This window comes from Phragmites australis, chromosome 7, assembly GCF_958298935.1.
Source record: "Phragmites australis chromosome 7, lpPhrAust1.1, whole genome shotgun sequence".
In the NCBI taxonomy this organism is placed as follows: domain Eukaryota; kingdom Viridiplantae; phylum Streptophyta; class Magnoliopsida; order Poales; family Poaceae; genus Phragmites; species Phragmites australis.
In genome coordinates this window covers 2370133-2442221 of record NC_084927.1, presented here as the reverse complement: position 1 = coordinate 2442221, position 72089 = coordinate 2370133, and the positions used below count along the sequence as shown (strand labels likewise).

General features: G+C 43.5%; 2 protein-coding genes and 1 pseudogene across 2 annotated transcripts; 2 read left to right on the top strand and 1 right to left on the bottom strand.

Moving 5' to 3' along the window:
• Window positions 1-39296: 39296 nt before the first annotated feature.
• LOC133923762 (uncharacterized) lies at window positions 39297-41461 on the bottom strand. The gene is made up of 2 exons (XM_062369024.1): window positions 40527-41461; window positions 39297-40002 (listed from the first exon to the last, which is right to left on the bottom strand). The coding sequence occupies exons 1-2, from the start codon at window positions 41459-41461 to the stop codon at window positions 39297-39299; spliced, it is 1641 nt and encodes a 546-aa protein (XP_062225008.1).
• Window positions 41462-56135: 14674 nt separating this feature from the next.
• LOC133923760 (uncharacterized) lies at window positions 56136-57990 on the top strand (annotated as a pseudogene).
• Window positions 57991-69361: 11371 nt separating this feature from the next.
• LOC133923864 (DNA repair protein RAD5B-like) lies at window positions 69362-71382 on the top strand. The gene is made up of 3 exons (XM_062369142.1): window positions 69362-70550; window positions 70618-70751; window positions 70870-71382. The coding sequence occupies exons 1-3, from the start codon at window positions 69483-69485 to the stop codon at window positions 70985-70987; spliced, it is 1320 nt and encodes a 439-aa protein (XP_062225126.1). The 5' UTR covers window positions 69362-69482; the 3' UTR covers window positions 70988-71382.
• Window positions 71383-72089: the final 707 nt, after the last annotated feature.

Sequence of the window (72089 nt, the reverse complement as noted above, 5' to 3'; positions counted from 1 at the left end):
TGCTTTATATAGGTCCCCTTTTTATTCCTTTGTTTATTCGCTTCTCTTTGTTCCTGGACGATGCGAGTTCCGGATAACTTCTACCAATTTTCTGAAGTACTTTACTCTGAACCTTTGAATGTGCTTCGAAGTAGGTAGTGAACCAAAGCGGGACCTAGCCTCACCTAGAAGCCACGGACCAGGGATAACAAGATCTCCCTACTGTATAAAAAATAGATAAAGAAGACACAAAATTAGTGACGGGTCGTAATATGTCGTGTTATTTATGATAATAGTAACGAGTCATACTTGTGACTCGTCACTAATGACGATTCATCAGTGATGGGTTATTTTAGGCTAGTCATAGGTGATGGGTCATGGTTATAACCCGTCACTTATGATGACTCATCAGTGATGATTCATCCTAACGTGTCATTAGTGACGGGTAAGTTGTGACCCGTCACTAATGATCAACTCATCGGTGATGAGTCATCTTAGGCTAGTCATTAGTGACAGGTCAAGTTGTGACCCGTCACTAATTATGGTTTTATTTTTTTGACAATAAAATAAAAGCTATCTCAACCTCTGCCTTCGTAGAAACACCAACCCGCTACCTATTACAAAGTTACAATTAACATCATACAAACTCGTAACAGGAATAACCAAATAATAAAATACCAGTATAGTTTTGAATGAATGAACTTGGTATGTATATACCTAGTTATTACTAAATATCCACCCATATAACCAAATGATAAAATACCAGTATAGTTTTGAATGAATGAACTTGGTATGTATATACCTAGTTATTACTAAATATCCACCCATGCTTGACAAAAATATTCATGATTATAGTCTTAAAAGCGTGATATACCATATCATCTCTTTGTCCGGCCTCCTCATTTCGATGCAACAGTGCTCAAAAGTGGAGCTAATATGTGAATAGGAACAATAAGCATGATGCTATATTTTTTTATTTTTTTCTTATTTTTTCTTGCCTCAACAGCATAGGATAGAAACTATTATACATTTCTGCTCAAATTCAATATTATAAGAGATTTTGATATAAGAGGTAGCAGCTATGAATATAAATGCACGCTCTATATTATAAGAGAACTCGAACCTGATAGCCGATTAGGCCTGTCCCCCGTCTCTATTTGAGGCATGAGGCCGGGGTTCTAATCCTGGCCGATTCGGTCCCAACCGGGAGCCTTACCACCCAAGCTAAGCTCTCCTTTTTTATTGAGATCTTTTCCCTGAGAAAGATATCTCGAGGTTATTGAATTGGGGCAAGGAATCCTAGCCTGCTCTCTCAGTGCTTGATGGAATCATGCTTGCTTGATTGGTCTCCAGTAGAACGAACCTATATATGCTGCGGTGATCTCCGGCCGGTTAACCGATGGAATCCATTCTTCCACTATTTCCACGCTTTAATTTGTTGGAAGGATCAGATCATTATCCGGAACAGGAACTGATCGATGTTCTCTTCTCCGTTCCTATCCTGTCCTGTCCTGCATGTTGAAGTGGCTCAGCCTATACAATTCATTCCTGGAGATTTATCTATGCATCAAGCAATTAATTTCATCTGAAGCTGATTATAAGGAAATCATATGGTTCTCGATCGTGGAAATTACAACGCAATGCAATATAATAGTTCATCATTCACACCAAGCCCAACTTGCATCTGGCCTAAAATTCTAAGCATCTTTAATTATTTACAGATTACATACAATCTGAGCGTTCATTGGTAGCTGTGAATTGTGTAAGAAGATTAAGTTGCTTCTGACGAAATATTGTGCTAGCTAGTTCTCTCCCAATCAGACAAGTTTATTTCCGCAAATTAAAACAAGCATGCATCATGTGCTTTCCCCCTAACTGGAATATATAGAATGCGCAATCATAACTGCGGACCTGCCAACCAAAAGAAGACTACAAGAAATGCACATAGCTAGAGATGTTAACGGGGAATTTTCCGTCGGGGAATGGCTCCTCATCCCGGTTCCTGAACGAAGGAAAAATCCCCGTCTCGTTCCCATCTCCGTCCCCACCCCCACTCGTGGGGACTCTTTTTTGCCCATCCCTATCCCCGCTGGGGAATAGGGACCCGACGGGGAATCCGTCCCTAGTAAAAATTGAGTAGACGGAGAGTGGCGCTGGTTGGACTCAATGTGAGCTGGCTGGGAGCGCGCTGAGTTAATGAGTGACGGACCAATGAGCTTAAATATTTAGCCCACACACAGATAAACTTGTAGGTTGTTTAACTTAGGTAGTCCTATAGGTTGGGCTCTAGGTTGAGAGTGGACGACTATACATGTAAAATCCATATATTAAAAGTCCCGTGAGGAACGGGGACAGAGGATGGAGAATCGTCCCCGCCCCGCCATACCTGACGGGGAGGGGGCCTTTTCTTCCATTAAATCCTTCGCCGGAAAAATATGACCCTATCCCTGTCCTCTAATAAGAGAATTCCCTGTCGGGAACGGGGATCGAGGCCGTAGACATCCTTATACATAGCTTTGTCGGTCCTGGCCAGTGTATGATTTGATTTTTCCTTTTTTCTTACCACGACAACATGGCAATAGAATGCGCCATGGCAAGTTGTTCTGCTCAAACATAAAGCTAACTACTTTTACCTTCCCTTTGCTGGATCAATTTTGCACTACAGCAGAATACACCATCAGAGACAGTTTAAAATCGTTATCAGTGGCGGGTTTTAAACCGTCACTGATTACTCGGTACTGATAGTCTATGACTATCAATATCGGTTATGGACTGACACTAAAATCCCTAACTTGTAGTGATAGTCGGTCCTCCATTCAATATTTTTGGGGCCGAAAAATCAAAAAATATTTTTTCGCGACAAGAGGAACATGATCAATCACTGCTCACCCGACCGCACCCGAGCTCATAGCAGCTCCACGATTTTTGCTCACATGTGGTTCCCAGGACTCGAACTCACGACCTCACAATAGCTCCACTCCACACGTACGACCCCTCTAACCATCTCACCTCGCATTCATTCTCAACTATAACAGCAAAGTCAATCCTTTTAACATCTTCTGATAGAACGTTTGAACAGCTATTTGAACATCTAAATAATCTTAAATGAAAAAGTTATCAACTATAAAGTTGTACGTATCGTCGAGTTCTACAAAATAGCCATAATGTAAAGTTTGTCTCCATTCAATTCCGTATGGAAAAGTATGTCCAATCCGTTCAGTGTTCAATAAAATAGTCATAACTTTTGTATACGGAGTCCGATTTCGACGTTCGACATCTACTTTTAAAGCTTACGAGGAGGTGCATCTGAAAAAATACATATCTTTTGGCTTGTACCTTTCTTGACCCAAAAAAGGCTCGAAAGACCCTCGACAGGATCTCTGAAGTTTTTGGTTTAAAATTGACCTTCTCCAATTTACTTAAAAATATTAGGAAACATAACGCTACATCTGAAAGTTAGCGTTGCGCAGACGTTTTATCAATTCGAATTACCAAACTCACGATAAAAATATATGAATTTGCAATTTTTAACTTTGTTATCTTGTGTGTGGCTTTTTTAATGATTCTTACTAGTGTTTTACACTAGATCCAGTAAATAGTTTATGGTCAAGTATGTGGTTTCTTTGACACTGTTTAGACGTTTATTTGTGTATCTATATGGTTTCAAATAGAAAAAGTATCAACTATAAAGTTGCAGGTCTCATCGAGAGCTATAATTTTCATATAAAGTTTTTCCCCATCCGACTTCGTATGAAAAAGTTAGAAATTTTTTAGATAAGATGTCATCGACCATGGTGGTTGGCTGAAAATTTATTATAATTATTTGGCATTTAAATGACCTCAAGTTAAAAAAATTTCAATTACAAAGTTGTAGATCTCGTCGAGAGCTATAATTTTTATATAAAGTTTGTTTTCATCCAACTTTATATGAAAATGTTATGAATTTTTTCTAACTTAGTTACTGTAGCAATCATCAATGACGGTTCATGGCTAGAACCCGTACTGATACTGACTATCAATGCGGTTCGTGGTTAGAACCGGCACTGATGAGGTGGCACTTATGACTAATTCTATAGTAGCGTCGGTACGCCCCCGCTCTTAATCTTATGCTCCCGTCCTGCTGAGATCTGGTGGTTACTGGAATCGATCCTTCCATCCTTCCAGTTTGATTCTTGGTTGATTATTGGTGGGGTATGACAGGATCTTATTCTCGCACGATCCTCCAAAGTCCCAGTCTTCAGCTTCATGAAGTTTGTTAGGTTTAGTTACCTTTCGTTGTGATCGTGGCACACTTAGCGGCCTCACCGGTCATCATCTTTTCTAAGATTCCTTTATAAACGAATAATCAAGGAGAAAATGCTGCAACAGTTAGCGCAGCCCAAATACACAGAGTTCTGCTGTTTTCTTCAGAAAACTGTATGCTGTCGAAAATAGCCTGAACTTCGTCAGTTAGACAGAGAACGAGTGAGTTGAGAGCTGAGCGATCTTGAGTGAGTTTGATTGAGTGATCCCCAACAGGGTAGAATAAGATAGGTGGGAATAACAAAAAAAAAACTCGTCTTCTGATTGCAGAGAAACACAGTTCATTCAACTATCGAGTCTTTTTTTGTGAATTCAACTATCGAGTCTTGTAATCATTTCCTGATGTTTTGATATTCTGGCATCAGCGATGTGTAGCCTCGCGGCTGTCTGATTACCTTTTTAATTTGCTTAATTATTTTACTCATGCGCTAGAGTAATTGACCTTGCACCCGTGTAATTTGGTGATCTTTCATAGTATTAGTTGTGAATCTCTCCTATTTGTGTATCCCCTGTGTGTTTGCTGATGCATTCTGCAGTACGTCATCATTTCCTCATGTTTTTATATTCCATACTGCAAACATGCTGCTAGAATATATTCTCCATGTCATAATGAGGATATCTTTATCGGCATGCTGTGAACGTATGCCATTCCCTCTTTAGGCCCTGATTGGAATGAAGGAATGCAAAACAGAGGAAGGGTGAAAAACGTAGGAATAGGGTGTAGTAAAAAGTGAAAAACTATAAAAATCCAGAACACATGAATGAAAAGTTTAGACTGTTTAGATTATAGGATTTTTTTTTTTGAATTTTCACAAGTAGCGTGTTACTTTCTTTCCTCTCTTCTTCACACGCACCGCCTCGGACAGCCGCGAAAACTTGAGCTCTGATTGGATTTTTTGTTTCGTGTGTTTTGTGGAGGAAAGGAACCCTTTCCTATGTAACGGGAAGATGCATTCCTCCATTCCAAATGGTATTTTCCTAAACTTTCCTCTGGAATGCAGTTCCTTCGTTTTTCCCATGGTTCTCCGTTCCAAACGACCCCTTACTGTTTTGCACTCCCATTCTAAGGGATATGTGAATTGGTCCTTTAAGTAGAAAGAGTTTGGTTTTAGTTGAGATCAGTTAATTCTCATGAGTAATATAATCAAACCCACTTTGTAACGTGAACGAAAGATTGATTGATATGCTACTGGTTAAATCACAAGATTGAGTGATGCCGAAATTGTTGCGTTAACTCACAAGATTGAGAACTGAGACCGGTTAACTCGCAGGTATATCATAGTCGTAGTAATTAAAAATTTCAAGAGCGGAAGTTGTATTGCAGATGTCATGGGTCATGGCCCAATCCATGGTCTATTAGGACCGGCTGGCCCAAAAGCAGGCTCGTGGGTACTGTTTACGAGCGTAAACAGTACCACATATACTGTAGCGGTGGTCGGGTCCATGCCAGTTTTTTTGCCATTAAGTGTGTTAGGGTTTTCCATTACTTTTCAAATGGTAATAGGTTACTTTGGGGTCAAGTTAGTCTCTTTCTATATAAGGAGAGGCAAACCATCAATAAAAAGATAAGCAAGAATTAGAAGGAAAAATCCTTCTTGCTGTCCAGGTGCCTGGCGCTTGGACAACCCTCGCCTTCTCTCTCACGCCACCACCTCCTTGCGCCGAAACCTTAGCCCCCGCTCACCATAGCCATTGGCGACCTCCATGGTTGACATCCCCCTCCCTCCTCTCCTTCCTCTAATAAACAACCACCATTACATCTAATATCAGAACCCACTCTGACGTCATGGATTTCGTCGGAGGGATCGATCCTAAAGTCAACTCAAGATCTACATGTGCAGATGCGATCGCAAAGGACTGCATCGACCTCGACAATGACAACCGCAGGGGGGCACTGTTCGGTTCGTGAACAAAACCCATGACGCTTCGATTTCCTCCAATCTTCATGCTCCACTCGTCTCTGATACTACGCCATCATGTGCCGATCTGTGTAAGCAACTTGAGGAGTACCGCCAAGAACACGAACAATGGTTTGCTGATTTATTTGCCACCCTCAACAGCCCTCAGGATCCAAAGGAGGACCATAAACTTTCTTCCCCCTTACCGTGCCGACCGCTAGCATTAGATGCCTGTACCAACAAGGATGATCAGTAGCATGGTAACTGCGTTGCCTCGATGGATGCTTTCTTCATTCCGTCGCCTGCAACCACACTGTCGATCATCAACGCATCTTCAGCTGCTTCACTGTCGACAACCGTCATCCTGCCAGATGCCATCATCCCGTCATCAACAGCTTCAGCGAAGGTCATGACCAACACTTCTTGATGACCATCGGCAGATGAACACTCCTGCAACATCACCTGCATGTCAAACATTGGCGTTCCCTCTATGCCGATCTTCCACCCTAACTCGACGCCAGGTGGTGCTGCACATGTCTCCTTAGGTGTGCTCAACGATGATTCCTCCGTCCGCATCGACACTGTCGTCCATGACTTCACCAGGCCCGCCACCATGTCACCTTCTGGGATGCTTTTTTCAGCCTCTTATTCCACCTCAGCTCAAGGCGGGAAGTTCCATGTGGATTCTATTACACACAGCATGAACAATGCCCATGATACTGTTCATTTGGAGTTGACCAGTTTACCCAACCTTCGCGCGCTGTCCACCAATGAAATCTTCTCTGAGATGCTTGGCGCTGTCTCATCTTCTGCAGATTCTACGGGGAATGTGACTGGAGACTTCCTTTCAGCAGCCCACGAACCAAAAAAAAACTTGTGCCAAAATAACAGATGCGAAGAAGAACAAAAGGCCTTGGACGTGCAATGGATCCTGAAGCACTACTTCTGCATCCCCCTGACCAAACCCTCCCACATTAGGATTGCTTGTTAATGGTTGATCAAGCTTGATGGATTCCCCCTCTGAAACAAGAAGTTCTGGCCCGGGAGGTATAATATCAATCAATTGGCGTCCATCCGACGCATCGACTGCATGTACAGAATGAAAACTTCATTCTCGATTCTACAAGAATTTTTCCATGGAAGTTTCATTTTCCCAGAATGTATCCTAATTTTTGGCCTAATTCTTCTTAGGTTCAAAAAAATCTTCCAAAACTTTTTCTTTAGAAATAGAATTCCTCCCGAGAACACACGAAACAAAGATATGAACTAGGTAAATAGAAATGGAAAAGAGATGTTTCCAATTCATCACGAAATCAAAAGCTTTTTCTACATCCAGAGGGGGCTGTTCACAAAGCATCCCATGGTGCGCTCCGAGCGCAGTTGCAAAATCTGCACAATTCCCTCTTCACGTATGGTTACCCGATGCTATGGAAGGACCCACTCCTATTTCGGCTCTTATACACGCAGCAACTATGGTTACTGCGGGGATTTTTCTTCTAGCTCGACTTCTTCCTCTTTTCATATCCCTACCTTTGATAATGAGTTTCATTTCTTTAGTAGGTACAATAACTTATGCAATGTACTTAGATGAGCATCTAGAATAAAAGATGCAGGGGCTAAAACGTAAATGCGCATTTGTCAATTTCAACGAGGGGTTTCCCCCCGAACCCCCCTTCCCATCCTATTTTGTAGGCTTGAGCCATCTATCTAAATGTTCATTTGAAGGCTCAAGCTACTATTCAGAGGGCCCCCTCTAGGACATTCCTTTGAATGGAATTGTTCATTGGGTTCGACTTGTTGTTCGAAAAAATCGAAAGCAGTCTCTCGTATGTTATTGTAAGGTGATTCATTCATAATATTTATTATGTGCGGTTTCAAGATGCTCAAAAAGTAGATTTTGTAATCGGCTTTTGAGCTCCATTATGTGTACTTCATCAATTTAGGAATTATGGACTTGGCGGTAGTGGTCAATACTAACTGCACCGTCTAAATGCTCCCTGACCAAGTTAGCGTACTCGCCAGGGTTGAGTTGAGGGGTCATCCCGTGCGCTAATTGGGCTTCGAGGTTGGCTATACGCGAAAAAAGCTCACTTTCTACTGAGGCCTGTTCTGTCCTAAACAATTCCAGAATGTTATTTGTTTCATAGGAAGATTCCAAAAGCACATTGATGCTGAAAGAATCTTCGGAACCGGTGGAGAGGCTATTCTGATTGAAGGCTAGACAAATAACATGACTGAGGTATGTAAATCAAACCAGTGAAATAGCTTTCTAATATTAGATAGATATAGAATACCAAAAGCAAAAGCCTGATAATGGGTTTCAAAAGAAGAAAAAAAGCATTTTTGCTTGCAATCTCGTCAGCCTCCCGAATTCCAGTCATGTCTCTACCATCGGTTTCTCCCTTTTCTCCGGCAATGTTTAGGAGGAACACACGGCCGTTACACGAGATATTGTGGTGTCCGCAGTCACGGAATCCCTCATCGAGGCTTATGGCACTTCAACAGCCGGAGACTCTCATTCGCCATCCACGGTCAACCTGGAGTTCACGCTCAGGTCAGGAGGCTCCAGGGCGTTTGATGCCACTAAACCACCGCCGAATTTCAAGTCTTTCGGTGGGAAACCTTCGAGCTCAATACCAAATGACCCTACAACGATGCTGAGCTGACGATGGCTTCCGTACCCAGTGGCACGGACCGGCTGCCTGATCTGGCCTCTTTCACCCCAAGTGGCCGGGTCAATTCTTGGGCTGCCTCCTACATCTCTTCGACAGCGACCACTTGCCTCTACTCGTTGACCATCTCCTTCAACGATGATTCCTCTACGCCCTCAGGTTTGACATCCCGTACATCACCATTCCCATCCTTCTACGATGGCTATGTGTGGTACCCCTACCCGACTACCTTGCCTTCAATGGCGAGAAAAGGCTCCAAGGTCGCATCCGTCTCCATGTTCCACGACACTGCCGCTTCTATTTCAACAACAGCAGAGCGACCACGAACCACCCCACCAGCACCGGATGTCCCCCAGACATGTTTTTTTGACGACCTGGACAACTCGTGTCCTTCGTGTTGGGTCAATCAATTGTCCTCTTTTACTGCAATCAACCAAGATCAATGACCGTGCCTATGAGGTTGTCAACAATCTCAGCTTCAGGCGTTTTACACCGACAATGGTTGCTCGACCTCCATTGCATCCAACAACCATCAGTGTTTAGGAGGAATGTATGCCCGCCTTTCCTATCCACACCATCTCCAATAAGGCCGTCCACATCGTCACACAACATGCTTCGGAGACTGACCTTCACCGCTTTTGGGATGGTCCTCATCGCCTACCTACTTGCCTCATTCCCATGGGAACCTAGAGGATCAAATCTTCTAATGGGCACGACAAGGATGCACGTGGATACAAGGGAGTAGTACTACACTTCAATCATCTCCAAGGACGTCATCACCATAATCCATCTCTTCTCCGAGCTCATTGCCAAGTATCTCTTCTTCGTAACAATGATATACAAACTCCTTCGACTCAAGGCCACCGTCGTCATCATCAACACAAGGCGAATAGATTTCTTCATCAACCATCTCCGGCACTGCTCGTCACGCCAGAAAGCCGCATGGGAGCAGAACTCGTTCTTCAATTTGGGGCTTCCTCGGACTTCAACCATGGCTCCCACCTTACAGCATGCAGACCTCTCCCCAATTAGCAGCTCGAGGACGAGTTGCAAGTGAAAGGGGGGGGGGGAGATGTCAGGGGTCATGGCCCAATCCATGGCCCATAAGGACCGGCCGGACCAAAAGCCCGCTCGTGGGTACTGTTTACGGGCATGAACATATGTATTGTAGTAGTAGCCGGGTTCATGCTGTTTCTTGGATATTAAGTAGATTCAGGTTTTTCATTACTTTCTAAATTGTAATTTAGAGGCCAAGTTAACCTCTCTGTATATAAAAAGAGAAAAATTATTAATAAAGAGATAAGCAAGAATTAGAAAGAAAACCCTTATTCTTGCGGTCAGGTGCCTGGCTGATCCTCACATTCTCTCTCATGCCGCCGGCTCCTTACGCCCAAACCCTAGCCACCGCCCACCATAACCGATGGCGACCTACATGGTCTCCACCTCCCTCCTCTCCTCCTCCAATAAAAAACCACCATTACAGCAGATCTCTTGTGCTGGTGTTTATATTCAGAAGAACAAAAAAAAAGGTACCAGTCAATGCCATCTTCCGCCTCTATCTCCTTTCTCACTAAACCACGGTGCAGTCACCTTCTCAAATGCACTACTACAAAAACTATTTTTCAAGACACTTAGCATAATTTTCTACAGACGGTTTATTTGAAAAACCGCCTGAACAATTGGCGAGAGCTTTTGCAGTTACGGACCGCCTGTGGAAATATATTTTCACAGGCGGTTCACATATGGAACCGCCTGTAAAAATGGTCATTTTCACAGGCGGTTCCTTATGTGAACCGCCTCTCAAAATGACCGTCCATTAAAAAATTCATAACTTTTGTACATGAAGTCGGATGAGGAAAAAATCTATATGAAAATTGTGGATCTCGATGAGATATACAACTTTGTAGTTGAAAGTTTTTCTATTTGAAGTCATTTAGATATCTAAATAATCGTTTGAAGTTTCAAATAATTATAGCCGCCGGTAAAAATGTGTGACAACTTATCTTCAAAAATTCATAACTTTTCCATACGAGATCGGATGAGGATAAAGTTTATATGAAAATTATAGCCCTCGATGAGATTTACAACTTTGTAGTTGAAAAGTTTTTCATTTGAGGTCATTTAGATGCCCAAATAATCATTTAAAGTTTCGGATTACAGATATCAAAAGAATTACATATGCTCAATGTTCAGTTGTCGTTCTCTGGTGTGGTGGTGGGGAGGGATCGTGCGACCCGACAGGTTTCGAGATCGAGTGCCAAAAACCATGTAGCACGCGTATTTCGCGCGAAAAAACATGTGAGTTGTGACTGGTGACGTCGCGACCGCGTGGGGTTCCTGGTCGGTCAAAAAAAAATTATTTTTTTTCGGTTCAAAAAATATCGATTGAGTGACCGACTATCACAGGCGGTCCACTTAAGGAACCGCCTGTGGAAATCAATTTCTACAGACGGTCCGCTTAAGGAACCGCCTGTGAAAACCTATTTTCATAGCGGTTCCTTAAGTGAACCGTCTGTGATAATAGATTTTCATAGGCGGTCACTTTTGCACCTGTGAAAATTATTTATTTCTACAGGCCTTCGATCACAGGCGAAAGTACTAAACGCTTGTAAAAACGAGTTATCACCCACCTTTAAAAATAATTTTTGTAGTAGTGATGCCATCGCTCTCTCTAGTGCGGAAACGGTGAAAGCATCTTTCCATTGCACTGTAAGGTCTGTAGATTAGCAGCTGCCTGGTTAGCTTTTCAATTTGCTGAATTTTACTCATGCGCTGGTGTACTTGACCCTGCACCCGTGTAATTCTCTGAGTCTGCAGCTGTTACATGAAGAAAATGGTCAGTTAGCATGTTCTGATGACATTCTCACTCCTCTATTTTGTAAGTGATCTGGTTAAATTGAGAGATTGCTCATTGCTAGAATTCGACTTGAATTCTAGCAATAGCTACCACGCATTGTTTTGGCTACCTTAGATTCAGGATATTAATATTGGAATGGGTATTACAAGTTGGTTTGTTCGGTTTATATCATCCTTCATGGTGATTGCGTATATTTGTAAGTGATCTGAGAGATTGCTCATAGTTAGAATTCAACTTGAAGAGCATGAAAGTTCCAAAGATTTTTTGCTTACCTTAAATTCAGTATATTAATATCGGAACGTGCATTCCAGTTGTCTCGTTCTGGTGGTATGATCTTTCATGTTGATTGCCTATATGAAATAAGTTGTTTAGGATTGTTTCATTGTAAATCCCTTCTATTTGTGTGTCCCGTATGTGTCTGCTTGTGCATGTTCTGCAGTACATACTATACCAAAACACCTTATCAGTGTCGGTTCAAAATTGCTATCAGTAGCGGGTTTTGAACCGACACTGACTATCAGTGTCAAGTATGAAACCGATTCTAAAAATCATTATCAGTGCCGGTTGGTGGCTCCAATCAGCACTGATAGTGCCGGGTACAACCAACACTGATAGTCGATCTCGATTAACCATTTTTCAGGCAAAAAAGGTTTCAATTTTTTTTCGTGATCAGAGGCACTTGACCAGAGGCTGCTCACCCGACCGTACCCCAATATTCGTAAGTGCCGGTTGGTGGCCTTAACCGGCATTGATAGTGATTCTCAGTGCCGAGTACAACTGGCACTGATAGTCGATCTCGATTCAATGTTTTTCAGGTCGAAAAAAGTTTCAATTTTTTTCGCAACCAGAGGCACCTGACCAGAGACTGCCCATCCGACCGTCCCAATATTCGTAAAGTCACATGATATTCACTCGCATGCGGCAACCAAGACTCGAACTCAAGATCTCACAGGCTGTGCGCACGTATGACCCCTCTAACCATCTCAGCTATTGTCTGTTATTGAGTATAGTAGCAAAATAAATCTTTTTGACATCTTCTGACCGAACATCTGAATAGCTATTTAGATATTTAAATGATCTCAAATAAAAAATTGATCAACTACAAAGTTGTAGAGCTCATCGAGAGCTACAATTTTAATATAAAGTTTTTCCCCATCCGACTTAGTGTGAAAAGTTATGAATTTTGTAACGTGAGTTGTCATCGGCTACTGCTGCAACTTTATTATAATTATTTGAGTATTTAAATGACCTCAAATTATAAAGTTTTTAACTAAAAGTTGTAGATCTCATCAAGAGCTATAATTTTTATATAAAGTTTTTCTCCATCCGATTTTGTGTAAAAAAGTTATGAATTTTTTAAGATGAGCTGTGATAATAGCAATTATCAGTGACGGTTCGTAGCTAGAACCGGTACTGATGTATCAGTGTCGATTCTTATCTTCTCAGCTATTGTTCGCACACGAAAGCTTAAAAATCGGTACTGATAGGGCGCTATATATATGGTGTTATGTAGTAGTGACATCATCATCTTCTGTCATTTTGATATTCCGTAGAGCAACTTCCTTTAATGCTTCTGCAATATATTCTCTTTGTGTCATGTCATAAAGAGAGGTAAAGCGAATATCCAGGGCCGGTCCGGAGGGGGGTCGAGTGGTATGACCGCTCCGGGCCTCCAAAATCCAAAGGTCCTATATGTATATATACTGTGTATATCGGTCCAAAAACAAACTGAAAAAATTAGATCTGAGCGATTTATATTTAATAATGGAGCTCCATTTTTAATCTCGTCCCGAACCACCGAAATATCAAGACCGGGTCTGCGAATATCTTTATCTTTATACATGGAACGACATGCTATGAGGCAGCTGCCCGACAAGCTATTCCGGATTGATCATTCAAGTAGAAAGAGCTTGGTTTTATATAGTTGTGATCAGTTAGCTCTAATGAGTAATCAAACCTACTTTAATTTCTAACGAGAATGAAAGATCGAGCTACATGTTCTTGCAAGTTTGAAGAAGTGTGAGGCTAAAATATCTATGTTAAAATTTTGATCGGGCACTGTTAACATAGCTAACGTATGTATCAAGAATATGAGCTGTATAGGTCATACGGTAGTTAGTAACATATCTTTGTAATCTCTGGAATTAAGAAAAGACATATGCGGCAGCCCTGGGCTATAAAGGGCACGCCCGTAGCAGCGTTTTGTGCTGCAACACTCCAAACCCGAGCCGACTTTGTTACCTTCTTTCAGGCACAACGGTCACGAAATTTCTTTTCCAGAAATTGAAAATGTTTTATAAAGTTCAAGTTTTGAGGGATTTGTAAGATAATCCTTCCTTTAAGTGCCTAGGGAGGAAAAAAAACCCTTATAAAGTGCAACCTGACTCAGAGAAGAACTCACCAAACAAAATATAAATAATGTAAACCATCTACCACCAAAGCAAAATAGAAATACGTGTTTGTGTTTTCTACATAGTGTGATCATCCTGCTATCTTTCTCCTTTGACATTGACCAAAGTATATATGCTAACCTGAGCTCATCCATTATTGCTCTCAGAACTATTTTGGGAATAGAAGGCAGGCAGGTTGTCTATGCCATCGCAGCCCCTTTAAGCTCTGGCTGCAGTGATCTCCTTCCTCTTCTCTTTAGGTTCTTGGAGTTGGGATCATGTGCAGCTGTAGGTAAATTTCACTCGTGCTACGTGTTCGGCCAAGAACACAGCACAACCCATCACACCACTCTTCAGTCTTCGCTCACCTTCAGCGGAGAATCTTGGTTTCTCCATACCTTCATTTCCACCTCGTGTCACAAGGAGCTAGATGCTAGCTACACATTGGACTCACTCTAGACGACCGGTGTTTCGATGAGTGCTCAAAGTTGCTTCGAGCTCTTTCGTGCATGATGTCCATGGGTTACATTCTTTTGATGCTTGATGAATCTGAATAATGAATTGAAAGTATATGTTTATTGGATGAATCTAGAATTTTGTGGTTTCTTTTTTTTTAGATAATTGAAAACAATATCCCGACCTTCAGCTTGAGAGCTTCTGGCCATCAAACATTGTTACAAAGTTCAGCCCTCAAGCTTCAACATCACATATCGTGATGATAGAATAACTTAAACCAATGAAAACTAACATAGTTTAGATGACGAGACTTTATTAAACACAAATCCTATTACTAAATCTCCATCCATTTTTAGCGAAAATTTGCATCACCACCGTTTCAAGAGTACGACATGTAGTCCGCATCAGATCTATGTCTTCCTCACACTTTTGCAGCTGCGTTGACAAGCGGAGCCAGTGTGTCCCTCTGTATAGTACCTGCATATAAGTTCTGAATGCTGATTTGTCAAAAACCATATCATTTCTGCTAAGCCATAAAACCCAGCATAAAGCTGCTGCTCCAACCAACATCTATTACTTAGTCTTTGTACTTACCCAACAAGCCAATCCCCAAACATTTGAGAGGTATTGGTTTGTGGGTTCATATTACAAGCAATTTGAACTGCTTTCCAAAGAAACTTAGCATAGTGACAATCAAAAAACAAATGTTGGATAGTCTCATTGTTACTACAAAAGCAACACCTCTTACTACCATTCTAATTCCGTCTAGCTAAGTTGTCCTTGGTTAAAATTACTCCCTTTTGTAGGTACCACATGAATATGAAGGGAAGCTTCACCCTCCATAGAACACTATTCCTCTCTATATTTCCATTGTTGATTAGAGCTTGATACATGGAATGAACCGAAAATTGACCATTCTGACGTAAGTTCCATCTAAACACATCATTACGATCATTAAGTTGCACATGAACAATACGGGATACCAACTGATGCCAAAGTGTCAAATTATTTCCAATCAATGCTCTGCGGAAACAAATGTTTAGAGGAATCCTATCAAACAACGTTGCTATGGATGCATTTTTCCTACGAACAATGTTATATAAAGATGGGTACATATCTTTGAAGCTGTAGTTACCCAGCCACTTATCTTCCCAGAATCTAATTTGGTGTCCATTGTTAAGATAGAAAGACCCCAAACATAGAACTTGGCCTTTAACTTTCATAATTAGGGTCAAGAAAGGATATCTTGAAGAGAAGGTCAAGAGAAACAAGGTCCTGACCTGATGCGAGATGGTGACAGTCAAGGCACAAGGGAGTCACACTCGCGACCAAGGTTCGATCCCCGGCGTGAGCAAGGGGCTTTGTCCCCACTACTACAGAAATGATTTAGTGGGACACCCCTGTACAGATGGTTCTATGGAGCCATCTGTGTAAAGATTATCACAGACGGCTCTAAAAAGGAACTATATGCAAAGATGACGAGACACGTCCAGAAGTGGTGGGACGTTTTTAGTACAGACGATTTTCATTTGAAACCATCTGTAATATTAATACATACGGCTTGTATTTGGAGCCATCCGTGGTAAAACAAATATCACAGATGACTCCAAAAAAAAATTGTTCATAACATTAATACATACATGTTATATTTGAAGCTGTCTGTAATAAAACAAATGGCATAGACGACACCAAATAGGAACTGTCCGTAAAATTAATACAGACAGTGAGAATTACGAGCCGTCTAAGAAAATGGCCGAATGAAGGTGGGACACTTTAGTATAGATATCTCCAAACATGAAGCCGTCTGTAATGATAAAATAGTACATCATCCCCTACCTCTAGATCGAGTTTGTCTGAAGTATAACACAATGCAGCTTTGGGTTTACTGTGCGCAACTTTTGGAGGAAGGGGCCGATGATTTTGACCAGAATTTTTTTTAGATTTTGGTGAAAACTTGAAGATTCATTGCCATTTGTTACTCCAAGATAAGCATTATGTTTTAATTTACTTTAGATGGTCTAGATTTTGTTTGGAGAGCTAGCTAGATCTAGCTCTAGATATAGATTTTTTTTCATGATAACATAGTATTGTTTTATTCATTAGATGATGTAGATTTGTGTTCTAATTTTATATTGAGAGATCAACTATATCTAGATTTAGATTCTTTTCATGATGATCTAGAATATATTAATTGTTCTAGGTATATATGATGCTCAAAACATAGATCAAGGCTTATTTATGTGTTACTATAAATGTCTAGCATTAATCTAGTGTTCTAGATAAATTTTAGATTTTTGTTATATAAACGTAAAATTATCAATAACTATATAGTATGTAATGATAAGTTTTGAATTATTGTTAGCCCTTATTTTTAGCAATACATGTATATAATATAATGGTAATCATTAATTATTTTTGAATTAATTGTCATTTGTTTGGTTCATGCATGCATGCATGGTAGCTCCATTTTTTTGACAAAAAGCTTGGTTGCTATCTTTTATTAGGTTAATTTGACATTAATTTACTTCGTACATTTTAGATGGATCATGGCTAGATGTACGGTTCTTGTATGAACCAAGGGTATCTTGATGCAGTGACGGCTTTTCTGGCGGCTGCCGAGGAGGATCGTTTGGAGAAGGGTGTTGAATTTATATATTGTCGTTGTTGTGATTGTAGAAAGAAAAGATACTTTCTTAGATAGAATACAACCATACAGATCTAAGTGCACTTGATTATTAGGGACTTCAAACCGGACTACATGTGTTGGACCAAACATGGTGAAGAGCAGAATGTGTTACACGAAGACGTTGGTATTGTCAAAGAACCCGAAGTCGACATAGGAAGAGAAAATGATGAGGAATTTGGTGCTGATGATGATGATTGTGGTGGTGCAGATGATGATGATAGGTTGGATCAGATGCTGTGCAATGCAGACGTGAACTTGAGTACTCAGAGAGACTTTAACAAATTCATGTGCTTAGTTGAGGGCTCAGAGAAACCGTTGTTCCCTGGATGCAAACCGGAATACACAAAGTTGTCATCTGTTCTTGAACTGCTTAAATTGAAAGCAAGTGATGGTTGGTCAGATAAGGTTTTAGGGTGCTATTAGAACTCTTATTGGACATGATTCCAGATGGAAACATGCTTCACAAAAGCACATACGAAGCAAAGTAGGTTCTTTGCCCATTGGGGATGGATGTAGGAAGGATGCATGCATGTCCAAACGACTGTATCCTCTAACGTAAAGATCTATCAGACTTGCATTTATGTCCAGTGTGCAAAACATCTCGATATAAGCGTAAGAATCAATCAGACAACAACGAGGTGAAGAAAGGAATTTCTGCTAAGGTGGTGTGATATCTGTGTATAATTCCACGTCTTAAGCATTGCTTTGTGAATCGAAAAGAAGGCAAATTGTTGTGATGGCACTCGGAGGCCCGCAAGCAAGATGGAAAGCTAAGACACCCTGTCAATTCTCCCAAGTGGAGAAACATCGACATGATCTTCGATGACCAGAATCAAGGAATATAAGGTTTGCTTTGAGCATGGATCGTATGAATCCTTTTGGGAACATGAGCAGCAGGCACATCACTTGGCCAGTTGTTCTCAGTATTTACAACCTACCTCTTTAGTTGTGTATCAAGCGGAAGTACTTGATGATGTCATTGCTTATCCAAGGCCCGAAACAACCTGGGAAAGATATTGATGTGTACCTGAGACCATTGGTGGAAGATCTAAAAACATTATGGATCGAAGGGGCGCAAGTATTGGATGCATACAAAAGAGAGAATTTCACGCTATGTGCCTTGTTGTTCTGCGCAATCAATGATTTGCCCACACTACGTAACCTTTCGGGCTAGAGTAAACAAGTACACACGGCGTGCCCTCATTTCTTAGATGGTACCATGAGTATGTGAATGCACCACCGTAGGTTCCTTAACAAGTATCACCCATACCGCAATATGAAGGAACAATTCGACGGAACAGGGGAGAGAGATTTATGTCCAAGGCACTACAGTGATTAAGAGGTGCACAATATAGTTAAAGATCTCGATGTTGTGTTTGGAAAGGGGAGTAAAAAACCTAAGGATACCGGTGGCATGTGGAAGAAAAGATCGATATTGTGGGAGCTACCGTATTGGCAACACCTTAAAGTTCACCACTGCATCGACGTCATGCATGTAGAGAAGAACGTGTGCAAAAGCTTGATTGGTCTTTTACTTAATATTCCAAGAAAGATGAAGGACAGCATCAATGCAAGGCTTGACTTGGTTGATATGAACATCAGGCCCGAGCTGGCACCTGAGCCCTCCGAAAAAGGTAGAATGAGGCTTCCTCCTACCTGCTATAATCTGAAAAAGGCCGAGAGAACTGAACTGTGACATTGCTTGCATGGTGTGAAAGTTCCGTCCGGTTACTTCACCAACATCTCGAAACTTGTTTCGATGCAAAATTTGAAATTAGTTGGCATGAAGTCTCATGGTTGCCATGTGTTGATGACACAGATGCTTCCTGTTGCAATCCAAAATATCCAGCCAGCCTATCTCTGAGACACAATCACCAAGCTATGTTACTTCTTCAACACAATTTCTCAGAAGGTCATCAATCCCGAAGTACTTGATGTTTTACAAGCCGATGTGGTGAAGACATTATGTCATCTTGAGATGTACTTTCCTCTATCATTTTTTTATATCATGGTACAAGTTATCATTCACCTCGTGAGAGAGATAAAGATATACGGCCCAGTATTCCTACGCCAGATGTATCCGTTTGAGAGGTACATGGGAATTCTCATGAAGTATGTACATAATTGATCTCGTCCAGAGGGAAACATCGTCCAAGGTTACACAACCGAAGAGATAGTCGAGTTCTGCATCGATTACATGGAGAAGCTCAAACTAATAGGTGTGCCCATGTCTCTTTAGGTGGGGAGACTAGATGGGAAGGGGACCATAGGTAGGAAATCAAAGCTGACTTTGCCACATTATCTAAAGCCCATTTTACAGTTTTGCAGCACATGACTGAAGTATCCACGCATATCGACATGCATAAGGACATGCTACGCAGATAATCCAGGCCGTACGGAGGCTTAGACCACAAAATAGCACAACCGCAGCTTCAACAACTCGTTAGTAATAATAGTTCAACAGAGGACAATATTGACTGGTTGACAAGATGGCCAAGTCACACAGTCGTGTAATTTGAAGCATACAACATAAATGGGTACACCTTTTATACCAGAGCACATGATAGTAAGAGCACAATACAGAACAACGGTTTGCGCATAGATGCCTTCGAGGAACAAACGTGGGGTCTATGCGTACTATGGGTACATAGAGGAGATTTGTGAACTCGACTACGTACGTTTTAAGATCCCCCTCTTTCGGTGCCATTGGGTCGCACTCTCAAGTGTTAAGGTAGACAAGTACATAATGACTACTGTCGACCTCGAACGTGCCGCATACAAAGACGAACCATTTATACTCGCTAAGCACGTTGTCTAGGTCTTTTATTTGCATGACCCAGCAAATTCAAAGCTTCACGTAGTCCTAGGGAAAAAGAAAGATTATCGGAGTTGAGAATGTCGTGGATGAAGAAGAGTACAATCAATTTGATGAGTACCCTCTTGGAGATGGCATCGCCCTTAACGAGGAACAACTTCAGACTGGGGCGGCTTGCTATCTGTGCATCGATCATCAAGAAGAGCTGATTGTTAAAGTTGTATGATGTTACTCGATTGTTATGTACTTATATATTGTAATGTAATATGTAAAAATGAATTAGTTATGAATTTACTAAAAAAATTCATCTCATTAATTTGGAGTTTGTATGAATGAGTTATGAATTTTGCTAGTTTTAGTTTAGTTTAATAAATACGTCTAATATTCAAGTTTAATTTAGGTTACATTAACTACATGTTTAGTGTTTAAGTTAAATTTTGGGTTATAGTAACATGAGTGAGACCTACACCATGTGATAGTACACATTAAATCAAAAAAATTACATAAAAGTTTCATCTCATTTGGAGTTCGGCTGAATTATTTATGAATTTTGTAATTTTTAATGATTTGTAGAAAAGCAATATTACAGACGGGTCATAGTAACAAGCCGTTTATACTAATAATATTACAGATAGCTCTACGTAAGTGACCGTTTGTACTATTAAATAAGTATAGACGACCCTATATTAAGACCCGTCTGTACCACTATTATTGTAGATGGCTTGTTATTATGACCCGTCTGTAATTAGGTGCATATAGATACCATTTTGTCCAACCCTAGCCCCCACCAAGTTCTTTCCTAAACCCTAGCCGCCACCAAGTTCTCGTCCAACCCACCGCTCAACCTCTGCCTCCCTAACGACCCCGACAACCTCCCTCCCCGACGAATCCGATCACCTCCCTCCCCGACGACTAAGCTCCCTCCCCGACGACCTTGACGACCTCCCTCCCCGATGACTGAGCTCCCTCCCCGATGACCCCAGCGACCTCCCTCCACAAAGACTCTGATGACCTCCCTCCCCGACTACCCTGGTGACCTCCCTCCCCGATAACTCCGACGACCTCCCTTCCCGATGATCGAGCTCCCTCCCCGATGACTCCGACAACCTGCCTCCCCGACAACCTCCCTCCCCTTCGCCGACGCAACTCTGGCACCAGCCGCTTCACAAGGTACTACCACTCCTTGCCTCCCGTTCTCCTGACATGTTCGTGCTCGTGTGGATGCATGATTGGAGGCAATGCTATATGATGTCTAATTGCTATATGCCCTGATCTGAGCATGGTTATGCTGCTGATTGCCTTGTTTTGGACATGCTTTTGGCATTACCCTATAAGCACAAATGCTATGTGATATTGATATTGCCTTGCCTCGACTGATATTGCCTTTTAGAGAATCTTTCTGTGAGTATTTGCTTCTTTTCTCTTTTCTGGACAGCATTGGTACATGTTTATACTTTCTCAATGATGAGTCAAATTGCTGAAATTGGGCATGTTCTCTGAGTACACTAGTTTAGGTCTGTGGATTCTCTAGTTGTTGGTTGAATTTGATAGCACTTGGAGACTAATTGGTGTGTCTCTCATTTCTGTTCCTGTTCATTGATAAACACCAGATGGATTGGTTCTCCATTGTGCTGCTTGTTAAGTTGATCCTTGGATCAGTGCTGCAGTGAGTTCAGTGTGTGCTTTACATACTTGATACTAGATAAATTACTGGTTCAAATTGTTGTTACTATCTTTCGTAATCTGTTTATCTCTGTCTCGGCAGTTGTTTGCCACTTCTATGCCGAGTTAGTGCATTTTGTCTTGGCACTACAGTATTGTCCAAAAGGAGTCTTTGATGCTAGAGAACTCTGTCCAGGTCCTTTTACTAGTTGAAAGATTAGGAACATGCACATCGTCCTAAGGTCGTATGTGGGGCAACGATCACTTTATCTCGCTGGGAGGTTGAGAGATATGTCGCGGAGGCCATGGTTGCTCTCTGTGGAACGAAGGACCTCATTCTTCTACCGTATAACTATGGTTTCCATTGGATACTAATTTGTATCTTTCCACAGAATCAACACTGCATATACTTTGACCACATGAACTATGAAACAAAGAGGTATTCTGATTTTACAGACTTGCTAACAACGGCGTTCGCGAAGTATGTTTTGATGGACGGGCTTGTACGGAGAGAAAAACCCTTGGCGACCCACCAACATAAGTTCCTGGTAGTAATTCCTCCATCGCACATCAATTTACCGTTATAATATGCATTCCATAGAACTAAATTTAGCGTGCACAAATTTCAGCAGTGTCACAAGAAGCCACCGGGCAACAACCTATGTGGGTACTATGTTGCCCAGTATATGCTACAAATCGTTAGATCTAGTTCACCAGTATATCCGCCGATTAGTGTAATTATAATATATTAAAATGCATTTTTCATCGTTGTGTTTTCATTATTGTGTCTAACTATTTTAATTTTCTTCTATAGACATATAAATTTCCTACAAATATTCTCAACAAGGGCATCTCATGTATATTCAAAAACGGCTCATTTATTTCGTACATGCGGACATCATAAAGGAGAGCGGCGAATTTTATGATCGCGACAACTTTAGGAGCTACTAGGATTTGTAATCTCAATAGAAGCTGCTCAGTTTAATATATTGAAAATGCTTACATCTTGCAATCTATTGATTTATTATACCTTTCTGGCTAATGATATAGAAAATGAAGCAAATTGAACTCATTACTTCATTTTAATTCAGTGTGGTAAAGCTAATTTGTTGGCTGCTTTGTTGACTCAAGAATGAAGAATGCTTTGCTTTGCTTTGCTTTGCTTTGAATGAAAATGACAAATATGGAGGTCAAGTGCGCTGTGAAGCCTCCATATGAGGCAGTAAAGGCTGCAAATGTTGTGAGCCTTTGCTTATGACTTAGTGATCAAAATCAACAATATTAGTATTTTACTTCTATTTATGACTTAGTGAGTTTGATAACGACTTTGTATGATATGTGTATGATTTTGTGACATTGAATGAAGATGTTTGATCTGCTATGTGTATGATATGTATGATCTATTGTGAATGGAGTTTGAATTTGTTGAATGATTTGGGCTAGTGGATGATCTGTGTATGATCTGTTGTGAATTTATATTTACTAATATATAAATTATATACTGTATAAATGAATGTACAGACGGTTCTAACCTACATCCTTCTTTCCAAAAATGAACAGACGGCTCGAAATGGGAGTTGTCTGTACTATTACAAGTTCACCGATGGCTCGACACTGGAGCCGTCTGTACTGTATCAAGTTCACATACAGCTCTACTTGTGAACCGTCTGCGATATTTCACAAGTACAAACAACTGTATCCTCGAGCTGTATGTACAAACGAATTTGTACATATGGTTCAAAAACTGTCTGTACAAATATGATTTGTACAGACACTTTTCCACTTATGTCCTAATTCTCTATTAGTGCCCGCTTCAGAAAAAAAAAAAGAGAAACAAGGTCATATATTCATTAAGTTCACCGGAAATACGTAAATGATAAGCTTTTCTTTGTACATGAGATGAGACTCTAAAGCTTCTTCATTTCATTTCCATATCCAAAGGAGTTCACCTTGGAGATGGAAAAATTGCTGCGTGCAAATCAGGCACTCTCTGATGAGAATAACCGGACGAGTTCGAAGGATGAGATGCTCTCTCACGAGAATAAGGAACTGCATTGGGAGCTAGAGAAGTTAAAGGAAAAGCAAGCGGAAAGAGAGCCAGTGAAAGGAAACATTCATTCATTCTGGTTATTCTCAGGGGGTAAATGAAATTGAATAAACTTTTGTAAGGAACTCTCCATTACACAGTGTTACTTACCATTTGTTTGCTTGTAATTGTAGGTCCAGACTAGGGCTACGCGCAATCGGAAAGTGCAGGAGCATAAGGAAGGAGGCATTGCTGACAGTGAACCAAAAGAAGAGGCTTTTGATCGATTTACCAAAATAAATAACATGTTGTCGTATTTGCAAATTTAATATGTGTATTTGGTACCTTATTTACCGAAATCGTAATTTCGATACGCGAGGCACCGAAAAAGATGGACTCAATAGTTTTCAGTAATTAAGGTACCGAATACGGCACTTTGATACCTTATGTACAAATACGGTGACGGATAGTACGGAAAGCTAGAAGAAAGCAAGCCGTGTTGTAATTTGTAGCTGTGTGTTTCTATTTTTTATTTAATTTTTGATTTTATTTGGGAGTACAAAAGTAGTCTAAAAATTCTAAACATTTTTTATGAGCAAACTAGAGTTCATTAGCAACCCGTTTTAATTGGTTTGATCCAAAAAGCCTGAGCCAATATTTAATTACAATTCTCTAAATAAACCTACTTTTATAAATTGTAGCAATTTTTAGTGCCTCAAATAAGTTCTCAAAAATCTACAAAAATTCACTAATATTCTTCTCATGCGATGTACTAATTTATAAAAATATTACAACTCTAAGTTATTTGGTGAAAAAGTAAGTTCCTTTGTAACATTCTATTTATATGCATTTTTATCATTTCATGTGATACTCTTTTAATTCAATTTGAATAAAAATAAAAATTTCATGATGAAGGTTCTGATTCCTAGACATCAAGAAACCAGCTGGCAGTGGGAGCTCTTGCAGGTTACATATTCGAAGTAATGGCAGTAATTTGCGTCATTGGGGTTGAGACGGGGTTTTTCCCACTGTATCCTTGTAGAAGCAAGCGATTTTAGATCCACAGAAGTTGGACCTAGCACCGTAGAAGTTGTTGGTGAAAATATTGTCCATGAGGTGGTGCAGGAGAGTGTGGTTCCGGAGGTACCTTTGCAGACTAGTACACCGGTTGAGCTGCAGACTGCAAGAGAAGAACGTAACGACGGGGAAGAAAATCAGGCCGCGATGCATGCTGATCAGAAAGAGCGCGACGAGGCACTAGTGGACCAGATGGAGGAAGATAACGATGAGTTCCGCACATTTGTGGACTCATGTCCAGGTATCCTGGAAGAATGAGCGAATTTTTTCTTGGAGAAGTTGATGGTGAACGATGGACATGAGTCGGCATGGGAGTACGATTTCATCGTGGTGACCAAAGGCCAAATGTTTCATGACAAGGTTCATCTGCAGTATGCAGTGAAGAGATGGTGTTTCTCAGAGCTGGGGGAGTTCAAGTGGTAATATATAATCCTCAGACATACGACGTAAATTGATTAGCTGAAGGTTGCACTTGGCGAGTTCTTGAATTCTTGCCGAGGTATGACACAGCATGGTTAGCGTCTATTGTTGAGCCACATACTTGCAACTTGAGCCGACCTCTGTGTGCGTACAGGAACATGAGCACTAATTATGCTGCAAATGTGATGTACCTAGAGATTGTGAAGAAGACTAGTATGTCTCTGTTTGGAGTTATGCATGCTATCAACACCAGATTTGGGTACAAGATTTCATATGACATGGTATGGAGAGTGAAACAGAAGGTGTTAGAGAAGAGGTTTGGCACATATAGAGACTCATACCACAACTTACCTTCATTGCTAAAGGTTATTCAGGGCAGAAACCCAGGCACCTACGTTGCTACTCATGATTTTGTCAATCTGGATGGAGGTCGTGTCCTTCAGCGAGCATTCTGGTTATTCGGCTGTATGATCGAGGTCCATGTTGTATTATTAATTGGATGGTGCTCTATGTTTGGAATATTCGTTTGTTTATGTGTTGAAGCCTAGCATATTGTTGTATTATGTAATATTTGAACAACGCGAGTTATATTGTAATATGTGGAGCATGTTGTATTATGTACTATTTGGAGTTACTGGATAATCTAAGTATATGATGTTATATTTGGACCCTGTAATATTTGGACCAAGTTGTATTACGTTTTATTCAGAGTACCTGATAACCTTTGTATTTGGGGTAATATTTGGACTGTTTGGGTTATGTTATATTCGGATTACCTTACTCTTTGTTGTAATATTGCTAACTTTTGTACATACTCAAAATTTGTTGCACATAATGTGTTGTACTATATGATGTTTTTGAACAACATGCTACATTTCTCCCCATATTGTATTTCATTTATGCATTATACTTTGTGTTTTATTTCTCTCAAGTTTAATTTTTATTTTGCATATTATGTGTTGCATTACTATGTGCTTGTCGTATTCATTATGTCATGCAGTACAATCTTTTTTGCTTTTAGGTACGAAGCTCATCGACCCTGTGATCGATGTGACGCATCAGACACACTTGGACGGCACTGAGTTGTACCCGGCCTAGCTCTTACATACTCCGGACCACTTCTGGAGGCTTGACTAGCATTGGATCCCGAGGTAATAATTTTGTGCATTATATGTTTGCTGTTGTAAATCACTCGATTTTTTACTCGCATTTTTTATTTTCCATAAGTTGAGGGCATCGGGTCTCCTTCCTTTGGCACATCTCCTCGACCCGACTAGGGACCAAGCCCCTAGTTTCCCCTTGACAGGGCACTGCTGACAGCACTGGTCGACCTGGAGGTTGGAGAAACACACTGTCCGTAGGTGAGATGACTGTCACGCTACAAGACGTCTCTATGCTACTGAGATTGCCCTTGGCGGGGATTGCTGTGTTCGCTAGGTTCCACGAAGTCATCCCTGAAGGTCAGCAGCCTGAGCAGGTGGGCTTCGACAAGCCCCACAGTCCATCAAAGGCCTAGGTCCAACAGTTTAGGGCGGACTTCCTGACGCCAGAGTCAGAGGACTAGAGAGTGCGACAGCACCTGGAGGCGTACCTATTGTGGTTGTTCAGGTGGGTCGTCTTCACCAGCATGCATGCAAACACCGCCGAAAAGCGGTTCATCTTCTTCGCGCAGCAGATTGCGGATGGCCCCCTGGAGCAGGTCCCTCAATGCAGTTGGGGCTCCGCAGTCCTAGCGCAAACGTACCGGGCGTTGTGCGAGGCCTGCAGCATGAGGAGTGACTATGGGTCGATCACAAATTGTCCTTTGCTCCTGACCATGTGGTCGTACAAGTGCTTCAACATAGGGCGCCTGCACCTGAGCTCGTACGACGAGGCTTTCTACTTTCTCGACAAGTTCGGCGTGCATGACGCAATGGACGTCCCTGTGATGGGTTCGCTTTGGTGCAAGCGTGACATAAGGAATACAAGTTAACACATTTCTTTTAGTAATGTTCTTTCATGACGCTTATATGCCTGACACTTTTCTTTTTCATGCAGCCGAGGTGGGCGATAACGAAGACACACTCTTCATACCCTCAGTTCGTTGCCTCATTCGACTAGCTTCAAACGGACAGGGTGCGCTGGACATCGTACGACCACGAGGCGGTCATGATGCGGGCGCCTCTTGGCCTCTCCGACTTATGCCACAGGGACTAGGCTCTCTTGCTTACGTGGCGACAGCTGGTGTTCATCATCACAATTGAGCCCTACTACCTGGACAAAGTGCTCAGTTAGTTCGAATATCACCAGTACTTCCCCCTGTCATGATGACCGACGAACAACACTCACTTGTAAGTATTTGTTGTTACAGGTTCTTTGCTGTTCATGTTTTTAGTTCTGTAATCGTAACTTTGTCTTGTAGGATGACGAGGAAGGATCAAGGCATCGCGTACGATGCAACTTGGAGGGGTAAATTGTAGGTGTGGGTGGACGAGTGGGTGGACATTGCTGCACACGTCCACGTCCCCAGCGGACCTTACAACCATAGGACGGAGGACTCATACTTGCATTGGTTCCACAAGGTATCGCGGGTAAGGTGCATCCCAGTGCCTTCGGAATCACCGCAGCATGAGGTAGAGGTCACCGACACGTTCGCTATGGAGCCAATGGTGGCGTACCACGCAATGGTACGTGAAGATGTTTCATTGTATTGACTTTCGTTCTTATTATTAAATGTGTTCTCTCGGGCATTGTAGGCGGACACGTGCAAGGACGTCATCACGGAGCTACTAGACACGAAGTGACCACATGAAAGAGCTTCAATCAAAAATTAAATGACAACACCTCTATCTTGATTCAGGCTTTAGACACGAAGTGACTACATGACTTGACTTTAAGTATGAAATGACAACTCATGGGTCCATTTGCTGGAAAGCGGTAGTAATAACTACATGTCATTGTAACTTATTGTAGATTGTGTACGAGTAGGGTATGAGTTGGTGCATATTGCCTTATATTCTGTAGCCACAGACATGAAATGAATGCTTATGATGACCTTTATATGTTATATAATTTACTTTCATTGACATGCCGCAGCTTTTAGCATGAAATGACAACACCTTGCTGCAGCACAGCATCTCTGTCGTGACTCGCACTTTTGACATGAAGTGACAACATGACTTATATTTAACCATGAAATGACAATACCTCTATCATGACTCAGGCTTTACACACGAAGTGACCACACGACAGAGCTCTAAGCATCCTATCTTATAGCTTGGACACAACCTGACTACACGCAGTAAAATGATGAGGAAACACTCGCCTGTGACCTTATCCCTTCTTCTATAGCACCGCGTATATTTCTCTCTCTGTCGGCGGATGCTTTCGACATCCGTGCAAAAGGAATCCCTGAGACCCACCCTGGCATCGTAATAACTCTCCCTCCAACACACTCAACAGTTCCTAGCAGTATACCCCCCTTGTGTATATAAAGGTAACCCATCTATGGCTACTTCTTCTCCAACATAGTCCAACACAATCCCTTCCATGGCTTTTGGGTCCGGCTCTGGGTCCGATAAGGGTACGGACAATATGGGCCCTCACGAGCTATCGCGCAACATCCTTGATAGATGCAAGCGTGAGGATGAAGAGTGAAGAACAAATGAAGACCAAGAGCAGAAGAAGAGGGAGCTGGAGTTGTAGATAGAAGAGAACGAGGCTCGCATGCCACGGTGCAACCGTGGTATAATAGCAAGCCTAAAATTGTTCCTGCTTGCCATGGTTGCTTGGTTCTATTGTGGGGTAAGTGTGCTTGACATCCTACCGTGCTACGAATTTCATCTAATTCACTTGCTTCCCTCCAACAGTATGACAAGCCTAGGTGCAAGTACGAATGGTACGCAGACGAAGAAAAGTATGCGAACATCAACTATGGTTAAGATGAGGCTTAGGCAATGAGGTGCGCGTATGTTGAATGGCCAAAGATGAGGCTACATGAGCTCAATGAGGAGTGGTGGGATAAGTACCTCACTACATGTGACAACATGCAGGTTCCTCCACAATGCGTATGTGGCGTACCGGCTGTACCAGGGCTTGTGGCACATGTAATGGCACAAGGGTACGTGTGCAACAAGCCCTACCCCCATGGATGCAACTTCCAAGAGACCCGTTGGGAATATCTGGATGAGAAGCCTCCATCTTTCCAGCTACCCAGTAGATATTTTTTTGCACCCAACAATCTGTCTTTCCATAAGGCATGCTTTATTTAGCGATGGAGTACTACATGCCATTGTAACTTGTCATAGAATGTGTACAAGTCAGTGCATATTTCCTTATGTACTATACCCGCAGAAAGGCGATGAACGCTTATGATGACACTTATTTGTGATGTACTTTACTTTCTTCAATGAAATGGCCAGATTTTATCATTGTACCAATATGTTTTTTCTAAGCCCAATGCTTTCATATGATTCCCTGCCTTCCATGCAGTGGTAATAATAACTCCTCGCTGAACTTTTGCAGAATGAAATGACCACACCAAGCAACAACTTTCACAGGGAATCTCTATCAAGCATCAATGCCACAACTTTTACAGCTTTCACAGCTAATCCTATGTTCCAGCTCCCATGCAAGCCCATGCACTCAGTCCATGCACCATCCCCAGCCACTATAAATAACCTCATCCTCATCCATTCATACACCACTCCTTCCTCAGCTCTCTCAACTGCAATATCTTCCTCAGCTCCACCAAGCCCACCCAAGAAACATTGGGGGATTTTCATCCTCTAGGGGGTCGAACCACTTATGTGCTTCTGTGGCGACCCTTATAGGCTTCATGAGTTCTAGGACATATCCTACACCTATGGCCTATGCTTCTTCATGTGTGACAACTACTAGTACGACCTGCCTCGACATGGACCGTATGAGTACACATCGGTATAGCGAAAAAGATCACCCATATGACACTTTTACATACGATTTCATGCACTGTCTTACTATTGAGTGATTTCTGGCGACTTTCAAGGAGTCAGGTGGCCTTGAGCAAAGGATTCGCGAGGCTATTGGTGACCACCTTTTTGAGGTCGGGGTCTCCGGTGCCTGCCTTGCCCTCGCCTGCGTCCGCGCCCTCTTCCCCGACCTAGACCTCTTGCCGGTAGTCGGTGCGGGTTTTGAAGGCACTCGGATGACCTCGAAGGAGCTCGGTGCTTGTGTCGATTCATTTTTGTATGATGTTCGCTCCTACCTTTGGACAGTCTGGTTTGACCCACTTAGGGGTATTTTTGGGTCCTAGGAGTATTGTATAGAGGTCATCTAGGGTCAGTCCGGGATCACATTCGAGTGGTCACTTTGTAACGAAGGATACTTGTCTTTATGTGAATTTTTTCTGTGCTTGAGCAGCGAGCAACCTCGGAGTGCTCATAATGCTTAGGGAGGATCATGTCGACCCACTTGCAAGCTAGGTCTCGGCACTAAGGATGACCTTTAGCCCAGTAAGCCTTTCGGTGGTGACCAACTCTCGACCTGAGTTAGGGCTTGTGGCGTTGTGGTCGTTAATCCTTGGAAGCCATACCCCTAGTAGCTTGCGAGTGGTCAATTTTTTATCTCATCCCATCAATCATGAGCGAGTGGGATAAACAGACATGGCTGCAAGAAAACAAAACATATATCCTAATAGTTCTAGCCCCCGACTGTTTGGTCGACAGAAGAAGCTACCGACCAGGCAGTCAAGTTCTTGAAATAGACCAGCCTTGGACTGAACCAAGGTTGAGGTCGCCCATGACGCTCTACCCGTGCCTAGTGGTCGCGGTGGCGCCTGAGGCCTTGTTGGGATCAGGCTGCTCGAGCCTTGGAGCATGTTCGTGGAACTCTTCGCCCTTACCCAGCCACTTCGTCCGAGTTTTTATCTTCGTCCTTACCCAGCCACTTGGTAAGGCCCGGATGGCTGGCTATTTGAGGCAGCCAGCATGCGATTCCTAATTGACGAATCGAGTTCCGTTGTCTGATTTTATGTGACTTGGACTGCCAAGTCACACTACCAGTGCTCTTATGGACCTTAATCGTTGCTACGGTGGTGATCTCCTTAACGGGCTCGGGTTCAATCCACTTTGTGGACTTGTCGACTACCACACGTAGGAAATTAAAACCGCCTGGAGATTTAGTGAACGGTACCACGGTGTCGAGCCCCTAGATAGCGGAAGGCTGAAAGAGTGGTATGGTTTGCAGGGCCTGGGCTAGTAGGTTGGTATTTCGACTGTGGTAGCATGACCCGCATTGTTTCACCTGCTCGCAAGCATCTTGGAGGGCAGTATGAGGTTCGGCCTCCACGTATGCCTTCGAGGATGTTAGGGAACATTGTGCTCCCATCATCCTGAGCGATGTATTTTAGTAAAGAGTCGTTGCTCCCTTGGTGGCAGAGGCGTCCCTCTACACAGGAAGATTCTCACGGTCTACCTGCGTGACCCTTTCAGCTAACACATCATCGTCAGGGTTTGCTTGATTCTGAAGGTAGTCCAAGATCTGATCCATCCAGGTCGTACCCAAACCGAGCAGGGTGACCACATGATGGCCACCCAAGGTCGACGACACAATGGGAGTCGTTGCCTACAAAGGTGTTACCTCTGGTGTTCCATTTCCTAGCAGAGCATCCCTTCCACGTTGGCCCGAGACCGTGGTGGGTGGTCATGTGAATCATTTTCCCAAAGACTTCGACTGGGGTCGGTTCGCAAGAAGAGGCCGGACAGACCAGCCCATTGGCCAAGGAAGTAGTCCTGGTGAGGGACGTGCGTGACTTCCTGGTGTATGGCGTGTCGCTCTAGCTTTCTTAATTCATAGTGGTATGTCGCCATCGTCTGGTCCGAGCACTAGAAAACCCTTTGGCATTAGGGTCACACCCAGTAGTGGGTCCCTCATCGCTAGTAGGTGTTACACCCTCCACGCGGGTGTTGCTCGCGTTCCAGGTAAGAGGCCCTCATACTCCGTAATATTATTATTAATTGAAAAAACATAATTGAACCATGTACCTGACGACGCAGGGTCTATGCTCATTTGTGGTCGATGGAAACATGTCTCGCTTTAGGGACCAGTACTGCGCCTGTGGCGCCTTGAAATCCTGCAAGGTAGGATAAAGATTCCCCCTTCCTATCGATGGGTGGTCAGTACTGGGGGAGCAGAGGATTACCTTTCTTTGGTCCTGGTCCCCAGCGAGGAGTGGTTGTTACCCATGTCAAAAGTGCAAAGTGTGGACCCCTCGTCCGTCCTCGGGTTGAACCTGCTCGAAGAAACAACACCCCCGATTAGTTTCTGGGTACTCTTTTACCTGATCAGATCATACCTGGCCGATGGTATCGGTTTGCGCCACAGGGTTGGGTGTTGACCGTCACGACACGGTGAGCGCTCCTCCGGGTGGGGCTACTGTTGATGAGGCTGGTTCCCCCGGGACTTGCGGTCCGTGAGCTCCCGTCGGAGCCTTGAATATGGATGTCTCTGTTGCTTTTTGTTGAACCCCGAGGCCTTCGGATTCTGATCCAATGTGCTGACTCTGGAACATATTGGGTTTGTCTGGGTCGCATCCCATGAAGAACACCTCGTAGCAACTCAGATCCTCCGAGCAGAACTCATCGGTCGTTGGGGATTCGAACATGGATAGCCCATAAGAAATTAACGGCACTTACCAGAACTTGAAAATACGCCCCCTACCTAGCGTGCCAAATGTCGAGGGTAAATCCCTGACAATGTTTCCAGGGTATGTTGGACAGTGGGTGCATGATCAACGTTTCGGGTGTACCTATGGAATGTGTGTATGTTTGCTGCTTAAGAACACCAGAGTTATCCAAGTTCAAGCCCCTCGTGAGGTAATAGCCCTACATCATGTGTATTCTTCTTTATCCTCCTTTTTCACAGAAAATATCCTCCTTATATTCCAAGGGGGAGAAGTCTTACAAGTGGGCCTAACCAGCAGACCCATACATGTCCTAAGAAATGATATAAGAAATCATTACAAACCTACATTCGCTGTGCCTACCCTAGGTCCCTCTATGTTGACCGTCCCGTCCATCAGTCGCACCCCCATTTGTCACGCCCGAAGCCCTCGGCTTGTCCTGTCCTGTCCCAGGCTTCCCACGCGCGTCTGCTACGCCCCTGTCACGTCTACGTGCCCATTCCATAATAATTAATATCTGCTAGATGGGATAAGGTAACTCTGCGCTGAACCTACCGCCTCAGCCGGAGTGGACTGCCTGGGGAAGGAAAACGATGTAAGTAACAACATTAAATAAGTTTTAACTGGCCTAGACGAGCACCTGCCCTATGACTAGTAAGGACTAGTCGCGGGGAACCTTGCAAAGGCCCTGGTTGTGATCGCGCTGGCATCGACTGGTCGCGCAGGGGTCATGGTTCAAAGATTGAAAGTGGGTATTGTCCATAGCTGACCGTTGCGAACCATCCCGGTGAGGTGTGATATATATATATATATATATATATATATATATATATATATATATATATATATATATATATATATATATATATATATATTCCAAGTCTATGGACACGGTTGCACCCAGCACAAGTTCGTACACCAACTACTATTATGCAATTTACTCCTAAAATTAGCCAAAGCTTGAACGTGTTATGATCGTGGAAGATGCCAGACGAAAATGAGGGCATTAACTGCATCGGGGCTTCCATGGCGTCAAATTGGCTTGTTCGGAAATCGGCAATTCGGCGGAGTGATTTTGATTCTTGTAAAATTCCTTTGACGTTGTCACACACCATACAGCTTTAGTTTTGCGTAGCGCCTCGCCCTCCAATTCTTGATTCGTGTTTTAAATGACCCCAAATTTTGCGATGAAGAAGTACAGCCAGTAACAATGCAATGAGGAGGCTCAGTAAGAGAAGGACAATTAATTCGAGCATAAACAAATGTGGAAGAAAGGCCACAAACTACTGAAACTAGTAGCAAGCTGCTTCAGGTGAAAAGTCCCAATCAATGGTTTTTTCAAGTGACATTACAACTTGTTAGTTTGGCTTGTTTCTTCTGTAGGAACAGGGAAATTCGAAGTTGGGAGCGCCAGATCTGCACCTCCATCTTCTACATCGGGACGACGACCGATGCGGCTTACAAGAATTAGATGTGCCCGGCAGGTAGTCCGAGGCGTTGGCTCTTGCAGGTGTCCAACATTTCGAGTCCTTCGTCAAGGTAGTGGGAGGTTTTGGTTCCGTCTCCGGCATCTTTCAGTGGTGGTGGTTGTCGAAGTTGAGGAAGAAAGTGGCCTGCTCGGGATGGATAAAATCTTTTTGTGCAGGGTATGTTACTAAAACAGAGATGTACTGTGCTAAGCTTTTAATATAACCTCCCTTTCACATAAAAAAAAGGAAAATTCTATATTTGAGCACAAACCTGCATTTCTATCTATATAAGCTGGATGCAAAGTTGTCGAATGTCTAACTATAGGTATATACACGTAAGGAATACACCGGATACATACGGGATAAGCAAAATGAACATATTTCTGTTTAGACTTATTCCACTAATATCAATTTAGATTTTCACTAATATCAATTTAGATTTTCAATAAAATCAACTAATATCAACTGAAGATGCTCTGTTTGGATTGAAAAAACTAAAAATTGAGTTATAAACACAATATACCATGCGCGGTTTTTGCAAGGGGGGCACAACAAGGACTCCCATCCTGGGGTTCGAGCACGCAGGGTACTACACGCCCCTTGGATGCTCTGGAAGAGGGGGTGGTCCTCCGCCATGGCCGTGACGGTCCCCAAACCACCCCGAAGCCTCTCCTACACAGCCTCCTCCTCTTCCACGGCAGCCTCGCCCTCCACGTCGAGGATCCATCGGTGGTGCTAGCATGATGCCCTCCTCCACGGTGATGCTAGCTTGATGCCCTTTTTATGTGCAACATACATTCAGATTTTTGTAAAGATGACATGCAGGAAATCTAAGGGAAAAACGTTCACATACTAGTGAAAGCAAAACTGATGCATTGCGTAGAAGATTGTTAACTTTGGAAAAAAGGAATTATATTTATTATGCTGCAAAGATTAACTCGACATGCTCTACTTCTTGATTCAAATCAAGATTTAATCCTTGCTACTCTCAAATGACATGCATACATGCACATGTATACATGTCAGGTTTATTTATTAAACATGCTAAGATATGAGAACCTTACTTATTCATGATAGTAATATTCCAAATTTGAACATTCATAGATACATCTAATTGTCCTCAAATTTAAATCTACTTGTCCTCAAGTTTTAGCCTCTATTCAATTTGAAAATGAGCATGTATAACAATTACTCACATACATACTGCCATGGTTCCTAACGAAAAATTCAGAGGCAGGTCATGGACTGCCATGATTTTCACGAAATACACAAGAATCACCCTCACTAAACAATTCAAATTTCAACTAAAATTACTGCATAATTATCAGTAAAGTTGTTACAATTCAAAATTAAAATTCTATCTAAATTTCAACATCAATTTGCATGACTGCCTACAAGGAGGGTGCGGGGAGAGTGTCGGTGTGGTGGGTGTCGATGAGGTCGCCGGGGAGGGAGCTGAGTAGGGTGTTCAGGGTAGAGGCCGCCAGGGAAAGAGCTGAGAAGCTTGTCGTTGGGGAAGAGGCCATTGGGGAGGACCTCATCTTTGGGGAGGTGGCACGCGTCGAGGTCGGGCTCACCGTGGAATGTTGTCGGGGCCTTGATCTTGTCATCAGGGAGTCAAGGAGGCCAAAGGGAAGAGGAGGCCAGAGGTCGGTCGTTGGCGTGGATGTGACCCTGGGCTCGGTTGTCGACATCGAGGAGACCTGGGCTCGACGATGATGTAGAAGAAGGAGGTCAGGGAGGCCCTCCTCGAGAAGCACTTGCCAGCGGGGAGGAGCTCCTCGAGGAGGATGTGGAGGAGGTTAGGGAAGACCTCATCGGCATCGGCGAGGAGGTGGTGGCGGTTGTTTAGGGTTAGGGCTTCGGGGAGGTGGGTACGGCATCGAAGTGACAAGGGGCCAGGTCGAGATGGTTATATAAGGAGAAGGCATGACTAGCAGTTCTAATTTGGAGTCGGTAGTGATATTACACTACTGGTTCCAAATTAGAACCGCTAGTGATGTATTTTTTTCATTTTTTCTTGCAAATATTTTGTATGGTATTTTTTAACAGTGTATTAATATGGTATATTTTATTAGATTTGTTTTAGAATTTTTTTAACAGAACGTAATTCGTATAATATTTATTTTTTAGTTTAATAAATTAGAATATTAAAGCATCTTATATGTACATTATAAATTTGTGCTAAAGCTTATTTGTTGTATATTAATTATAATTACTTATTACAAATGAAAAACATATTCTTTACATAAGACAATGCATATATTATTTGTGATAATTAATACAAATAGAAATGCATACATTTAATAGAAATTAAATATCTTTAGTTGACATAAATTAATATGTGTCCATAATTCATACAAGTTACAGCAATTCGTAATGTATATCCATAACCGGCCGTGATGCACGTTTTCATTTTTCATTAGATTTGTTTTCCATTTTTTTTAACAGAATGTAATTTGTATAATATTTTTTATAGTTTGGTAAAATAGTATATTAAAGCCTCATTTGTGTATATTAATTTATGCTAAGTATTATTTATTGTATATTATTTATAAATACTTAATACAAATGAAAAATGCATATCCTTTACATATTAAAGCATTTCCGTGATTCATAGAAATAGAAACATGAATATTCCTTACACAAGACATAGCATGTCCTTAGTCGATACGAATTAACATGAAATTACTAATCGCTTTTGGCACATATGAGCTTTTTCAATATCGATATCTTTACCTGGTTGCTTCAGCCATTGGATCAGTAACAGCATCATAAGTCACTTGCGCTTCATACACAGTCGAAATGAAAAGGTTGTAGATATTTAAAGTCACAGGCCAAGAGCTATGGCTATTGTTCATATTATCGAAAGAATTCATTCCATCCGTACTCGACCCGAATCTTACATTCCTTACCTCATTTGTAAACATCTTCCTACATTTTCTATCGATGTGCCTCTATTGCATAGCATCAATAGGGTGTCTGACCACTCCGTCCCTCTTACACTTTTTGGCATGCCATCGTATCAGTTGGGCATGTTTTTTGTTCACAAACAGTCACTTCAAATAGGAGATTATAGGGAAATACCATGCCACCTTAGCGGGAGGTATTTTCTTTTTACGCTTCACGTCATCGCCGTCGATACCACATCATCATTACGCTTTGTGTGCACCGTCTTGCAGCCTGGGTACAATGGTTGTCATATACTATACACTAAAACTTTTGAAACTCTCTTTCACTAATGAAGTCCCCCTCCCCATCATGCAACATCTGATCTAGATCATCTTCGTCATCGTCGACCAACATGACTTTGACCACTATGTCTCCAACATCTGGCATATCACTGTCTCCAACATATAATGTATCATTGTCTTCGTCATCTTCAATAGTTTGTTGCCCTTCATGTACAGTCTCATCATCTTCACCGTGCTTGGTCCAATAGGTATCGCCAAGCATGAAACCCCTCCAAAGCAAGTGGTCATGAATCTGCTCTAAGTTTGAAAATTGCTTCTGATTCTTGCAAGTTTATAAACTCTAGGCAGTGAAAAGTTTCCTATCAGTGTCGATTTGTGTTACGAACTGGTAGTGAAAGTATCACTACGATTTTTCTCTTGAACTGGCAGTGATAAGGACTGTCCCTGCATGCCGGTTCTTGCTCCCTCAATCATTTCTCAGTTATTGGAGCTTAAGAACCAGCAGTGATACCTTATCATTGCCGGTTTCATAGCAACCACCAGTGAAGGGACGCCATATATGGTATGTTCTGCAGTAGTGGTAGAATCGAGCCGAATCGAAGTCCAAAGGGATGAGCCAGATATGGAACCGGTTCCGTAGGCTGGTTTGGGAAATAATGCATTGTCGCAAATTTGTGTGCAAAATTTGACTGGTGTTGCTGCTGGTATCGACATGATCATCCGCGAATCCAATGGACAACTGCCGCTTAGGATTTGTTGTCATACTGAATTTGTGGTTACTTCGACTTGATTTGTGTGTGTGACTTGTTCATGTAAAAATTTTCTTCACATTCGCTCGTGTTCTTTTTTTGGCACTCAAGAAAGAAGTAGCAGAAGAAAAATTTCTGGTACAATAAAAGAGAAAGATCTCAGTGGATTGGAGCAAGAGAAATGTATGTTGCTGTCTTGCCTTGTAGTTTTACTGGGACTACTGAAGAAGCAGTACATCTGGTAAGAATGGACGAAGTCCAGGAGGAGGAAAATTCATTGGACCAAACACAAATGAAGAAGATGGGCCACCAACTCGTCACATTAGTTTTGTGAAGTGACATTGGAAGAACTTGTTGATTTGTTTGTTTCCTCGGTACGAACATGGAATTTCGGAAATCCTTTTTCTTTTTCCCTGTATGTTGGCATTTGAATTAATTATGTCCAGTTCGTTAGTTGGAGTCACACCATTACACTAGGTAGTTCATGATTTTTTTCCCCTCTTATGTAGTGCAAGTTCGTGACCAGCAGACTGGAATTGTTGATCCCAAAACTCCCAAATCAGCTGGGGTCCCTGCATGGTTCTAGAGAAACCTGACGTGTTCTGCACAATCATCTGTCAAAAGGTGCAGATCAGCAACTTACTTGTGCATAACTTGTAAGCCAAGCGATCAGTGACGAGGACTGTGAGTTCATATCTAGCTAGTCACCTCACAAAGCGAGACCTAGGTAAATGGAGATTCTGATAACAAACATTAAAAAAAATGAGGCAGGAACTTGAATTGGACAAATAGAAGAAAAACCATTCAAATACAGAGATATGGTCAGTCTAATATTAATCGGTGTGGTATATAGGACTCTAGCGAAAAGAAGTAACCCAAATACTTGAGTTTAGATAAACCAGGAATTCCCGAAATAAACCGAAGAATAATTCCGGGCTCAATCAAAAGCACACCATTGTAATTTTCTCTATATTGTCCATCTACCTGCTTTCTATTTATTCGATGCTAATCTTCATACAAGCTCTGCCCAGTATTGTCTCCACGAAGCAGATCTCCAATCATACATGGAGTGTATAGGAATGACTCAGATATACCATTTGTATGGTTACGGTAGTAACATTTTGGGCGTGAGTTGCCCAAATATTGAATCTTTGAGGTATTCAAATGATAGGCTGCAACTCCAAACCATTCAACCAAAAACACAACTTCCTTGTACGGATGAAATCCAAGAATGTGGAATTGTCCCCTGCAGTACTGCTCACTTCCGGCTTCAACTGCGAAAAAGTCATCATTGTCGGAGTCCCACTCAATACTCTCATCGGATTGTGTTTCAACGTTGTCACCAATGCCACTCACATAAATCTTATCTTTGTCCGAGTCCCGCTCAATGCTCCCGTTGGATTGTGCTTCAACATCATCATCAATGTCACTCACATCAGTATTACCTTCTACCATCCAAGATCCATCCAATTGTCTGCCATTGTTATAGGGGAGTGATGCTACATAATCGGCATAGAGCCCAAGGTCAGCTTCATACTTCAAGAGCCACTCGATATGTCCACATGATTCGTTGAGGATCCAAACCCGTAGTTGATGGCCATCAAATATTCCAAAATACACCTGATTCTGCGATCCCCCCAGATATGGTTTTGCATCCTTAATGTCTGCCGGTATTTTAATTACTACATATTTATCATTTGACAATGAAAACCTGTAAAATAAATTAATTTTTACCTTGTTACTGTAAGATGTTTCATGTTATATGTATATTTACAATTGGTAGTAATCCAATTACTAAATGTAATGATGCACTGAACATAAAGCATTTCAGCACCAGACAGGATGATGAATGTGAGAATATATATACATGAAAGATGACAACAGGGAGTGTCTAATTTACTTATAATAATAAAGGAACTAGTGCATTAATTTTTATACAACATCATGCTTATTAATTCTATATTAATCTACCTATTTTTTATACGATTCCAAACTCATTAACATGCCAACTATAAATTAGTATGAAAATACAGAATGAAAACAACAAGTATCACCAATCCAAAAACATTACTTGATAATGCGTGAACCAGACTACCATATAGGTGATAAAATACGCACTAAAGTTTCAAATATAAATAAAAATTATAGTTCATGTGTATTCTATACGCAAAAAAAAAATTTCTCGAATACGCAGGAGAGCCAATTATATATGTGTGAGAGAAAAGCAATGCATACCTCGTAATGAATGAACCTCGGCAATGCACATAGAGCACTCCACGCTGGTACACGGCATAGCGCCGGCGCGGCCCTCGCCACGTCGGTTCCAAGGGATCCAACCGCATGTCTTTGACTGTCCCCGCTGGCTCGCCTTCCCGGACAAAGGACCTATCCTCCCACCGACCAGATCTTGATGAGAACACGCTCAGCCTCCATGGCGACGGTGGCCATTCCATTAAGCGAAATGGGTCATGATCAGGCTCATGATCCTTGTTCACGGATGGAGACGATTCCACTGCCTGCTGAACCTCCTGTCCAATCCCATCGGCAATTATTGCACCTCTTGGCAATGAGAAGAACCAATCCAGGAAGAACGGCGCGTCAATCTCTTGCTGCCGTAGCCGTGCACGCCGCTCCTCGTCAACCTTCCGGCGGTCTGAGGGTGATGGCTCCTCCGGCACGACAGGGATCAAGAATACTTCATAGTGCGGCGACTCAGCCGGATCGAAGACGAGGTATGCACCGGCATAGTCGCGGCTACGCCCTGCATGCCGAGGAAGCCCCGTCCACCGCCGCGTCGCGGGATTGCACACGCAGAGCTCACTCTCCAACTCCATGTCACAGACGAGCAGGCCATTGCAGTGATCCATGACAGACCACCAGTCACGCACGTGGTCGTTGTGCATGAAGCCGAGCATGCCGTCGATCCCTCGGCTCATCGACGACGCCGAGGAGGGGCGGGCGAAGAAGTGCGGCCGGCCATGGTCGATGTAGTTAACGAAGATGCCGTGCACCGAGTGCGGGAGAAAGTGCGGGAGCAGCAGCGCGCGGGCGTCGACGATGGCGCGCCACGCCTTGCAGACGCATCGGGCCGTGGCGAGGCTCCGCGCCGGCAAGCCGCGGAGGACGTGGGCGAGGGCGTCGTCCGGCAGAGCCTCAAGTTCCGTCTCCATGGACGGATGCGTGCGAAGGATGCGACGGCGCGGCTCCCTGCTCTTGTTAGGTTTCACCGGGCGGACGGCGGCTCGTGGTTATAAAGGATTGGAAATAAATATGCATGGGCCGGGCCAGCTGTCGCAAGCATGGAGAGCTCTAGATGGGGCAGAGATCGATCGCTAAGCTTTTAATATAACCTCCCTTTCACATAAAAAAGAAAAATTCTACATTTGAGCACAAACCTGCATTTCTATCTCTATAAACTGTATGTAAAATTATTGAATATCTAACTATAGGTATATACGCGTAAGGAACACACCGAATACATACGGGATAAACCGTATACGTACTTGCATGGAGATAAGCCACAAGCATGGAGATCGATCGCAGAATTTGCAATGTGGACAGTTTTTCGATGAGTTAAAACAGTTTGGTAGTAGTAAGGGTTAAACTCTAAACCTACTTAATCTTTATTTATAGAGGGCCTCCATTATACAGGGAGACTTACTTGACTCCTAAGCTACATGCAGATAAGATTCTTTAAACAGAATCAAATCTGATTACATCTAGACTTAACTTCAATAAAAAGTCTATTCTATCTCTAATGACGGTGGTGGGCCCATCCTGACCCTGTTGGTGCGGCTCAACCGGCCACCTCCTCCTGATGTTGCCCCTTCTTCCACCTATAGGGGATGCCATAACACATCTATAAAAAGTGGCAGATATCGGAAGCTAACTCTTAACTATCTTTCCTTTCAGTTAAAAGTTGTTGTTACTTGGTTCTAATAACAAATATTTTGAGTAAAAAAATGAGGCAGGAATTTTAATCGGAATCCTTGTAAGGATGGAATCCAAGAATCTGAAATTCTCCATAGTGGTACTCCGCATCATCAACTTCATTAACTGTAAGAATATCATCATTGTCGGAGTCTCACTCAGAGCTCCCTTTCTGTAGAGTATCGATGTTGTCACCAACGTCATACACTACCAACAATTCAAATATAAGAATGGATATGAACATAGAACCATTGATTAAACTTTGGCTCCTAATTGAATGATACGTAATGTTGGAAAATATGAAGGACAACAAGAGGTCACGGTCTGGCTCACATATAGCAAATAAGGAGCTAGTGAACATTTTTGTAACGAATATAATCCATATCAATTGTACGTTCACATACCTGACCTTTTTTCTCAAGGCAATTCCTAACTCATTAATATGCCAACAATTAACATCGGCACCGATGCATGAAGAAAAGGACTGGATAAATTAGAACAAAAACGATAAGTACCACTGGCCAAAAAGCTAGTCAAAATGTGTGAGCCAGACTAGCATAGGTGATACAATCAGCATTAAAGTTTTCTAATGTAAATAAATCATGCATGTACATTTTGAACTAGGCTATCCAGCAGCTAACACTACACCAAAACACCTCATCAGTACCGATTTAAAATCATCATCAGTGATGGATTTTGAACCGATACTGATAGTCACTGACTATCAGTGCCGGGTATGGAACCGGTACTGAAAATCACTATCAGTGTCAGTTGGTGGCTCCAATCGGCACTAATAGTCGGTCTCGATTCAACATTTTTCGAGCTGAAAAAAGTTTCATTTTTTTTTTCGCGATCAGAGGTACCCGACCAAAGGCTGCCCACCCGACCTCACCTAATATTCGCAACTCACGTGATATTCGCTCGCATGCGGCAACCAAGATTCGAACTCAAGACCTCCTGTGTGCATGCATGAACCCTCTAACCATCTCAGCTATCATCTGTTCGTGATTATAGTAGCAAAATAAATCATTTTGACATCTTCTAATCAAACGTTTGAATAGCTATTTGGATATCTAAATGATCTCAAATAAAAAATTTATCAACTACAAAGTTGTAGATTTCGTCGAGAGCTACAATTTTTATATAAAGTTTTTCCCCATCTGACTTGGTGTGAAAAAGTTATGAATTTTTTAAGATGAGGTGTGACATTAACAATTATCAATGGCGGTTCGTAAATAGAACCGGCACTGATGCTGATTGGTTCGTAAGCTTCATGGTTTGTGTCTAGAACCGGCACTAATACAGTCACTATCAGTGCCAGTTCGTGGTTGGAATCGGCACTGATAGTGACTATCAGTGTCGGTTCTTATCTCCTCAGTTGCTGTTCGTGCGCGGGAGTTTAAGAACCAACACTGATACGTCTTCAGTGCCGATTACTGTCAAACCAGCACTGATAGGGCGCTATATATATGGTGTTCTGTAGTAGTGTAACATGGTATGAGAAGATCAATAATGCATAACTCGTGACAAAAGAACCTCGACAATGCACATAAAGGGAGCCATGGTATGAGAAGATCAATGATGAAGATGCCACGCACCGAGTGCGGGAGAAGTCTTAGGTACGGGAGCAGTAGCGCGGGGGAATGGACGATGGTGTGCCACGCCTTGCAAACGCATGTGGCCGTGGCGAGGCTCCGCGCCGGCAATCGTCGGAGGACATCGGCAAGCACGTACCCGGGCAGCACCGCGAGTTCTGTCTCCATGCTGATGGATATGCTTGCGACGCGGAGTCGTGGCTCACGGCTAGGTAAAAATCTAAAAATAGGTAACAGACGTAATCGTATTCGTTAAAATAGACAATATATCGGTGTATTTGCAAATCTAATATATGTATTCGGTATTTTATACTTTGAAAAATTAATTCCAGTACCTGAGGTACCGAAAATTCTTGTATTCGACACCTGATGTGCCAAATACAACACTATTCACTGTATTCGGCACCTCAAGTGCCGAAAACTCCCTGTATTCAGCACTTTAGGAGCCTGAGGTGCCGAATGCGGCCATATTCAGCACCTTAGGTGCCGAATACAGGCCGGCCCCGCTCACATCGCGTTGTCTCACTGCTTTCGGTGCGATAGTCACGTCATTTCACTTTTGTTGCTTTTTTAAACCCAGTGTTGCCATGTTTTGCTATAAAATGCGAGCAGGCTAGTTTTGTAGCATAATTTAGTTTTTATCAGGGCATGAGTGAATAAATAAAGAAAGGAACTGGATGTGTGAGAGTGTGTAAATTTGTTTTAACGTAATTTTATCGATATTTATTATTTATTTAATGTATTTGTGTAGGTAACTTTTTAGGGAAGTAACGTTAGGAGGATATAAAATCTAATTTGTCGAACAATAATAGTTGTGAAGTACGATTATCATATAACATGGTATAGACGTTACATACGCTGATAAATATTACATGCGATATGAGGTTTTTCATCGCTGTGCGAATGGACCCTAACCATAAAGAGATGACAACAAGCATTGGCATGTATGGTATACCAAAAGACTAACTTAATAGCGTGCCACTGCTAACTAAACAGACCTTAGAGAATGAAAATAGACCGGATTACAATAGATGCTCTCTACTGAATGCATCTAGGATATTTGCCCTTTTGTAGGGCATCAGGGCCCTCCACTTTAACGCGACGAACCCTCTCCCGCTTCCTTTCTCTCTCTGCTTCGCGTGCCTCAGCCGCAACGCGCTCCTTGGTTGCCTTCCTCATACGCTCCTCCTCCTGACGCTTGAGCCGTAGTTCCTCTTGTTGTTACTCATACTCCTAGAGTTCATACGCTTCCCTCCTCCACCGCATGCTCATGTCGACCCACCACTTCTAGTGCGTATTTTGCTCCATGTCCAATCATTCCATGAAGTCACAGATAGGTGGAGGAGATTGAACAAATGAAACAAGAGGGTAGATTAGTAACACAGTGTATGAAATCATATGAAAAGTGCCACATTAGTGGTATATGTCGCTATACCGGTGGGTACTCGTACGATCCATGTCGAGACTTATCGTACTGGTAGTTGGCACACATGAAGAAACGTAGGCTATAGGTGTAGCAAATGTCCTGAAACTCACGAAGCCTACAAGGGTTGCCACAGAAACACATCGGTGGTTCGACCCCCTAGAGGATGAAAATGCCCCAATGTTTCTTAGGTGGGCTTGGTAGAGCTGAGAAAGAAATTGCAGTTGAGAGAGTTGAGGAATGAGTGATCTATCTATGGATGAGCGTGGGGTTATTTATGTTGGCTGGGGGCTGGTGTATGGACTGAGTGGTTGACTCCACCGCGGGAAGGACGACATCCACCACGGCTAACTCCATCCACCTCTATAGGTACTTGGCATTCACTGATGCCTAGTCCCGCATGCATTCGCTTCCCTGTGCACTCCTCCTATACGTGAATAAAACAATTATAATTTATTAACAAGGACCGCCAAATGTACTAATACTACCTATAATAACACACTTACTCGTACGCCCGACCAGCGTCTCATGGAGAGGTATTGGCACCATCTGTACCCGAACTGTCTCTGTACACACTCAGGAGAATATGCTTTCACGTTGTTCATATACAACAAGAAATATTTGGTCATCCATAAGTCCGAGTCACGCCAATAATATGATGCGATGAGCCTTCCAGTCGCAATTTCGGCCACTCGTGCCATACGCCATGGATCTCACTCCACGAGATCGGTGCTAAAGATGTCCAAATCACTGATCACCTGGGAGTAGCTATCATGGTCTTGTTGTTGACTCCATCTCAGCCTAACATGCATCCACCGATATCCCATCATAGACCTCATGTCATCTGTAATATCATCGGAGATAGGGACTGGATAGTAACTCTTGAGCACCCAAGACCCATAAACCGGGAGGTACTTCTAGCTCTATAGTTGTAAGAGGTGTAGGCAGCATGTAACTGATCCCCTCTTTTTTTATCGCTCGGTTGCATCACACAAACCTCTGTACGTGGAAACCAGCACAGCAGATTCCCAACTGTAAGATGTCGGCTCATAAGGATGTGACGCGAGCTGACTCGGTAACCATACAATATGGGGGACGACATAATCGTCTACCGTGTTGCAGAATATGATGCCTCCTAGCAGGACGTACAAGTACACCTCATAGTGCTGTAAAACTGTTGCCTCGTCCGTATCCGGTGGGCATGGACCGAACTATGGTAGCATATGAATCCAGGACATAGAGAAGCCAACATCCTTGTTGTCATATTGCAGATGGTCAATGAAGCTTGAATAGCATTACAATATTTGAAGTGCATTATATAACAAATAATTACCTACCCTCAATATTACCCTTTGACTGCTCATTTGCTGGTCGCAAAACTACTAACGGGGCACCCCTGATTGGCAGCTCGGTCAGCATGGCCACATCCCTCAATGTTATAGCCATATTGCCAAAAGGAAAGTGAAACGTGTATGTCTTAGGACGTCACCGGTCGATGAGACCAATGAGCAGTGACTCCTCAATTGGCGGGAAGAGGTGTCTTGTCACCACCAGCCATGGGAGCTCTGACCATGATGAGAGCAAAAGGTAGTAATCTTGACCATGTGAGTGGCTCGTGAAATCAAGAGTCTAACTCTTTAATCATGTGGATACTCTGGGCTCGCAATGGAAGCAACTACAAAAAGTATCCAATACATATACTGAATTAGTAGAAAATTATCATGGCAATTAAAAATCACATATAATCATGGCACCAGCTACCCGGTGAAAATCATTCGTGCCATATGGTTCTCATTGTACCGGTGCTGAAGAAGCTCAGGAAGACCACCATGAGCCACGATAATGATTTCATGGTTCAATAAGGAGGTGAATAACAAATTAGAATATATTACAAGCTTCATGGTTCAATAAGTATGTGAATAACAAATGAGAATATATTACAAGTTTTATGGTTTAATAAATAGGTGAATAATAACAAGCTTCATGGTTCAATAAAAAAACATCGTATGTTTTGCCAGTACCAAACGATATATTACAAAAAAGTAGTATAAGTAATAGGTGAATAACAATTTAGAATACAAACCATGACTGTGAATAACTTCAAACAAAATACTAAAATGCAACAACTCTAATATACTACAGTTCGATAGTGGTGATACTTTACTGCTGGATCGGGCATGTCTTCCTGTCATGGCCAGGTTGTTTGTAAAGTTTGCACTTGCGTAGGCCGTCAACAGCATCTACTTCATCCATGTCACCTTGCAGCATCATGGCTCTAGGCCTTCTAGGATTCGTGCGTCGTGCTCAGGGATAAGGTACCCACTTAGGCCTGTCGATCGCTTTGTAGCTGCTTCTGATGTTGAAGGACCGCATCTTTGGAAGCCATGCTTTCCTCAATGCATCGATCATGAAGTACGGTGCTACGTACTATGATCTGTCTTTGCCGCTAATGTCCCTGCAAGAGGCTAAGCATGCAAGCATGGGATATGATGCAGTTTTGGCCTATTGCATGTGCATTTCACCTCGTGAGGCCCAAGTTGAAATTGCTGCATGGTGTCCCCTGCGCTATACCCTGAAGCATACCTAAGACAACACATGACCTCGAATTTATTGTTGGCCAGGTCGTAGATCCTCATTCGATGAAAATATGCCTTGTTTCTCCTTCTGGATATGATTTCCTCTACCTTAGGTGCGAACCGCATGCTACAATTCATAGCAGCATTACCACGGTCTCAAAAGTAGTCTACCGTTCTATAGAATATGAGCTCATGATGGCACATAACGGGAGGCCCCGTACTCCTTTTAGTACATTGTTGAACGCCTCCGCTATATTCGTTGTCATGATGGTGTACCTAACATGGGATAGAATAATTTTAGAAGCCCTATTTGCATAAGAAAGGGTACAATATGATCATTTAAATTCTATGTGCTAACCTGGCACTGTGAGTGTCATGGATTAGAGCCCAATGCTATGTCGACTTCCCTACTATCCATTGGCTAAACGTAGCACGTGAACAGCTAACGATAGTTTGTCCCCCAACCATTTGCATTCGCAGATGGTCCTCTTGTGCTTGTTGATCTGCCATCATCTTACGAGTAGTCTCATTTAACTCTCTTCGTATCTCATTGAACTTCGTCTGCTGGTTCTACAGACACAACCCTTTGAATATCTTTACAAGAGACTTATTGCGATACCTTGTGTACAAGTTCTCTCCCAAGTGTCTCATGCACCATCTTCTTTCCACATCAGGCCATGTAATTGAGTTGTTTGTGCTATCATGCAGCATGTCCAACACATGTAGAAGGCCCTTGTTGCGGTCTAAGATGATGCAAACTTGTTCCCTATTTCCCACGACATGTGTCCTCACCAAAGTGAGGAACCACAGACAGCTATCATTGTTCTCACTCTCAACCATTGCAAAGGCGAGAGGAATGATCTGATTATTTGTATCCATCGTTATCACTGTCATAAGGGTACCATGGTACTTGCCGCTCAGAAATGTGGCATCCACACATACAATTGACCTGCAATATCTGAAAGCTTCAATGCATTGTCCAAAGGACCAGAATAACCTAATGAGGTACCGGTCAGTGGTGCTATATGACCCATCCTCTAGCTTGACTAGCTCATCTGCTATGACCCACTGAGTCCCTGGATTCATCCATGACAATCTTTTGCAGTAGCCTCAGAGCATAGTTGTAAGACTCCTCAAAGCCTCCAAACAACATCTTCAACGTCTTTTGCTTCGCTCGCCACGCGGTGTGGTAATTGATCAGCATATCCTTCTTAGTCTACATCTCCTCCATAATGAATTTTGGTGCCAAACAAATATTTGTACCAACAAGAATGATGAAGAGTTGGGCTATGAATCTCGTATCAACGGTGTGGCTCACATTCCTAATAGCCTCTTCGCTGCATTTATGTGGGGTGTATCTACTGATCACAAAATAGTTATCATATTTCGGCATATGTGCTCGTACAAAGTAAGGATAATTCGGGTGCCTGATACACATGACCTCATACTCTATATGGCTAGACCGGACGCACTTGTGCTCCCTTATTGTCATTACAACACAGTTTCTAATGAAGTGGATGACCTTCCCCCTATTACGAAACTGTTGCCCGACCTGTATGTCGCTATTCCGGTATCCCCAGTTAGATAAGGTGTTATACTCAATGACGACACAATCCAGTAGCTCAGCAACACAAAAGTATTGGATCGCAGGCACCGTGTCATCATTCTCAGCAGCTTCTTCATACCTGCTACCACCGGCTTCATCATCTATGCATCCTACATCTATCTCAGAAAGGTCCACTCTAGCTCCCTCTCTACCAGAACTGCCCTCCCCGATATACCCTCCATTCTCTTCATGTATCACCTGCTGGTCTAATCCTTCTATGGTAGTCACTACATCACCTTGCACCAGTCGTGGAATTATGTTTACGTACACCCTCATATCAAAGTTCTCCTCTAATGCCTTGCATGAGTACAAAGCGCATGTGTTATTCCTTCTCATCTCGAACAACGTATAGATAATGACCGGGCTGTTTGGAACAAGTCGTGGTCACACACCCTCCAGGATAACAATATAGGATTACTGGTTCACATACAAAAAGCTCATAACATGTGATTTCAGGTCATTAGATACCTTAACTGAACTCTCTATGTGCTGGTAGTTAAGAATTATTACGAGCCTCCCGTGTAAAACTGCGGGACGTTCTCCATAATAAATATGGAAAGTCATATCGTATCTGCTAAACAAATTACATCTGATAAAGCAACTACTTAAATATGTACGATGCACAACTAATTACATCCCTCAATAAATAATAAATAAATTAACAGTGCAAATTAAATAGTATTGTACTTAACAATGCTAAATATTTAAGTTATTAACCATGCTAATTAAATCATCAATATTGAATTCAAATGAAATAATTAATATTGAATATTGAATTAAAATATTAATTAAATTAACATGAAAGTTATATTGACAAAATATTCAATCTCGTTATAAATTGACTTCAAAACTATTTTGGAAGCTAGTTTTGCTAGCTTTCTTTACACTACATTTACTCTTCTAAAAGTTAGAAGCATCAGCATGTTGCTCTCATCCCGGGTGATCATCTCATTTTTTACGGTAAATAATACTATACCTATAGTTTCTAGCAACATTTCAGTGCTCACATTTAACAATGCCCTATTAAGCTATTCATTGATTTCTTTATGCTGAGTGAGCTGAAGCGAGAAAGAGACTACTCTATGCTGAGTAGAAGACACTGAAAATATTGCTCTATTTGACTTCATAGCTACTTCTTTTCTTTAACTAAGGGCAGAAGTTCTTGTGCGCACACCACTATTAATTAAAAAAAATTAATTTGATAATTTTTTGGTGTATTGTGATTTTTATCAAATCTTTCTGTCCAACTCAAGTTTTTTAATCTTCCTAAAAATTATTTTTTATCCTTTACCTTTTTTTCTTTCTTTTTCTCTCTTTCCTCTCATGGTACCAACACCCTACTTCCACCTATGAAGAGCTTGCATGCATTAGTCCACCACTCTACGCCAGTACTACCACAAAATGCTACCACTAGACCATCATGTTATTAAACTAATTAAATAATCTAATTACACTGACTAATCAAATTCACACTAATTACTATTATACAATCTACTTATTTTGGCTAAGCAAATAATTAGTATTATACAATCTACTTACTCTGGCTAAGCAAATAATTACTATTATACAAATTCACACTAATTACTATTTTACAAATTCACACTAATTACTATTACACTGACTAAGCAAATAATCAAATTCATATAATCAAACTAAACATAATTATACAAATGTAATTGAACGGATTAAACAATCTAGCTACCATAATTATTATTATTGATACAAGTATTAATTAAATATATAATTTAAGTACTTACTGTAATTCGTGATACTGCTTTTCCTCATCTCGGGCGGATTCTCCTCTTGTCGTGCTGCTTCTACTCCTCACCTCGCGCTGCTTCTCCTCTTCACACGTTGCGCTGCTGCTTCTCCTCTCCTCTCTTCCCTTGCTCGCGCTGTTCATGTGCTCTCTAGTCGTGTTGCAGCTCCTTTTAGCGAAACACGGTAGTGCACTCGTATTTAATAGTGGAACATAGCAGCGCGTGTTCAAAAAGGTAGCAAAAGCGAAACAATGCAACACGACGTGACCTGCCACACCGAAAGCACTGACAAACACGATGTGAGCAGGGCCGACCTGTATTCAAATACAAGGAGTTTTTGCACCTAAGGTGCCAAATATAATGAACAGTATCGTATTTGTGCAGAATACATAAGTTTTCGGTACTCAAGTACCGAAATTGATTTTTTGATGTTTAAGGTGTCAAATATAGATACTAAATTTGTAAATACACTAATATATTATCTATTTTCATAAATATAATTATATTTATTTTTAGATTTTTTGCCTCGCGGCTATTTTGTTAGGTTGTACTAGGCGGGCGGCGGCGCGTGCTTGCTGGTAATCGATCCGCAGATGCGTGCGTTGCATACTCCTACTTGCTTGCGGACCGTAGTGCAAAAATAAATGGGCCTGCTGTGGGTTCGGTCCAGTCAACAGGCTCGTGTTTATTTCTTCTCTTAAAATGATGTTCATTCATATATCTATATTTATTTATACTTTTATAAAGTACATAAGTTATAATATAATCGAACAATCTCCACCGTCTATCTGAATTGATCAAACAATTACCGTGCAAAGATTCTTCCAGTTTTTACTTCCAAAAATACATTTAGTCTCACATTAATTATCTTCCATATTTAAACGTCCAATATTTGCTTTCTATATTCTAAAAATACATTCAACCTCTCGTTATTGATTTTCCAAACCTAGACAACCAATATTTACCTTCCATTTATTACTATATTCTAAATTGATTCCACGTGTCGATGAATTGTCTGGTTTCCTCGTGTCGATGCGCATTGAGGTAATCCATCCACAGAGGGTGCAATACAGTCCTTCCTCTCTAACTCAATAACAATAAGCATTTAGGTTATTTCTTCAATATATTACTGTAGATGAGGGTTTTTCGGTACTAGGATGAGGTGCGTTCCCGTCAGACTGATACCGCAGGAAAAGGCCTGAAACCATGAGGATGAATAACCTATCTGAACTACGGTGTCATGGAAAATACCTGACATATTGTTCCATGAATTGTCTAGTTTCCTCGCGTCGATGCGCATTGAGGTACTCCATCCACAGAGGATGCAATACAGTCTTTCCTCTCTAACTCAATAAGCATCAATATCAAAGATGTAGCCTCAGACTAACTTTCATGTTCACGGGGTTCGTAGGGATTTAATTACAACAAGTTGCTTGCTCCTTTTGGCAGCATATATATTCTAAGTTCTAATCCTTTGCTTGCTACTAATACCAAGGTCCTATATCCGGTTCTTCCCCAAAGTGCAAGCCTGCCGTGCACAGATTGTTCCCACTTCTTGTGTAAGATTGTCCCATGGAATCATACGTTTTTCCTTTAAACTCACTAAGGGAAGCTCCGAAGTGAAGTAATATAAAATTCCTTTCTTCGTTGTAGGATGGCTAAATGTGGTAGCTTTCTGAAACTAAAGAATTATGTAGGCTCCAGTTCTTTATCTAAAAAATATAAACCCCATTTAGAATGTAGGGTATGTTTTACATTTAGAATCTGCAGTTACCAAGAATTATGTAGGGCCTCACTTACAATATGAGAATGTTCCTTAATTCATGTCAGAGATGACATTGTTTTCTTGAGATTGTTATAGAAATTCCTATAAAATTCTTGCCTTCCGGTCCCTTTAAACTTCCCTAGAAGGATATAGGTGAACAATGCAAATTTTGCTGTGAAACTAAAAGTACACTTTAATCAGTTATATATTTTTGCAAAAAAATCCATTTTACAACCCTCAAAATATTGCCTAAGTCTGGTTTTTAGCCCTCAACTCAGAAACCATCCACTTTTCAACCAACAACTGTTAAAACTTTGTTTTTCAACCTTGACCCAAGGCAAAATGCTTTTTCAATTTTTAAAATTATTAAATGAGTTCAAAAATTCCGTGCCAATTCTCATTTACACGATGGGTTATTTATAACCTAAACCAATCTTTTCAGGGTGACAACCCACTAAAATATTAACTAAAACTATATTAATCTATTTTGTATGGACTAATTATACTTTGTTTTGATCTAGAAAAGCATTCTAGCTTACAAACACTCCTATGAGCAACTGAGAGTTTCTCTATAATTTTATAAAGTCATTTAATAATTTTAAAAATTCAAAACCATAACCACAGAATGAAATTATCTATGAATTTTTAAAATTGGTAAATTAATTCAAAAAATTATGGAAACCTTGTCAGTTGCGCATTAACTATGTAAAACCAAATTAAATTTTGACATGATGGAAAGAATGTACTACAAGTGAAATTTGTTATTAAAATTTGGAAGTATTACTACTTTAAAAAATTCAAAATGTAATTCAGCATTGGGCCATGGTTGAAAAGTAAACAGTTTCAATAGTTGAGAGTCGAAAAGTGAATGGTTTAAAAGTTGAGGGTTGAAAACCAGACTTGTCATACAATTAAAGGTATTTAGTTGCATGTATCGACCAATTTACTTAAAAGCTAAAACTGATGAAGGAGGATGAACAATTCACTTATTCTTCAATAGAAGATTGTGAGATGAACCTTTTCCTATATTATTACTTACATCCACCTCCTCAATACAATAACTATGAATCTTAGGACAATCGCAGTTTTATAGACATAGAATAGCTTGAACAAGAGGTGAGACGCCATTGAAGTGTGGTTTTCAATTCGCGATAGCGGCGGCAGCCTCAAAAGGATCTGTCGCGAGTGCAACTATTTTTTTAGGTAATTAATGGAGGTAATCTCCGGACTCTGCACTAATCACAGACAAGCTCGCTCGTCCTCGGCCTTTCTCGTTGCCGCCGCAAAAGTTAGACATGGATGAAAGAAGATGACAATATAATGTCGTCAAAGCAGAGCGCAGAAATTAGAAATTACAGGAAAAGGTTCGTCGGACTAGTTGGTAAATACAATAACTGATGAAAACTTTGATTAGACTTATTAGAGCAACATTTAAAACTTAAAGTAGATGAGACACACACACTTGGTGGGTACATTCACAACGGTGAGCCCTTCATAGCAAAAGCAATCATCTTTAGATGCTCTCCCAGATACGGTCTAATATAAATAGTTAAATACGTTATGCATATTATTGTCTTGGTGCATATATGCATGCCAATCGACCTTGACAGAGAGAAACCAGTGCAACAGGCATCCACACAAACATAAGCAGTAAACAGGAAACAAAAGCGGTGAAACCATGGAGCATGCAGCAGCTGGGACGACGACCAATGTGCCTGAAGAACGCCGGCTGCCGGAAGCGGGGCTCAACGGCATTATACTGCGGTGGGCGTTCATCGACAAGGCGATCAGCAGCTTCGGGAAGCTGGCACTCGCTTGGGCCACCATCGTTCTGCTCGGTGGATTCTCCTCCCTGATAAAGCAGAAGGACTTCTGGTTCGTCACCATCATCTCCTTCATGGAAGCAACCAGGTTAGGCATATGCAAAATTAGTTCATCGATCCTTACATCACTGTATGCTTTTTTTTTAAAGTGAAACTGCGCTGCCTGACCGTTTTACTTGTTAAAGCAAACATTCACTACTACAGACGGTTTCAAATGCACGTGGGATTATTTTTTGGACGGTCCGTAATATGGTGTCTGTAAAAATTATATATTATTGAACCATCTATGATAACATTAGTATACAGATGGCACGTGACTCCGAGCTGTCTATGATCTGCATATATCACAGATGGCTCGCGATCATGAGCCGTCTATGATCTGCATTTAACAGATTGGGCATTTGTTCTTTCTGAGCTGCTTCAGATTTATGTAAGCCCCTTCTCTTATTGCTGTTGTGTATTATTCCTTCAGATTAAAATTGTGGCTACGTTTAGAATGCTGGAACCTCAGTAGAAGTAGTTCAGTTTTACAAATTGAAATTAGGAAATAAAACTCCTTAGTTTGGAAGGCGGCCTGTATGTCTTTTAGACTTGTGCATAGGAAAAAAAAATGGCTGAAATGATTCTTTCCTCCTCTCGATTACTTCGCGCAGAAAGAAAATATATCACATGATCCATAAGAGTGATAGCATTTATTTAACAGGGGCATAAAGGGACATGCTGTGCCTATTTTAATCTTGTTTCAATAAATAAAATGTCTGTTTTGATAAAATAATACAAGTCACTTGGCTGTATACCGTGCGCTTTCCAATGGCAGGCTCTTCAGCAGTGCTGTGGATCCAGAGGATAAGTTCATCATCAACGCACCGGAAGCTCCAGGCGCTGCCGCCTCTTCTTCACCTTGACCCTCTCGACGGGCTTCAGCTTCGCGCAGTTCGCCGCATGCATCACCTCCGTCGTCCTGGCCGCGCTGCGCCTGAGCCGGCAGGACTACGTCGACCCGGTAAACCAAGGCAGCAGCGACCACAAGAGCATCAGGGGGTCCCTGAACCTGTTCTACGGGCTGGTGCTCGCGCAGGGCGTCTCCAACTTCCTCGCCGACACCATGATCGTCTCCGATGTCCGGCAGGCGCAGAAGCTTAGCATGACATACCAGCTTGGCTCTTCAGGGTTGCAGATAATCAATCGCTATATGCTCGACACCTACATGAAATGTTCTGGTGGGAGTGTGCGCGAAGCCATGAACATGGACTTGGTCAGCTTCGCAATGGAGATGGCAAGATCCAACTCGGTGGCCGACCGTCTTGTCGGCGTCCGGATTCTTGACCGCATCCTTAGGGTGGACAAGTACAGAGGGTTGGCGCTAATGAGGCTTCGAGCTTCCTTTGACACGGTGGGAAATGTGGTCAGCATGCTAGGACTGAAGAACAAGACCAAGGAGGAAGAAAACACTCGAGGACATGCGGCGAACGTGGTGTTGGAGCTCTCTCCGGACCTCCTAGTTGATATCCTCATTGCTTACCGTGAAGACAACGGCAGCGGCGACGATGATGATGGCCCGGACAAATCCCCAATGCTTGAGCAATGTGAGCATCGAGCTCACATGGTTCGGTGTGAAAATCTTGAAAAACATCATGGACAATCCAGACAACTGTAAGAAAGTAAAGGATGCCGATGACCAGGTGATGTCAAGCATTGTGGACCTTACAACTACTAATGATGACAACAGCTCAATCTCATGGTCTCCAATAATAGAAGAAATCCTTGTGGAGGCAGTTAAGGTCTTGCACAAGCTGGTCAGAACTACCGGTGATGCCGGGAGGGCGCTTAGGTGCAAAATCTCCGAGAACCTCCATGTTATCAGGAACATGAGAAAGATCCTAGAGCATCCTAAGAGCCATACAGAGCTACTTATTGAAGCAATTGGAGTTCTTGCTTGCTTAGCTTTGGATGAGATTGGAAAGGAAGAGATTGGGAGTTCGCCTCGAATCATTAGGAAGCTTGTTTCATTCCTTGTTGCTGAAACTCCAACTACATCTAATAGAATCGAGCTAGCTAAGTCTGCAGTTGAAGCATTAGTTATGCTTGCTGTGGACAGCCAAAGCATTACCTGGAGGACCCTAGAAGAACTGAAGCCTGAAAACATGCAGCAACTTGTTGAGATGCTTTCTTCTGACTCTACAGAGCTGAGAACTATGGTTGCAAAATTCTTGGGGAGTTTACGTGTGAAATCTAAACCAGAGCATGCTCATTATAACAGGAAAATCGACAGCGCACTACCTCTGGTAAATTCACATGCATCTTTCTTTATGTTCTTCTAGTGTAGTATATGTACACCTATACACACACATACACACACATATATATATATGTACATATATGTATATATATGTATGTATGTATGTATGTATGTATGTATATTGCGAATATGTACAACTATATATATAATTACTCATGAGAGTATTTTGCATTTTCCCTATACACACACACTAGGGCTCTGCATTTCTCTGTCCTTACATTTCTTATTATGGATTAATCCTTGAACTATTTAGGAACTAACATATATTTAGTACTCTTACAATCTGTCATCACATACAGCTGCTAATAACAATCAAGTTAGAAGTGGAGAAACTAGAGGCCCCGGTGTCTGCTGGAGAACTTCATGCCCATGATGTATGAAAGTTAGCCTTCCCATCACACCTCCATGCAAATACATATATATTTTGTATCATTTTAGCTGCCCCTTAATTAATTACGTGGTTTTTGAAAGGAACTCACCCTAAATATATCTTATACGTACGCAGAATTTGGAAGAATGGACGACCAAGCAGGGCGCACTACTGGAGAGCTTTGTCGGTCTCAGTGTTCACATCTGCACATTCATTCAGGCAAGCGAGTTCAGCAACGCGCTCAGGATTGCCAACCTCACAGTGGATGTGTTCATGCAGAAGCTTATCAAGATCCTTGATCTGTACAATTCACCGGACACTGAGTTCCCAGGTATAAGGCGAGTTACAGTCGAACTAATCATTTGGATGGTGCGGAGTAACAGCTGCTACATCGAGGTTTTCCTTCAGTATGAGGTAGATAAGGCAATGAAAGAAGTGGCAGAAACAGAAGCAAGACTTGAAATGTTTAAGATGTTTTGCTGCGGCGTTGGAGTCGTTAAGCACAGCGAGTCCATCTCTTCTCTCGTTAGCTCTGCTCTAGCTAGCACTTAGCACGTTTGAAGGCGAAGTGGTCACTGAACATGCAGTACCAATTGCTTAGTTGCAGGAATCGATGATCGGTCCCTTGCTATCTACTGGATGATATGCTACCTATTTAATTGTTCCTGTGTTATTATTTGCATTATACGTATTCTTTTGGGTGATCTGAATCTAAACAATAAAGGTGCAAGTAGATTTGATGTTGAACGCTTAATCCAACGTCTCATTTTTTTTCATCTTCTGCCATCAAATCCAAGGGCTAAGGATTTATTTGTCTCCCACCAAACGCTCAATCTAACGTTGTGTGGAAACCAATTTCTGCTAATCTCATCTCATTCCAAATTAGTCTCATCTAAAATTAGGAAACTTAATTAATTTTCAACCCTCAAAATCTCGATTCATGGAATGTAATCAATTTCCTCTCATCTCCCTCCGCAGGAAACAACGTTTTCTCGCGATCACCCATCCCAATTCCCTCCTGCTGCTCGCTGCTCTGCTTGCCCCCCAGCTGCCGCCGATCTTCTCTGTAACCACCGCGCTGCAGCCGCGCCGCCCCCATTCGCGGCGACCTCAACCCCCAGCTCCAACGCCGCTCGCTGCTGGCTTGCCGTCCCTTCGCCGATGACGCTGTTCTTTCGCCTCCCGGATTATGTTTCGATTTAACTAATTAGGATTTCCTCCTCTCCTTTACTGTGATTTCCCTGCCCCGACCGCGTCACCCCACTGCATCCCCACCTCCTCTGCCAGCCTGCCTTCCTGTGATCAATGGCGAAACTAGAACGAAATAGACGTGCACAAGATTTTACCATGAGTATAGTAATATATATAATTTCAAGTAATATTATATAATTTCAAGTAATATAGACGGGCACAAGATTTTACCATGTGTGGAGTCTGATTGGGCTGGTTTATTGGTGCCGATTGTAGGCCTGAAAACATGGAACAATACTTTGTTTGGGTGCAACATTTCCTCCCTACTGGGGGCGCTTGCTATATGGCGGGGTTAGCTGCTGTTATATGGGCTATTTGGACAATGAGAAATATGGTAGTTTTTGACAAAAAGCAGGTTAGATCTCCTACTGAGATTGTGTGTTCTACTTGCTCTTTTCTTCGATATTGGGCAGGTCTCCTCCACGGTCAGCACAGAGACTTCCTGGAAGCTGGAGCTCAGACGCTGCAAGAAACAGCTCTCCTCTTCCATCCCAAGAAACAAGCTGAAGGCACGATGATGCTCGCCAAAGGCCAAGGAGCTGATGGTGTTCCAAGCTGAAGCAATCATCGATGGAGTGCGGTTGCAGTTTTCAGTGCTGTTGGCACTCGGTCCGGAGATGGTTTTTGTATCTGAAACTTGGCGTGGTAGATACCGGTCTAATAGGTTAGGAGTCGTTATGCTTGGATTGTGGTTTTTGGCCTTGGACATGCGGTCTATTTTGGCTAATCGGCAGCCCTCGGTGCTGCTCCTCAGGTGTCAGATGTATAGATCCTTCTGTTTGCGCACGCTTTTGTTGTAAATATTGCGAACTGATTGATGGGGATGGTTGTAATTTCGTTGTATTTGTGTAATGAAATCAGGGGTTAATCCCGTTCTAGAAAAAAAAAAGTAATATTATATAAATAATAATGTAACCAGTGATTTTAACATCGGTTATCCAACATATGCTATAGCAATGCACAAAACAAAAATAAAGAAGTGATAAAAGTGTTTACCAAAATGAAAAAAAAAATCCACTAATAATATTGATTAGGGACTTTGGTGTAGTCATGAACAAAATATGGTCGGCATCGATAAAATACATCATCTGACATCAAGGTCCTCCACGGCCCAAAACAGAGATCAAACAATTCAGTTCATTTCACCAAAAAAAAAGTGTGATCCAATGAAAATAAATATAATACATTATTACATTTTACCTTTTAATCATCATACCTTAGGTCGTCTCATTTTCATGAAATGATGAACCACAACTTCATTGGTAACTTTCTCCATTTCTTCTTTCTCTACATAGCAAATAAGGGTATGATTCATGTAGCCATCACCAATGTTATTGCGCAAGTATGTTTTCACATTCTTCATGGCTGAAAAACACCTCTCAATCATGGCAGTAGCGACCGACAATACTAATACAAGCTTTAAAAGTTGATAAACCAATGGATAACAAAGATGCTTCCTTGTCTCCACCATTTTTTGACAAAGCTCAACAATAGTTTGTATATTGGAGAATGTATCATCTTCCCACACATCGGCGATGTAGAGGCACAGTTGGTGGCTAAGATCCCTCAAATCCTTAGAATTAAAATCATTAGGATAAAAGTTTTGCAAGGATCGTCAAATTCTCCACATTGAAATCATGAAATGAGTCTCTTGGATTGAAAGTGGCCGAACAAACAAGCAACTGAGAGCTAGTCTCATTGAAGCGGCTATCAAGCTCTTGGAGTAGCCAATCAAAAACATCATTGAAACAATCCACTTCATAGTGATGCTTCATTGCTTGATAGTGTACGCTGGATTTTGCTGCACTGCAAAACCACAAAATTCCCTTTGTTGTAGGACTCCTCCAATTCATCATGACCCCGAAAAGACAATCCTTGCTTCACTAATATCCAAGCAACATCCATTTAGCCGAGTCAAATAGGCTTTCTTACCAGCTTCGCTTTGAAGTTGGAAAGCAACATCAATGTGCTATTTTCTTTGTAACAAATCATCACCCTTCTTCATTGATTGATAGTGTAAGCCACCGACACTATAGACATGTGATTTATCCTTTCTTTTCTATGAAAACCATTCCAACCATTAAGGACAAATGCTTCATAACCATCATCCTTCTTATCTCTAAATAAGAAATAACAAAAACAATACGCTTTATCCTTGGACTCAGTGTACTCAAGCCAACTTCCAAAGTCATTAAACCATTCTGGATTGAACCTTCTCGGGCTATCTCCTTTCTGTAAAAATGGAAAATTAAATGGGCAAGGTCGGGAAGGCCCATTCTCCAAGCACATCCTTCTCACCCACTCTCTTTGATTAGGATGGTAAGCATCAATTAACTTCCTTAAGCATGGATCATATTTAATCTCCTCTTCCCAGTTGATATCATCTGAACATGAATTTCCCTCATTGATGACACTAGTTGGCTCTGGTGCTTTCCTTTTAAAAAATCGCTCCATTGATTACCTATCAATTGCAAAATAGAAAAGGTAGCAATTATACATGTGCAGCCAGCTAGTCAGTGCAAATATGCTTCGACAGTATGTATACTCAATTCAACATGTCGAGTTCAATTGTTCTAGAATGAAGAACGGAAAAGACTAGAGTCAACCACGATATAAATAATTCTATGATTTACAATTTTACTCCAATTATCCAAAACCCCAATTTCGAATCCTAAGTCCCTAACCCTACAATATGGACAAACAGCAACTAAAGGCATGAGGTTCGGGACAGAAAATTGAGAGAGAAATAGAAAGAAGCATTAGTTCAACACTTACTTTTTGCCTTCTGCGAATTTCCGATGGACAAAATCAGACAACGGGGTGACAGGTAGTGAACTCTAAAGTCTGAAGAGGTTGTAGCCTACAGTTTTGTGGCAACTAGCGAGGGGCAAGGGCGGTGGCATGCTGGCCTTGGCCGTGGCCAGCCGTCCTCCTTGGTTCTGCCACTCTAGGCTCCGGTGACCGTGAAAAGATCTAATGGCCCTAGAGGGGGGTGAATAGGGCACTAATCAAAAACTAAACCAACTACCGATTTTTAGAACAAAGAACAACCTTAGCATATAATCAAAAACTAAACCAACTACCGATTTTTAGAACAAGGAACAACCTTAGCATATAATGTATAAAAGTAATTAGACGACCTAGCAAACTAGAAAGATAAACACAAACATGCAAGCATATAGAACATAAGTAAAGTGAGGAATTGAAACTTGCATGAAGGAAATGCTAGAAACAAAATGTGGAATATAACAAGAGTAGGGAAAGAGGAAACTGAATTTTTCTCGAGGTATCAAAGAGTTGGCACTATCCACTAATCCTCGTTTGAGCATCCACATAAGGATGTCACTCCCCCTTGAGTCACCAAGACTCAAGTGCTCACTAGTGATTGCCACTTCCCTATCTTCAGATTGGCAGGTATAAAACTAAGCACACGAGCTTCCCAGGGCTCCCACAAGACCTCCAAGAGCTCACCAAGAACACCTCCAATCTCCACGACCGGCTAGGTGTTGCCAACCACCAAGAGTAACAAGCTAAGTGGTTCACTTGATCCCAAACAAACCTAAAACAACAGCTAGATGCACACTCACAACTCTTGAATCACTAATGAAGTTCTTAATCTTCAATTAAGAACTTGCAAATCACTTTAAGTGCTCTCCCTTGCCTCTAGATGATACACAATATGTATGAATGCTTCTGGGTTGCAAGAGCAGTCGAATGAAACCAAGTGAGGGGGTATATATAGGCTAGAGGTCCAAATCTAGCCGTTGCCTAACCACTCACTTTTTCTATGAACACCGGATGGTCCGGTGCACATGCCTCTGTTAACACCGAACAATCCGGTGGATTAACTTTTTTCACACGCTGATTTGATAGTTGTCAATAGTCATTGCAAAAATGCTCCGGTGTTCTTCCATATAGCATCACCGGATAGTCCGGTGAGTTATACTTCATTTCCTCCGAAAATACCAAGCTTATGTTAAATAGTCCGATGATGATTCCTTTAAGTCACCGGATAATCCGGTCAGTTCAACTCTAATTTTCTCCCGAGAAAATGATCCTTCTATTAAATAGTTCGGTGTATGAGTCTTTCATATCACCGGACAATCCGGTGCATATAACTTAAAATTTCTCTGAAAAATGACTCTTATGTTAAATGTTCTAGTGCAAAATTCCTTCCATCACCGGACAATCCAATGAGTTCATTTTGAATATTCACAGAGCAGAAAAAAGGTCTGGTGAGTATAATCCTTCTCACAACGGACAATCCGGTGAGAACAATCTTCCTAGAACTCGTCCAATTCAATCGACTTTGACTTCTAACTTCTCAATTTCTGAACCAAGGATTTCTTTGAGCTACCTAGTGCTAGATTTTTGTAAGTGTGCATCCAACTATATCTAAACTCAACTAGGCCCCCTTTTGTAGTATGGTCAAAAGATAAAAAGGAGACCTATAACTACTCTAAGTGTTCTTCATACCTTGTGACACTTAGAACTAGAAGATCCTTAATCTTGACGCAAAAGTCCTTTGATCAACCAATAGAATTTCATGAGGGACCAAGAAAAAACATTCAATCATTGTGAATTAAAGAATTTGATTTCCTTCAAAACATACGCATTAGTCACAATGATACGGTTGTCATTAATCATCAAAACACTTACCACTTACTTAGGGGCCTAGATGCTATAGACCGAAGGTTCACGGTAGGGGATTGACAATTGAGGGACATAGGGCATCAGAGAGAAGGCGAGAAGGCAAAGATGAAGGAGGAACTGAGCTGAGCAAGAACGATCGATGCCTTGTTGCTCACCTGACGCACACTAGACCTTGGCCTGTTCTGTGGAATTTTTTTTATATTTTTTATTTAATATTTGCAAGACTACACGCATGTTTCAAAAAATGATAGGAATAGGCTATCGTCGCTCGTTCATCGGGCGAGAACAAGATATCGCCCATGAACACGCGAGACCATGTGGGCCTCGACGGTCAGTGCATTAAAAAACCGGAGGAAGCAATGTGTCGCTCGTTCACCGGGCGAAATAGAGTTGTCACCCTCTGACCGGGCTACACCTCTGTCTCGTCGCGAGAACGGGCGACACCTTTATCTCACCTGGTGAACGGGCGACACGTTGCGTTGGCCAAATTAATTTAATTTGTGGCAGAATAAGCAATTTTGTGTTTTCGAATCATTCAGTGTCATTAGATATTTGTGTGATATTTTGAATATCCAAATTTGACGAAAACAAATAGTTGAATAAGGTGATTTTAATGGAAACTGCCACATCTACTTGCATGAATTTATGACAACGCATAGTGGATGCTAAAATCATCAAAATTAGGCAATATGTTCCTAACCATCCCTAGTATTTGTGTAATTTACATAGATTTAGACAATATTTGGGTCGTCCAGAAAAATTCGAGAAGCAAATAAGAAAAACGAACACACACGAACAAGCACATAACAGCCACATATTTCCCTCCACTTCATCTCAGTTTTCCCTTTCCCTCCTACACCTCCCGCCAAAATCGAAAGCATTTCACCTTGCCTCGTCTCCGTCTCTTCTCCCCCGCCAAAAATTCCCCGAAGCCGTAAACTCTCCCTCCAAATTGTTGATATTCCATCGCATGTTTATCAGTTTACTTAATTTGTATTTTCCTTAATTAGTTTCAATAATCAGTTAAGGGAGCACGGCCTCATTCTGCGGCTGTGCGCGTTCGTGGGCTCGACGCACGCTCAGTTCGTGCGGGAGCGCGTTGCGCAGCATGTCTTGCATGCCGCGCATGGCGGCCGGATCGGCCGGCCTCAATCTCTGTACAGTTTCTTTAAATAGCAAGAAGAAAAACCAGAAAAGCTGCTCAGTTGTTCGCAGCACAAAATCGCCTCCACTTCGTGTTCGTGTGTGTTGAGTTTCAGGCGTTCTCCGGCGAGGCTTCCCGGTGAACTCCAACATTTGGTAATCAGAGCCCCGTTCACGATCCACCAACCATGTCGCGCACTTCCGCTCCGGAGCTCTCCCACGGCCAGCTGACCCCTCCGCACAATCGCCGCCGCCAGTCGCCTTCCCCGCCTCCACGCCGTCCACGCCATCGCCATGGCGGGCGCGACGTCGTCGTCGAGCGCGTGATCGAGAAGTCGTCGGCCGGCATTGTCTACCCCATGTTAACGCGCACCAACTACACCGAGTGGTCCCTGGTGATGCGCGTAAACCTGCAGGCGGCTGGGTTGTGGGACGTCATCGAGCTTGGCGCCGGCGAGTACCGCGACGACCGGAACGCCCTGGCCGCTCTCCTTCGTGCTGTACCACTGGAGATGCAAGCCGGTCTGGCGGTCAAGCCTACGGCCCGTGAGGCCTGGGAGGCGATCCGGAAAGTACGGATCGGAGTCGACCGGGTCAAGGAGGCCAATGCCGAACGGCTGCGCCAGGACTTCGCCGACATTGAGTTCAAGCACGGCGAGACGGTGGAAGATTTCACCATGCGCATCACCACCCTGGCCAACCAGTTGCGGGTCCTCGGCGACGACATCTCCGAGAAGGAGGTGATCAAGAAGCTGCTTCACGCCGTTCCTGAGAAGCTGGAACAGGTAGCGATCTCTATCGAGACGCTGCTTGACCTCGACAACATGTCGATCGAGGAGGCCGCCGGACACCTGCGCGCCGTCGAGCAGCGGCGGAAGACCAAGACCCAGAAGGATACTGAAGGGCGTCTTCTTCTGACAGAGGAGGAGTGGATGGCCCGCATGAAGAATCGCACAGGCTCCGGATCAGGCTCCGGTGGCCGTGGCGGTAGCCGTGGCGGCCGCGGCAAGGGACGCGGCGGCGGCCAATCTTCTGGCGGCAAGGGCGGGATAGAGTCCCCAGCTCGTTCCTCTTCTGGGCCGTCTTCTGGTGCAGGCCCAGATGACACGTGCAAGTACTGCGGTAAGAAAGGCCATTGGGCCAAAGAATGCAGGAAGAAGAAGAGGGATGAAGAAGCCCATCTGGCCCAAGGAGAAGAAGAAGAGCAGGGCCTGCTCATGGCCCATGACGTCGTCCTCGACCCGCCGCCAAGGGCGCCGTCCTCTTCCTCTGCTTCACCATCGCCGCTGCGCCGGACTGTTGAGATCGAGGAGCAGAAGGTGTTCGCTGACTTGGGTCCGTCGGAGGAGAAGGACCACCGGCGCTGGGTCCTTGACACCGGGGCTACCAACCACATGACCGGGTCGAGGGACTCCTTCTCCGAGCTCGACACCCAGATCTGCGGGACCGTGAAGTTCGGCGACGGCTCCGTCACGCGGATTGAAGGGCGAGGAACTGTCCTCTTCGTCTGCAAGAATGGGGAGCACAAGGCCTTAACCGGGGTGTACTACATTCCGCGGCTGAGGGCCAGCATCATCAGTTTAGGGCAGCTCGACGAAACCGGCTGTCGCGTGGACATTGCCGGTGGAACCTTGCGCATCTACGACCAGGATCGCCGTCTCCTTGCCAAGGTACACCGATCAGCTTCCCGTCTCTATTACTTGGAGTCGCAAGTTGGGCGGCCGGTGTGCTTGGCGGCGCGGAGCTCTGAGGCGGCATGGCAATGGCATGCCCGCTTCGGGCATCTGAACTTCGCCTCTCTCCGGAAGATGGCGAACCAGAAAATGGTCCGCGGGATGCCCCCGCTTGATCAGGTGGATCAGGTGTGCGAGGGGTGTCTTGTGGGCAAGCAGCGACGCGCATCATTCCCGGCACAGGCGCGGCACAGAGCAGAGCACATCCTCGACCTTGTCCATGGTGACTTGTGTGGCCCGGTCACACCAGCTACGCCTGCCGGTAACAAATACTTTCTGCTGTTAGTTGATGATATGAGTCGATACATGTGGCTCCGTCTTCTCTCAAGCAAAGATCAGGCGCCGTCGGAGATCAAGAATTTCCAGGCCGCGGTGGAAGTGGAGACCGGCAGAAAGCTGAAGGTGCTACGCACTGACCGAGGGGGCGAGTTCACGTCCATCGAGTTCGGGCGCTATTGTGCCGAGCGCGGCGTCGAACGGAAGCTCACCGCCCCCTACTCGCCCCAACAAAATGGGGTGGTCGAGCGCCGGAATCAAAGTGTGGTCGCCATGGCGCGGTGCATGCTCAAGTCCAAGGTACTTCCGGCCTACTTCTGGGGGGAGGCTGTCTCGACGGCGGTCTACATCCTCAACAGGTCGCCGACGCGCGCACTCGACGGCAAGACTCCATTCGAGGCGTGGCATGGCGAGCTCCCTGCCGTGCACTACTTCCGCACGTTCGGCTGTGTCGCCCACGTCAAGCACACACGGCCAAACCAGAAGAAGCTCGATGATCGTAGCTTGAAGACCATCTTCGTCGGCTACGAGACCGGGTCCAAGGCGTACCGATGCTACGATCCCGTTAGTGAGCGCGTCGTTGTTAGTCGCGACGTCGTGTTTGACGAGGCGGCGCAGTGGAACTGGGAGGACAGCGACGACGAACCCGGGAACACCTACGGCACGTTCAACATCGAGTACATCACCGAGGTGACTACTGTTCCGGCGGCTGCAGCAGCACCATCGTCCGCGGGAAGCTCTCTTCCACCTGCGACACCGGTTCAGGGGGAGCAGGCTCACGGCGAGCCGGTCCAGTTCGCGACGCCACCACCAGACCTCGACGACGAGGATCTTGATGCGGAACACGACGACGCCCCGCTCCGCTTCCGCACCATGGACAACATCATCGGCGACGCCACACCACCAGGCTTGGCTCCAAGGATGTTCCACTGTGAGATCAACTTCACCTCCGCTGAAGAGCCCTCATCATTTCGTGAGGCAGAGCAAGAAGAGGCTTGGCGTGCAGCTATGCGCGACGAGATGAAGTCCATCGAAGACAACCGGACTTGGGAGCTGACAACGCTTCCTTCCGGGCACCGAGCCATCGGACTCAAATGGGTGTACAAGGTCAAGCGGAACGAGAAGGGGGAGGTTGTGCGGCACAAAGCACGACTCGTGGCCAAGGGCTACGCTCAGCGCGCCGGCGTCGACTTCGACGAGGTTTTCGCACCAGTGGCGCGCCTGGAGTCCGTGCGCATGATGGTGGCTCTGGCAGCTCACGAGCGCTGGGAAGTCCACCACATGGACGTCAAAAGCGCGTTCCTTAACGGCGTGCTCGAAGAGGAGGTCTACGTGCAACAACCGCCTGGATTTGTCGTCGTCGGCAGCGAGCACAAGGTATTGCGTCTGCGTAAGGCGCTGTATGGACTTCGTCAGGCACCCAGGGCCTGGAATGTCAAGCTCGACGCCACCTTGGCTCAGCTTGGTTTCCAGAGGAGCAGAGCGGAGCACGGCATGTACACGCGGAACAGAGACGGCGGGCGGCTGGTGGTCGGCGTCTACGTAGACGACCTGATCATCACCGGCACAAGCGGCAAGCTGATCAAGGAATTCAAGGCGGAGATGCAGAAGATGTTCCAAATGAGTGACCTTGGTTTGCTGTCGTACTACCTTGGAATTGAGGTGAGACAAGGCCCCAGCGGCATTTTCCTCTGTCAATCATCTTACGCCGCCAAGTTACTGGATAAGTGCGGCATGAGCTCATGCAATCCATGCGCGACGCCAATGGAAAGCCGCCTGAAGCTGAGCAAGCAGAGTACTGCAGAGGCGGTGAACTCCACCGAGTACAAGAGCGTCATTGGCGCACTCAGGTATTTGCTGCACACCCGGCAGGACCTGGCATTCTCGGTCGGGTACCTGAGTCGGTTCATGGAGGAACCTCGTGAAGATCATCTCATGGCAGTGAAACGTGTGCTGCGGTACGTTGTCGGCACGCAAGAGCTCGGGCTGCACTACACCAAGCATGAAGAAGGGCAGCCCAAGTTGGTTGGCTACAGCGATGCTGACCTCGCCGGGGACGTTGACACTCGCAAGAGCACTAGCGGCGTCGTCTTCTTCCTCGGCGGCAACCCCGTCACCTGGCAGGCAACAAAGCAAAGAGTCGTGGCGCTGTCATCATGCGAGGCAGAGTACATCGCGGCGGCCACTGCAGCGTGCCAAGGAGTCTGGCTAGCTCGGCTCTTAACCGACATGCTCGGGACAGAGTCTGGAGCGCCGGAGTTGTTGGTGGACAATCAATCCGCCATTGCATTGAGTCGGAACCCCGTCTTCCATGACCGGAGCAAGCACATCGATGTGCGATTCCATTTCATCCGGGAATGTGTTGATGAGGGGAGAATTGTCCTCGGCTACACTGCGACGGAGCAGCAGCTAGCGGACATCCTAACCAAGGCGCTTGGCCGCGTTCGTTTCCAGGATATGCGGAGCAGGATTGGCGTCATGGTTGCTGGTAATCATGCTCAGGATTAGGGGGAGAAATGTTGATATTCCATCGCATGTTTATCAGTTTACTTAATTTGTATTTTCCTTAATTAGTTTCAATAATCAGTTAAGGGAGCACGGCCTCATTCTGCGGCTGTGCGCGTTCGTGGGCTCGACGCACGCTCAGTTCGTGCGGGAGCGCGTTGCGCAGCATGTCTTGCATGCCGCGCATGGCGGCCGGATCGGCCGGCCTCAATCTCTGTACAGTTTCTTTAAATAGCAAGAAGAAAAACCAGAAAAGCTGCTCAGTTGTTCGCAGCACAAAATCGCCTCCACTTCGTGTTCGTGTGTGTTGAGTTTCAGGCGTTCTCCGGCGAGGCTTCCCGGTGAACTCCAACACAAATCCCCATTGCTTTCCCCATCCCCAACCCCTCGTCCCCTCCTCCACCATCGCCTCCCACCCGCGCTCCAATCCTCTTCACCGTCCCGTCGCGCCTAGTCTCGTCCCCTCACCGTCGGCCGGCCGCTATGACGTGCGACGGCGCCTACCGCCGCGACCCGCCGGAGCGGTTCCCCGACCAGCCCGCCGTCTTCGATGACGATATGGCCGCCTTCCGCGCCGTCCTCGGCGCGGACCTTTCGTTGGCCGACGCCGTTGACGCGCTCTCTAGCTGCGGCGGCGACACCGAGCGCGCCATCAAATTGCTTCTTGACGATGCCGCCGCCGACAGTGACGACGGCGACGTCGAACGCGAGAAAGGTCGCGCTGGTGGTGCCGCTCCGGTGGCTGCTCCGAGGGGCGTCAAGGCGAAGCGGAGCATTGGCGGCGCCGCCCCGCCGCCTCCGATGAAGGTTGAAGCCGCCGCCGACGACGAGGTCAAGGTCAAGAGGGAGCCAATCGATGCCGACCCCGACGAGGTGAAGGTGAACGCAGAAGCTCCCCCTCCCGGCGAGGTAGGGGTCAAGGTGAAGGTTGAAGCCCCTGGCGAGGTCGAGGTCGAGGTGAAGAGGGAGCGAATTGAAGCCAATGGCCCCTTCCGAGAGCAGGTTGGTCGTCGGGTCAAGCAGGAGGAGGAAGCCGACGAGGTCGATGTCAAGAAGGAGCAACTGAGCGATTCTCCAATCAAAGGACAACTTTTGTCGCCGCACCGTGTCAAGGAGGAGAGTGACTGTAGGGAAAATGAGGTGGCGATCATCGATCCCCCGCCGAGGTCCAAGAAGAGGCGCCGCGACGAAGACGACGTGGCTTTCATCGATCTCACGACGTCTCACCCGGTGCCGTACCTCAACCCGAGGCCCGTCCGCGCGATGCCACCGCCGGGGGCCATGCCGGCGAGCGAGTGGAGGATGGTGGTGCCGCCGCCGCCGGCAGAGTTGGACGAGTACCCGCCGGACCGCCGCGAATGGTGCTTCTTCAAGAAGTCCTACGCCACCGGGCTGTCGACGTGCCACGGGAGGAAGTTGCTGGACGCCGGCGAGGTCGTCCACTTCGCGTTCCCGTCGTACAACAGGTTCCACGGCGGGATCAGGGTGTCAGTCAAGCAGGCGGCTGCTCTGGCGGAGATCGTGCGCTTCTCGACCAACCGATCTGGAGAGGTTCTTTCAACTTCACTCACTCTTACTTATGATGCACATCACTTGATTGTTTGACGGTTAATTGTAGATTGGGAAGCTATCTTCCGGGTGTGCAAAGTGCCTTGCCCCGCTGGTGAGTTCTTCCAAGATTATGATCCAGGGGAAGGTGGTGTTTCCGATGGTGGAACTGAGGCTGATGCAGGAGGTTTTGCTGTATGTCAGGTAATGAGCGAAACTGAATATTTATCTATGCTTGCTGTTTGATTTGTTACTTCATACATACATTGCGCCATTATATTGGTCTGTACTGATTGATGCTAAATGTTATTTGTTTTTGCAGCTTCTACATCCATCGCTCATCCATGTACCTGATTGCTCCAGAAAATGCTCATCATCCTGGCAATCCTCTCCGCGGCCTGTTCAAATTACTCCGGAGATTCGGCGGAGCTGAAGACTGAAGCCCCTGGTGAGGCCAAGAGGTATCCAATCGATATCGATGGCCGCTCCGAAGGGCAAGTTTGGGTATGGAGGAGCAACATAATGATTTGCGCCTCAAAAGTGTCAGGAACTCAGTAGGAATAGAGCAGTGCATCGGTTAACTGTGGTAGCTAATTTTGCTCTAAGGAAACTTGGTTGTAGGCAGAGCCCAGTGCTTGTCTCTACATGTGATGCCATACGGCATGGCTGCTCACTGTTCTTGTATTTATTCCACCCCTAAACTCTAATTTCTACTCCTAGCTCTGTTCGACCAATGGTGGTCATCCAATGCTGACATGTTGAGTCGGTGTTTTGGCTTGTGTAGTGACTAGTGAGTGCATCAGAATTCAGAAAGCGTGCTTGAGTTGAGTGTGCAGATATGAGACGACATGCGTTGCACTGCATTGTTTCTAGTCAGACTTGATGGTTTAGTTGTAGACCGGTTCATCTTTGGATGTTTGGTTTATTGTGTGCAGATTGCGAGGAGTGCAACGTTCGTGCAACGACGATCAGGACGAGGCACAGTGAAGTGCCGATGTTCGGACTACCCTCAGGACTAGGCTTAGCGTCTATTTGTTCGGTTTGTGCTTTTGATTTTTCTGTTGTCATCAGAACGTAGAATAAATATGGTTATTAAAAAGTAGTTTTTGAAAAAGTCAGAAGTTTATTTCTAGAAAAAATGAATTAGAAGTTGAGGAGTTAGTTAAAAGTAGTTTTTTTAGAAGTTGCGTGCTGAGAAGTTAAAAAATTATAACAAAAATCAACAGCTAAAATTTAGTTTTTTTGGCAAAAATTTCTATTGTTTTTTAATGGTGTGAGAACAAAATATTTTAGGATAATCATGTTTTATCTCAAATTAGCACTCTTGCTTGTGCCAAATATGCAGTTGCCAGTTAGCCCCATTATAATGTAAAACATTTCTTAGAAGGGTCTTCTGTCTTTTCTAAGTCGACATATTCTTAATTACGTGATATGATTAGAATTAAAATTTGGCATAGATATATCCTGATCACTTCAGTAAGTTCTATGTCGGCAAAAACTTGCACTGCGTGTAGGCACCAATGCACCATAGACCCTGCACCA

Bases quoted from the DNA above. Each gene is read 5' to 3' on its own strand.
- LOC133923864 (XM_062369142.1), top strand. From the start codon at position 69,483: ATGACGTGCGACGGCGCCTACCGCCGCGACCCGCCGGAGCGGTTCCCC. The intron at 70,551-70,617 runs GTTCTTTCAACT...GGTTAATTGTAG, and splicing joins CGACCAACCGATCTGGAGAG to ATTGGGAAGCTATCTTCCGG. The intron at 70,752-70,869 runs GTAATGAGCGAA...TTGTTTTTGCAG, and splicing joins GAGGTTTTGCTGTATGTCAG to CTTCTACATCCATCGCTCAT.
- LOC133923762 (XM_062369024.1), bottom strand. From the start codon at position 41,461: ATGGAGACGGAACTTGAGGCTCTGCCGGACGACGCCCTCGCCCACGTC. The intron at 40,003-40,526 runs GTATGCATTGCT...TTTATTTTACAG, and splicing joins CGAGGTTCATTCATTACGAG to GTTTTCATTGTCAAATGATA.